This window comes from Argentina anserina, chromosome 4 (genome assembly GCF_933775445.1).
Source record: "Argentina anserina chromosome 4, drPotAnse1.1, whole genome shotgun sequence".
Taxonomy (NCBI): Eukaryota; Viridiplantae; Streptophyta; class Magnoliopsida; order Rosales; family Rosaceae; genus Argentina; species Argentina anserina.
In genome coordinates this window covers 5241800-5313888 of record NC_065875.1, presented here as the reverse complement: position 1 = coordinate 5313888, position 72089 = coordinate 5241800, and the positions used below count along the sequence as shown (strand labels likewise).

Here is a 72089-nt window from a genome sequence, read left to right as displayed (position 1 = left end):
GTTCTCGATCGTCGAGCTGCTTCAATTCTATCTGGAGATATTATACGGTTACAGATCAATCGATCTAAGAGAAACAACACTGCTCCCTGGTACGTACCTATGATCATTCACTCAACTTTTTAATCAGAAGCATTTTTCAATTCCTATATTTTCCTGATTATATATCTAGCTTAGGAGCCTTTAGAAATCAGTATTCATGGCCTAGCCTGTCCTGCATGAGTTCTTTTCCGGCCGTAGTCATTGCGTCATATCATTAGTACGGAAGTACCACTCAATTGTTTATATATCAGATGATCTTCTTAATCTCCAATTCCAGATATATTGACTACCTTCTCAAAACTTACGATATAATTAGCACTGCATGATAAATTAATCGTCTTAATTTGCATGAGTGCTAGGCGCTACGTCCGTCAGAAACGATAGGTGATCGACAAATTAGAAACCGTCTACCGTGTTTTTTTCGACAACTACGATGAAAAACTTCTCGGCAAAGAGCATCTCCGTGCGTATTGGTAGTTATAACAGACAGAGTGGTCGTTGGCCAGCTCTGAAATATTTGATCTTGTTCTATTTGAAAGCTAGCTAGGCATCTCGATCTTGCATCCTTCCTCCGGCCAGACCAAGCACATAATTCTTATAATAATCGACCGTTGTTGGAAATATTCTTTGAAGTAAAGAAAAAGAAAAAGCCAGGATGGTATTCGCAAGAAAAGTAGCAAGTGAAGATGGAAAAGAAGAAAGTGAAAATACTGGTATCCCAGAATAGAATTATCTCACCCATAAACCGAGAAACACTTTTTACCAGTGATCCCAAATCATAATCTGCATCAAGTAGAGACCATGTACGAACTTATTTCCTTTTCACCTACTTGCCACCATAAACTCCATGATGGCATATACCAACTAATTAACCCACATCATAGCATCGAAATAGCTTTTGAGCTATCAACTCTTTGCGTCAGAAACACATAAACCCTAAACTTAATTAGTATGGTAACTTTATCGGAGATTCGGAGGGGCTTGTTCAACAACACCAACGAAAATGATATTCCACCCTCCTATTTCCATTTCTAGGTTCACCCGGCCCCTGAATGTCTACACTTTAACCATGACAATGATACCTCAGAGAGACTCTGATAGTCTGATCTCTCTCTCTCGACTGCCATGTGTAAACCTGTCGAAAAAGGACCACAATTCCGTTCCTAAATCCAGTTTCCCTCCGAAAAATTCAATTACCACAAGGGACATCATCATCATGGCCCAATTTGGATATATCTTTGCTCACCCTTAAAAAAGAAGAAGAAGATATTTTCGTTAACGGCCAAAATACTCGTCGACTAAGCTTTACGTGGGAATTGAAATCATTGGAGGATAAGGGCCAGCGAGTAGAAGAGCTGTCTTTGATATAGAAGAGCTGTCTTGGTTCTTCTTTTGATGATGAACTAAATGCCACCACATGAGTTTATGCTGCCGACGTTCTTTTGCCACAAGGCACGTACTTGTATAGTCTCTGCCGTCTTGCATATCACCACAGACACGTCCTCAACTAAACAAATTTGCACTGTAGTGCTGACACGAGTCGAGATATATGAAATTCCATTTTATATATACATGAAAGACCAGATCTTTGACATATATAAATGTTATAAGAAAGACATTATCAATTTGACCAAGCAAAGTTTGTTATGGTTCATCCTAAACCGTTTTGGTTTTTTGATCACTTTCTTGCCTAAATTGTACCAAAATTTTGGTGCATTTGTTGGTTTAATATCCATCTGAACATACTTTTCAATCAAAAAATATATATATATATATATTGTCATCAAATTCCCTAAGTAGGTCAGAACAATTTGATAAGATAGGAGATCATTCGGGCAAAATACATCGTGTAAGCAATAGATTGCCTACACTAATGATGTTTAATATATGTTCTGTGTCGATCCCTTTTGACGAAGTAGTGGACACACCTGATTCGTCTTTGGTCTGACTAAATGCACATTTTTAGACTAAACTCTATAACCTAGCCGATTCTTCTTTAAGTGAAGACTTTAAACGAAAAGTGTCCACTTCGAATTCAATAAGTGGAAGGCATAAGTTCATATTTTCTAAAATTCACCGTTTGGTGAAATTTTTGATGCCAGTTTTATAGTAATTAGAAATCACCCATATCTTATGGGTGTGAGAAAGTTGAAAGTTATATACGTAAAAAAGTGAGTGATTAAAATTAGAGAATAAATAATAATTTTTAATTAATATATTTAAAATTTGATTTAGTTTAATTGTTAGTGAAAATAATAAGTGAATATAGTCGGAAGTTCACTTTAGTGAAAGTTTTAAATATCTGTTTTGTTTTTATAATAGTAGAGATAGAGACGCACACCTAGTTTATGCATCTTTGATTTGACAAATTACAAATTCTTATATTAAACTCTAAAGCCTTACCGACTCTTAAAGCAAAGACTTTATGCGAAGAGTGCCTGCTTCTATCGTACATCAACCGATAGCCTCTCAGGTCAAAAATTTGAACTCATAAATAAGACATTTACGCATTTATTTTAATTTTATATAAGTCTGAAAAACACTCAAGTGCAATAGCTTTATTAAGCTAAAAAAGGGAAAATCACTCCAGCAAGCAACGGAAACCAAGAGAGCACAGGCCCGGCCGGTCACCCACGATTTACACCCACTACACTCGCTTTGGCCCCTGCAATCATAGTGAAAACAACGGGCACGTGGACGCTCCACACCATTCCAATTAACGTTACGCGTTTTTACCCAAAACGGCACAATTCTAGTTCCTCTCATATTCCAGTCTCTACTTCTACGAAGATTCCAAATAAAATTTAGGAACCTATATCTTTGTATATAAACCGGCTCTTTTTACCGGGACCGTGTCTTCTCCATCAGCTAGGGTTTTCCTTTTCATCTTGTATGCTCTTAACCACCACCGTAGCTACTAAAGTTTGTAGATTTCTTCAGTCATAGTAGTTTTTTACTTCGAACGCTCGTCGAGCTTAAGCGTTTGGTTTCTCTCAAATAGTATAAATATAATCAATATCCTTCATATCATTCTTTTTTGGATGCCTAGTGCGATGTAACTGCTTCGAATGGGTTCGGATGTAGGTGATTCGGAGTTTTTGAAATTTGCGTGAGGGATTTGAAGTGAGAGTCGGTCAGATTTGGAAGCCGGCGAGTGAGATAGTCGGAGCCGGCGGGTTTCTGTGTTGTCTGAAAGTGTCTGAGTGAGGAACGAGTTTTGGCGTGAGGAAAACTGACGGTGCCATCTCTACTGCGACAGGTTTTTTTGAAGGATGAGTCATTCGACTGGCTCCCCGAGCCAGAAAATCAACTATGACATGGAAGCCGGAGGTAACCACTCCGGCGACGACGAGGACAACAACAACAATGTTTTTGAAATCACCAGAACTAAGCACGCTTCTGTTGAGCGGCTCCGGCGCTGGAGGGTATGGATTCTCTTATCTCTTTGCTATTTTTTGTTTGGATTTGATTTTCGATTTTCCGATATTTTGATCTGCTGTGAATTATGTGATGAAATGGTATCTAATTCGTTGCCGTATGTGCCTTGTGACATGTGTGTTCTTCAATTGGTTTACGTTTCTATTTCTGGCAGTTTTCGCTTTCTCGATTCGCACTTTTTTTATGCTAATTCTTGTTAAGTGTATGGTGTTTCCAATTGCCGTTTTCGGTCTGGGTTGGTTTCGCTGTTAGTTCACCGTGATTCCACTTTGGATACTGAAGGATTTCAGAGATTTTATGGTTTCGGAGGTGTTATGTCTCTTCAACTATACCGGCTTCTCAATGAATCTTGCAGTCTCATTGAGTGAATTATTAGTCGCAATTGTGATGTAGTCTTAGGTTTGTTAGCACATCGTTCACAGGCCATCACTTGTTAAAAATTAACGAGCAATACATCATTTTCTGAGTACAATTTGCCAGTTTCGAAGGGTAGTGAGGTAAAACAGTGAAATGTGCATCAGAAGAAAGAGGGCATATACCCTACCTTGCATTAATGGCTGCCAATGAAAAGGAGGTAAATACCAGTGGAGGTAGGCGTAAGAATCAGGTATCTTGTGGAATTCATCTTTTCCTGAGCTGCGCGATACATCAACTGTTGGTGAGATTGACATCATGTGGGTTAAGCAGCTCATATGTCTGCTTCTCAAAGGGGACTGATGTAGTTGGTTGAGTAACCTTTATGTTTCATATTCTTGTTGGTAGTTATAGTGGACATCTTTTTCCACTCCTTTGTAGTTTTTCTTTTATTAAATCAGTAAAATTTCGTGAATTATAAAAGACAAAAGTATAGGTCCATTTTGTTAAGTTGTGTGGTAACTCATGAAATATGGTGAAAATAATTGTTTGGTCTAAGTATCAATATTGACATAGTAAGCATTATGCCTGGTTTTGTGTCTCCTATTTTGATACCTTTAGTCAGAGCCATTCTGATATGTGTTTATTTTACATTTTACATAGGAGTGCATTATTTTTCATCATTTATGCCTCATTGCATCAGTACATGCCATCTTCCTGTGATTTTAATGCTCCAAGTTTCTGTTGTGTGTGTGAATAAATTCAACTATTTTGTTTAGCAAAACATGGGCTGAAGCTGAGTTTTATTTCTTTGTAGCAAGCGGCACTTGTGCTAAATGCTTCTCGTCGGTTCCGGTACACCTTAGACCTGAAAAAGGAGGAAGAAAAAAAGCAGACGTTAAGGAAGATTAGAGCACATGCCCAAGCCATACGAGTAATTTTTTATTTTTTTATCTTTTCAAAAACACTGTACCTTAATTATTTGCTATTTGTTTTCTAATGTTAGTTTTTCTTTGTGTTAGGCTGCATTTCTTTTTAAGGAATCTGTAGCAGTGGAAAATGGTACTTCCCTTATCTGTACCATTGGAATTTTTTCTTATCTGTACTTGTAAAGTCTATACAAATTAATGTGATACTGTTCCATCTATGACTGATTTGATAATTCTAATTTTCAGGAACTGTGCCACCAAAACCAAGTTCTGCTGGTGAATTTCCAATTGGACAAGAAGAATTAGCTTCAATATCTAGAGATCATAAGTTTACTACTCTGCAGCAATATGGCGGGGTAAGTCTACCAAGGAACCTCTCTTGTTATCCGGATGTTTATATTAATGTTGTCATTTGTCTTATTGTTTTGTTTCTTTACATCAGGTTGAAGGCATCGGAGATTTACTCAAAACAAGTTTAGAAAAGGGAATTCCTGGAAGTGATGAAGATTTACTAAAACGAAAAAATGCATATGGATCCAACACATATCCCAAGAAAAAACCAAGGAGTTTTTTTGTATGTCTCGTTGCTGATTGTGAATATGTGAAATTACTGTGTATAAAATTACCTTATGTACATCTTTAACAAGGTATTATTATACTTAATTTATTCATTCATTTTGTTCTCTGATAGAAATTTCTCTGGGAAGCTTGCCAAGATCTTACTCTTATCATTTTGATGGTTGCTGCTGTGGCTTCTTTAGCTCTGGGTATAAAAACAGAGGTGAGCTTTGGTTTTGCATTTTGCAAATTAAATAATATAAAAGAGTGGTTCGGACATTTGTCGCGAAGGATGCATAATTTATTCATTATGTGTGTTTGTTTGTGATAGGGTATTAAGGAGGGATGGTATGATGGTGGCAGCATTGCTTTCGCAGTTCTCCTAGTTATTGTCGTGACAGGTATTAAATGAACATCCATCTCAGAGGATGCACAAATTCATTCTAACGCGATGCTATTTTTGTTTACTGCAAATTCAGTTATAAGCTACTAAGTGAAATTTGTGTTGTAAGTTTTATAAGTGTGAAAAAATTTGGTCTTCAACAGTATTTTCTTTCGCTATGGTTTCCTTGGGAGTGGCATTACTTGAATCCTGTTTTTATACATTGGGAGTTCTAGTCTTTGAATTCGTTTTTTACCTGCAGCAATTAGCGACTACAAACAATCTCTGCAGTTCCAGAATCTTAATGAGGAAAAGAGAAATATACAAATTGAGGTGTGTTACCATCGTCTCATTACATGTCATTGTCACCTTGATATTTTCATTTGTGTATCATTTCATTTTTTGGGGTTATGTGCAGGTTATCAGAGCTGGTAGGCGCGTTGATGTTTCAATATATGATATTGTTGTTGGTGATGTTATCCCCCTCAACATTGGTGATCAGGTATTTCTTGCTGGCGGTTTGTATAACCTTTGCTGTTCAATATTCATAATCTACCTGATTTTATTTTGCAAGGTTCCTGCTGATGGGGTTTTAATCACTGGTCATTCACTTTCAATTGATGAGTCTAGCATGACTGGCGAGTCCAAGATTGTGAGCATCTATACCTGTTCTCTGTATCGTTATATTGTAACCTTTTCACTTTTCATAAGTTGTATTTTGTTCTTTTTGCAGGTTCGCAAGGACTCCAAGGAGCCATTTCTAATGTCGGGCTGCAAAGTAGCAGATGGAAATGGTATTATGCTGGTACGGATTCTGATGTTTTTCATTTCCTTTTCTGCAAATTCTAGTTTTTCTCCCTCCAGTGTACTTTGTTGGCCCAACTTTCCAACTAGCAATGCAAGCTAGGTTTCGGATGGAATGTCATTTCTGTTTGGAATACCATCATGTATAAAAATTTAGAATTGGGGAGTTGAAATAAGGTGAAGACTCAGGTTTTGGATAAAAGAAAAGGATATAATAAGAAAGTTATTAAATTATGGGAGGTTCATAAGGGTAGTTGATGTGTGAGTTTGATTGTGTGGAAATATAATTTTATATAAACAAATATCTATCTTCAGGTAACCAGTGTTGGGATGGATACTGAATAGTACTGAAAGAACTTTCAATATTCTAATATTTGTTATCTATCTTCAGGTAACCAGTGTTGGTATTAATACTGAATGGGGATTACTAATGGCCAGCATCTCGGAAGACACAGGTGAAGAAACACCCTTGCAGGTTAGTTTTTTTTCCCTCATTAATATAGAACTGTTGTTTAATACTGTACTTTAGTAAACCGTACTAAATTATATACTCTTATTAGGTGCGCTTGAACGGGGTTGCTACCTTCATTGGTATTGTGGGACTCACAGTAGCCTTTCTCGTCTTGATTGTCCTTTTGGTCAGGTGAATTTCTATCTTGGCTAATCTTCGCTGTTTGGAATAAATGTGATATATCCCAGTCAGATCCAGACACAAATGTGTCTCTGATACTGAATGGGCCAAAACAAATATCTGTGGACGATTCTTAGTTTTGGATATTCTCTATTTTAAAAATTATTCTGTATAAATTAAATTTCTGATCATTCATGCTTAATTTTGTGTGTATTTTGTTTCCTTAATTACAATAATATCAACGTGTCATGAAACAACATATATTCGAGCCCATATTTGGTATCTGTGTTCGTACACAAAAGAAACTGACAAGGTTTATGCTCATCTTATTATTTTTCTGCAGATACTTTACTGGCCATACACTAAATGCAGATGGAACTCCTCAATTTGTTTCCGGGAAGACAAAGTTCGGGAAAGCCATAGATGGAGCCATCAAAATTGTCACTATTGCAGTATGTCAATATCTATGACTGTAGTGTCCTTCTAATTGTTCACCAACACATGTTCTTGTGCATGTTCCTTACTAATGGGAAAAATATATAATAGGTCACCATTGTAGTGGTTGCTGTTCCCGAAGGCCTCCCCTTAGCTGTGACCTTAACGTAAGTGAGCTGAATTTATTATGCTAAATTAATTTGAAATACTTCTGGTTGTGAGTCATTAAATCTAGATCCTCAGGTAATTGAACCTCATCAAAGGGGTTGTAGTACTCCATGATGTGCATTTTTTTTGTACTACATTAAATACCATTTATTCATGTTTCATGATTCCATTTTTCGCCGCTTGCAGACTTGCCTACTCAATGAGAAAAATGATGGCAGATAAGGCCTTGGTATGTGTACTTTTCCTTTTTACATCAATACCTTTATTGATTCTGAAGTTTTGGTCTTATGTACTAATGATGGAATTTGAAATGCAGGTGCGTCGGCTTTCTGCTTGTGAAACAATGGGCTCCGCCACTACTATATGCAGTGATAAGACTGGTACCTTGACTTTGAACCAGGTGGGCTATATAAGACGGATTCTTTTCTTGATATTTTTCATACTTTTGGGACGATTCTTACCTATTATTAGTTAGATTACTGTATATGATGAGCTGGATATCAACCATATTGAATGTATTTGATTTGTTTGAATGTAGATGACTGTGGTTGAGTCATGTGCTTGTTTGAAGAAAGTCAGTAACAATGATAGCAAACCCGACTTGTCGCCAAATATGGCGTCTTTGATTATTGAAGGGGTTGCTCAGAATACAACGGGCAATGTCTATGTGCCTGAGGTATGCATTGAAGTATTTGTTGCTTCTCTGTGTATTAGTATCGTCGGATATTAAGCTATTCCGACTTTTTGTTGAATAATTAACATTTTGTGGCTGTACTTTTTTGTTAGACTGGTGGTGATGTAGAGGTTACTGGATCACCAACGGAGAAGGCAATTCTGCAATGGGCACTCAAGGTTCTTTCCCGTCCTTTTTTTTTAATTTCATATTTTCTGTTTTTGTTCGTAGCATTATATAACTGTTTAATATTGAACCTTATTTGCAGCTTGGGATGAATTTTGAAGCCACCAGGTCTCAGTCTTTGATTCTTCATGTGTTCCCATTCAACTCCGAGAAGAAACGAGGCGGTGTGGCAGTTAAACTGGTAGAGTTTACCGATTAGTTTTAGTTTCAGTTACTTGATTGAGTTTTTGCATCAGATTTCTAAAGGACTACATTTTCGCGTGCTAGTTGTTGCTGTTCTTGCACTTTTGAACATAGTTTTATTTTCAGTTCTGCAATGATTTCACAACCCATTGTTGAGCATTTTGGGTATCTTATGAAGTGAGACTTATTAGAATTTCATTCCAGTAGATGGCATCATATGATCCCCATTAACTTCGTGTGATTGTGTTTCTATCTAAACAGCCAAAATCTGAAGTTCATATACACTGGAAAGGGGCTGCCGAAATAATCTTGGCCTCATGCACAAGATACTTTGACAGCAATGATCAGGTGGCAGCAATGGATGATGACAAGGTTGGCTTTTTCAGAGAACAGTTTGCTGTTAATTGCTGTGGTGTTTCTTGAGCTAGATATAAAAATATATTATACAGACCATTATGTTTACTTGTTTAACTTCTTGCTGAGTGATTTCACATGTTTGCTTGTTTTGTAATCTCAATTTCGTTTTAAACTATAAAAAATTGCAACTTCTCCAGAATTTAAATCATTTCAAAGGGTTGCACAAATAAGGCCTTTATTTGTCTGTTTCAAATGGTTGGGGTGTTTTACTTTTTACTTCATAAATTTTGTCAAGTGCACCCTCTAAGAGGATATGCCTTTGTTCGCACTTCGCAGCGTATGTTTTTCAGGAATTCTATTGAGGATATGGCCGGTCGTAGTTTGCGCTGTGTTGCTATAGCATATTTACCATATGAATTGGAAAATGTTCCAACTGGTGAACAACAATTGGCTGATTGGGCATTGCCTGCAGATGACCTTGTCTTACTTGCTATTGTCGGTATTAAGGTACTGCCTCCACAAGTTTACACATACTCACATGGATACATCAATGATGCATTGCTACTTTCCAAAAGTAATTGGGAGTCCTACTGTTATATACAATTATTTTTCTAGTTTCTGCCTTTACCTTGTTTTTTTACTATTTTGCAAATTAATTGTATCCGGTGCATTTTTATGCAATTATAATGCTTTTTTCATAACTACATAAAAAACACCATCTCTGCTACTAGCGGGAGGTAATCTGGTATTGTCTTGCAGGCTCATTTTTGGCTGTTTTTTTCCACCCTACTTTAACTTGTGTCCAAATATGTTGAAAATGCAGGATCCATGTCGTCCAGGAGTTGGGGACTCGGTGAGACTATGCCAAAAGGCTGGCGTTAAGGTATATCAACTTGTTCCAATAATATACTGTCTATGAGCATTCTTTAAATGATGGGATGTTCAGGGACCAAACTCTAGATATAGATCATGTGCATTCTATTTGGGTCATTTCCTGGTCCTTGATATCCAATGGGTCATTTTTCTTTTGTAAACTAATCTACTAGTGGGTTTCATAACTAGTTTGTGTGAATTCCTTTTTATTAGAGTTGCTATCAAAGCAGGTTGGGTTACGTTTTAAGTTATCCTTCCAATTTTATGTATGCCATAGGTACGGATGGTTACAGGAGACAACGTGCAGACCGCCAAGGCAATAGCACTAGAGTGTGGCATACTGACTCCTGAATCGGAGCTCTGTGAGCCAACACTAATTGAAGGGAAAGCCTTCCGTGAGCTTTCTGAGAGGCAGAGAGAAGATGTTGCTCCAAAAATCTCAGTTGAGTTATTCACTAGTTTATTTTCTTGGATTAATTGACACATGCATTTGTAATATGATTATTTATTATCTATTTTATGTATAGGTAATGGGACGATCCTCTCCCAACGATAAGCTTCTGCTTGTGCAAGCATTAAGGAGAAGAGGCCATGTTGTTGCTGTTACTGGAGATGGCACTAATGATGCTCCTGCACTGCATGAGGTTTGATTACTTTTATTTGTTTTGTTTCTGTATTTGATGTTGCATTCCCCCTTTTACCTAGTGTTGTACATCATAATGATCTTCTATTTTGGAATCTTTGACTAGGCGGATATTGGGTTAGCTATGGGTATTGCAGGTACAGAAGTTGCCAAAGAGAGTTCTGATATTATTATCTTGGATGACAACTTTGCTTCAGTTGTGAAGGTTAGTGTTTATATGAAACTTCTCGTTTCCAAGTTATGTTCAGTGTCATAATTAAACCTGTCTACTTAGCAATTTAGTGTTCATGAGATTTGATATGCGCGAGGCCTTCAATTCTGAGTTGAGATTTGATATCAATTCTCTCACCTATAAGCGGAGGTGGATGCAGTTTGTTTTTTGTGGCTGTATTTATCATTATTGTTGTTAATTTTATTGTGATTCTGATTTCTTATTGTATAATGCTGACTCATCTATGGTTGAAATTTGCTTGATTGGTGTAGGTTGTTAGATGGGGACGATCTGTGTATGCTAATATTCAGAAATTCATCCAATTCCAACTTACTGTCAATGTTGCCGCACTTGTTATCAATGTTGTGGCAGCAATTTCCTCTGGTGAAGTACCACTAAATGCTGTTCAGGTTCTCTCTCTCTCTCTCTGACACACACATTTATCTCTCCATGCGTGCACCTAGTGATCTGCCTTTGCTTCTGGTTTGTGTAGCTTCTGTGGGTAAATCTTATAATGGATACTCTTGGAGCACTAGCTCTGGCTACTGAGCCTCCTACGAATCATCTGATGGACAGACCTCCTGTTGGTCGAAGGTAAGACTTCTTTGATGGTGAACACCTTCCATACCACTTCAATTAGCACATATTGATTAGATCTTCATGTCATATAAGAAAAACCTAACAATGCTTTTTTGCGCATCTGATTGTATCATTACGGTGTTACAGGGAACCACTGATTACTAACATAATGTGGAGGAACTTATTGATTCAGGTACATGTTCTTTTCTTGATATCCTTGACCAAAGTTAGTTTCCTGTCGTTGAAGTGTTCTACTGCACTATATTCTCTGATGTTTTATAATTTTTGTTATTCTAATACAGGCTATCTACCAAATAATTGTTCTTCTTATCCTTAATTTCGGAGGGAAAAGTATTCTCCATCTTGAACATGATACTACTGAGCATGCGGACAAAGTGAAGAACACACTGATATTCAATACATTTGTCCTTTGTCAAGTAAGTCCTTACCTGTTGAATTGTTTATATTTCCATTCAATTCTGGCATCCACATGTGGCTCGTGTCAAAGTCTTTTAAATTGTTTATATTTCCGTTCAATTCTGGCATCCACACGTGGCTCGTGTCAAAGTCTTTTGTGGTTCATTTCTCTGTTCAATGGGAGAACATTTGTGGCGTTGTTTTGGAAGTTTAGCTGTATGATTGAGTTCTACTTTTATCTTTTTCTATTGTTTTTTATGCTATGGTATGTTACCACTCGAATTAAATTCTGTTGTGCAAATTGCAGATTTTCAACGAGTTCAATGCACGAAAGCCAGATGAATTCAACATATTCAAGGGAATTACCAAAAATTACCTCTTTATGGGGATTATTGTGATGACAGTTGTACTTCAGGTGACTCTTAAACTCTGTTGTTCTTGTTAAGGGGCTTAATGGTACTGGCAGTAGTTTAAAATGTTCTTTGTATTTTGGGTAGATTCTCATTGTCGAGTTCCTGGGGAAGTTCACTACAACAGTCCGGTTAAACTGGAAGCATTGGTTGATTTCTGTTATTATCGCTTTTATCAGGTAATTATTATAATTAAAGTACTGTAATGATGTTGACTGAATGCTGATTTGTGCTATTGTTATAGCTTTCTCGCTCTATGTTTACATAGATTTGAAGTTCACAGTAATGTTTTTAATTGTTGCAGTTGGCCTCTTGCTGTTGTTGGAAAGTTTATTCCCGTACCTGAAACGCCTTTCCACAAGTATGTCACCAGGAGTGCTGTCTTTAAGTCATTCATCAAACTATTCCGTAGGCGAAGGGAGAGAACAGAGGTGAGAGCATTTAGCATAGTATATGTTTTTGATTTTCAAATTATTATGAATCTCTGTTTACCAGCTTCTGATTATTGTTACTATTTTCACTTGTCTGTCTTCCAGGTTACTGAGGTTAGTCAGTAGGAAGGTGTGTAGTTTAAAACAATATGGTTGTGGATTTGCTTCCTCTTTTGTTTTTTCGGCTAACAAGGCAAAGCATACGTTTCACGGAATTCCAAATCTTTTTTTTTTGATTAGGTGATTATATTTGGGATTTTTTACTGCCGTTGTCAGACCCCCCATTCTAACAGAACAAAAACATTAGTTAGATTGGTTACTTGTGCAGTTGTGTTTATGGTTTTATCACTGATATTGTTAATGGTTTGTTAATATTAAACATATCGATTATTTGATGGTGTGCAGCTTTTCTCTCAATTGAAATATACGGTCATTGTCCCAGTTACTGCAATTTAAATTCTGTTTCTGCTGCAATTTGGTGACTGACATTATTTCACCCCTCCTGCATTGTAAAAACAATGCTGAATTGAAATTTTTCATCAGTTTCTTTTGCGAAACACGAAGCCAATCAGTAAAATGGTCGTGTTCGAAAACATATCTTAGGATTGGGGCAAATCGGTCTTAATTAAGCCAACATGCCTTATGGAACTGCCACCGGCTTAAAGACAGTAATGCCCATCCTGATAAATATTAGACCAAGCATAATTAAATATCAAAAGGGATAAAACAGTAAAACTATCGGGATAGAGAGAAATACCTTCTTTCACGTCTTCCGAATCTCCAGTTCAGATGAGCTTCCTACTCCCATCAAATAAAACTCCTATTTAGTCAGGAGACCAATTAAGGTAACGAAAAAAACCTTCGCCTCCACCGATTTGGGAGTCTGCTGTTGCCATCGGTTTTCTGTTGTTGTTGCGTGAAGATTCAAGCTAGAAGAAACGAAATAATTTTCTTGCCATGGAGTACGAGACATGAGTTCAATTGGTAAAGCAATCTACTGAATTTTGCTTCAAAAGGTATAGTGGGTTTGATTTTGTTCTTATAAGGGTTTTGACGTGGTCCTTGAATTTTGATAAGGCATGACGAATAGAGAGCTGCGAATTTGTCCAGTGTCAGATTGGGCACTTATGTATTATTTTTCGGTTTCGATTGTCTTACTTGTGTAATGGTAGCTGATCTATGATTCTATTATTCCAAACATTGTTTTTGTCTTCAATTTGAGAAACTTCACTTTTTCAACAGTCTCTTGGAAGAAAAAGAAGAAACAGAAGGATGAAACAATTGCTAAGTTGGAAAATATTGCTAGAACGGGTAATGTGCTTTATATTTCACTCCCTGTGTTTTAAACGGTTTCTTTTCACCTGTTTCCACTTTCGAGTACTGCTAGGTTTATCATACCATATACAGTTCCGTTCACACGGTCGCTGACTATGAAATTCATACTCAACCACCATTGGGTGTAAATCTAAAAATTGAAAATAAAATAATTTAATTTTAAAAAGATTCTCTTTACATTTGGATTTACCTCAAATAGTAGTTGAACATGAACGAGACTGTATCACAGTTATGTGTAAATTGTATCGTCTGCATTATTTCCTAATTAGTCAAAATGTTAGAACCAATTGTATTAATGACTCAATTAATTATAGGAGGATTCATTAGTTAGACAAAGAAGATCCGAGCATCACAAGGTCTGATTTGTACTTTAAGGAGTTCTTCCAAAAGTGGGGACTTCATCTTTAGCATATGCAACTGTTACGTTTTAGTTTCTACAATTGCCCCTCTTTCATACAAGACTTGTTACGTTTTAGCATACTGCAGGTTTACATTTTTGCCCCTCTTTCTTACATTATAGAAAATGACAACATTACCCCTCATGTGCATGACATGTGACACAAAATTGAATAAAAACAGTTAAATTTAACGGATGTGGTGCAAATCAGCAATTTTTATCAAGTTTAGGAGGTAAATTGACTCAAATACAAGTTCAGGGTGTAAATCGGCAATTTTTACCAAGTTTAGGAGGTAAATTGACTCAAATGCAAGTTCAGGGTGTAAATTGACAATTTTAACCAAATTTAGTGTGCAAATCAGCATTTATGACATAAATGAATAAATAAACGAAGGGCAAAAATGTAAACCTGCAGTAATTCCCGCGTTCAGTTGAGTACAAGATAAAGGGAAGACAATTCCCAGCGCCGAGCGAAGATGAAACGGGGACGGCTGCTGCCCACGATCTCCACAGTTGAGAGAGATAAATGTTGGGCGCTGTTTGCGCACGATTCCACAGGCAGTTCTCTTCTCCAAAATTAGAAATACAGATTGAATATTATCTCTCTCACAGTCTCACCTTCTCTGTACGCTGCCAAACTGATCACAATTCGTCTATCGATCTTAAAGTCCCCAAAGGTACGTTACTTCTCGATCGATCTTAAGACGCTCTTTCTTCTCGATTTTTCATGTTCACAGAAACCGTGCTCATTCTCTCATTTAGATATTACATCTTCTCTTTTTTCTTCACAGGAGCTAAGAGGAAGTTCATAAAACTCGACCACATTTTAGAATTTGTAGAGGGATTAGAATGTTTGATTCTTTTCTGGGTTATTCGATTTTTTTTTCAAATATTGTATTTGGGTTTAGGCTTCTAATCGTTTGCATTAATGTTTCTATTGAAAGTTTCAATCTTTCTTTATGTATTGTTCTTTACAGTGTGCGCTGTAAAATGTTGGAAAATGGGGAGGAAAGGGAGTTGCGTTTCTGCAGAGAAGAAAGCCCTCAACCCTGAGCCCAAGGAAAAGTAAGATCAGTTTAGCAACTTAAGCAACTAGAAACAAGGTAAGTATTTTCCTTAATCACAATATAAATTTATACAACATCAAACTAACCTATATATAAGCTAACTACAAGTGCTTCCTTGATTTCCTCCGTGAATCACTCCCGTGATTTATGAAGTTAATGGAGTTAATCATGCTAAAGTGGATCGCACTAACACGCACTAACACGCACTAACACTTCCCCTCAAGTTGGCGCATATACATCAACCATGCCCAACTTGCTAAGTGCGTCATAAAAAGCCGTTTTAAACACTCCTTTTGTGAGCATATCGGCAAGTTGCTCTTCTGTAGAAACAAAAGGAAAACTAAGGATCTTCGTGTCTAGCTTCTCCTTTATAAAGTGATGATCAACCTCCACATGTTTTGTACGATCATGTTGCACCGGATTCTGTGAAATATCAATAGCTGCCTTACTATCACAGTACAGCTGCATAGCATACTCATGCTTAATACCCAAATCTTGTAGCAAATTTTTAAGCCATAATAATTCACACACTCCCTGAGCCATACCTCTGTATTCTGCTTCAGTACTAGATCGAGCTACCACTTTTTGTTTCTTACTCTTCCATGTAACAAGATTACCCCCAACAAAGGTAAAGTACCCTGATGTGGATCTCCGATCTGTAATATTTCCAGCCCAGTCTGCATCTGTGAAGCCACAAACCTTAAGGATATTACTGTGATTGGAGAACATTACTCCTCTCCCTGGTGCTGACTTCAAGTACCTCAAAATCCTCACAACAGCATCCATGTGGTTCACACTGGGATTATGCATGAACTGACTCACTACACTTACTGCATATGTAACATCTGGTCTCGTATGTGATAAATAAATCAAGCGTCCAACTAGCCTCTGATAACGAGGTTTTTCAGTAGACACTTGATCTGGATATTCTGCTAACCGATGGTTCCGCTCAATAGGAGTATCAATGAGAGTGCAATCCAGCATACCGGTCTCCGTTAGTAGATCAAGGATATACCTTCTCTGACACAGATAGATACCATCACTTCCTCTGGCAACCTCAATGCCTAAGAAGTACTTGAGTGTACCTAGGTCTTTCATCTCAAATTCTGTGGTTAGTTGTTTCTGTAATCTATCCACCTCAACAGTATCATTCCCAGTAACTACCATATCATCAACATATATAATTAGGGCTGTTACCTTTCCTTGTTGATGTATGAGAAATAATGTGTGGTCTGAGTTACTCTGTCTGTAGCCAATTTTCCTCATGAATTGTGAGAATCTTCCAAACCAAGCATGAGGTGACTGTTTAAGACCATACAAAGACTTTCTCAATCTGCATACAAATTTACTTGGAGAAGCGGACGCATATCCAGGCGGAAGATCCATGTACACTTCTTCTGTAAGTTCTCCATGGAGGAATGCATTCTTAACATCAAACTGTCTAAGTGGCCAGTTTAGGTTAGCAGCACAAGAAAGTAATACCCGAATAGTGTTTATCTTTGCAACAGGTGCAAATGTCTCATCATAGTCTATGCCATATGTCTGGGTGAACCCCTTTGCTACTAGGCATGCTTTATACCGGCTCACTGACCCATCTGGATTATGCTTCACTGTAAACACCCAACGACATCCCACAGTTTTCTTGCCATGTGGTGGAGATACAAGCTCCCAAGTATTGTTCTTTTGTAATGCTTCAATTTCTTCCTCCATTTCTTTCCTCCATTTTGGATCTCCCAATGCATCCTGTACTTTGTTAGGCACTGATACAGTAGATATTTGATTCACAAATGATTCATATGACTTAGACAATCTTTTGGTAGACATAAAATTTGCCACAAGATATTTAGCTTTAGCGTGAAGGGTAGGTTCATATTTTTTTGTTGGCTGACCCCGAGTAGACCTATTTGGTAAGACATATTCTCGACTATTAGCCTCACTAGTATTAGTCCTAGTAGAATAACTAACCTCAGATGAGTGATCTTCCGTACCAGGAGAGCATTGGTCAGGTGTAATAGTAGTATTAGAGACATGAGGGGCAGTTGTGTTATCATCTTCTGATTCCTGAATCTCTGGAGTAATGACACCAGAATTATCCGATGGTGCTTGTGTAGCTGATATTTTGATAATCTCAATTCAGCCTGAACCTTTCACCATACCTACTGGCGTATGTCTCCCCCTTCCCATGATACAACTCTTCAAAATACGAATTCTCCCCCTGAAGAGCAGTATCGGAAAAGGAAAAACTCATGTCCTCAAAGAAAGTAACATCCATAGAGACATAGTACTTCCTAGTAGGTGGATGGTAGCACCGGTATCCTTTCTGATGTCCTCCATACCCAACAAAGACACATTTAACGGCCCGGGCATCCAACTTAGACCGCTTGTGTTTTGGAAGATGGACAAAAGTAACACAACCGAAAACACGAGCAGGAAGATTATGAAAAGAGGGTAAGGAGACATAAGATGCAAGCACCTCATATGGAACCTTTCCCTGAAGGACACGAGAGGGAAGACGATTAATGAGGTGGGCAGAAGTTATGACAGCATCACCCCAAAGGGACGGAGGCATATGGGCACTAAAAAGAAGACACCGAGCCATATCAAGTAAATGACGGTTTTTTCTTTCAGAAACTCCATTTTGCTCAGGTGTGTAAGGACACGTGGTTTGATGAACAATTCCATGTGTGGTAAAGAACTCCTGAAAGACATGATTCACATATTCCCCCCCCATTATCAGAACGAAGAATTTTAATTGTGGTATTATATTGTGTTTGGACATTGTTATAAAAGGCCTGAAAAGCTGGAAAAACCTCATTTTTAATTTTGAGGAGAACAATCCATGAAAGACGGGTGCAATCATAAAAAAATGAGACATAATACCGCATCCTGGACACAGTAGACTCTTTGGAAGGACTCCAAACATCAGAATGAATTAATTCAAAAGGAAAAGTACTTTTATTAGAAGTACTAGGAGAATAAGTAGACTGATGACTCTTTCCCAAAACACATGTCTCACAACGTAAAGAAGACTCATCCACACTAAAAAACAAAGTAGGCATGGATTTTTTCATAATACTAAAAGATGGATGCCCTAAGCGAAGATGCCATAACCAAACTTCACTTAGCTTGTCAGAAGTAGAGATTAAAGCGGTCCGAAATTGTGCCCCTGGTTTCTCCCCCGCATATGTCTGATCCAGATGAAACAACTTGTCCCTCAGATACCCCCGACCAATGAACTCCCCGGTGAGAAGATCCTGAAATATCACATACATAGGAAAAAATGTCACAGAACACTTAGCATCAGCATTCAATTGTGGGACAAATATCAAATGATGAGATAAAACATGTACATATAGCACATTGTGAAGCTCTATGGTGGGAGTAATACGAACTGACCCTTTCCCTAATACGGGGAATGCCTCACCATTAGCATTAGTAACATATGGTACTGGTGGAGGAGACAATACGGTAAAATAAGATTTGTCATAAGTCATATGATCAGATGCACTCGAATCAATAATCCAAGTATCAAAACCAACAAAGGTAGAAATATTTAAAGCCATACCAATTTTGCCACGACCAGCTATGGATGCGGTAGGTACTGCCCCTCCTGCGGTATGATGATCATGTCCAACCACACCATAGAGATCGAGATCCTGGATGATTTGAATAACTGCTTTTGCTGGGGGACGATAACTCGGTTTCTTAGGCCGAAGGTGTGGATACAGCTTCCAACAGGTCGCACGAGCATGGGTAGTACTATGACAATAAGAGCAAGGAGGACGGGGCTGATTCCCGAAGCCTGGTGGTGGTCCTTGCTGATGAAGTGGAGCTGGAGGGACCCGCTGAAGCGGTGAGGCAGGAAAGCGAGCACGAACAGTAAGGCTGGAAACTTCAACTTGTGTCTGATGAAGACTCTCTTGATGAGATTCATCATTCTGGATATATGTGAAAGCTGCAATGAGGCTAGGGGGTTCGGTCTGTCGGAGTAATTCTCCTTTCGCATTGTTAGGCATCAAGTCCTTTCAGGAAATGGTGAACTCGCTCAAGCTCATTCTCACGTTGGTACCAAACAATATCCTCTTGATTCTTGATCATGCAAGGACGTTTCATATCAATTTCAGCCCAGACATTCTTTAGCTTAGTGAAATATTGCGCCACCGGTTGCCCATCTTGTTGTATTGCCAAAGCGGTGCACATTAACTCATGAACTTGTATGAAATCAGAGTCATTAGTGTATAAATTTTCAAGTGTTTGCCATATAGCCTGCGCAGTGTCACATACCTCCACCAGATCAACTATTTCTTCATTCAAAGCTTTCCACAAGACGGACATCACAAGGCTCTGATACCAACTAGAAACAAGATAAGTATTTTCCTTCATCACAATATAAATTTATACAACATCAAACTAACCTATATATAAGCTAACTACAAGTGCTTCCTTGATTTCCTCCGTGAATCACTCCCGTGATTTATGGAGTTAATGAAGTTAATCATGCTAAAGTGGATCACACTAACACGCACTAACAAAGCATTGCTCGGGCTGATCTTCTTTGGTCTCATTCTATGTGAAAGTATAATTTCTTGAACTAACCATTTGGTATCTTTGCACCAGAAATATCAATCGACCTGATGGGGATGAAGGACTTCAACCAGTAAGTTATGTCTTCTTCATAACTTCATATATATACTGATGTTGTGGAAATGTGAGGTGAACAATTGGGGCTTGACTTAGACATATCCAATTGAGATTGTTGGATATTAGAAAGTAGGCAATTTTGTTTATGGGAATGCGGTGCTTTTTGGTGAATTAGGTACAGAAGGTTGGATTAAATTTACGATTATTGGGTTAACAAGATTTTAGTGCTTCAATTATGTCATTACACAGATTTTGTTTTGGCAGAAAATGGAAGAGATGACGTTTGTAGATGGGGCTCAGCCAAAAGAGTCTTGATTTCTATTCCTAAAAGAAAGTTATGGGAACTGTTTATCAGATTAGATCATGATGACTGTAAATTCAGTGTGTTAGTTTTGGAGTTCAGAATTCTTGCCTGAACAATGAGCCAGGGTCAATTTTGAATCGTTTGAATGCTTTGGTTTTTTTTTTCTGGGCAAGTGAATGTTTTGGTTTTGGAGTTCAATTTGGAATCATCTGAATGACACGTCCGGGATCTTTCTGTTAGAATGAGGAGCACCTGCTATAATCTCATACAGAATTAAAAACAAGGAGAAAGAAAAGTAGGAAACTAACATAACCATTTCAATTCTGTTGCCAAAATGCCAAAGAAGCAATTCGGCACCAACTAAAAATAGAACTACATTCATGAATTATGATGGTGAATGACCATGATCATTATTGTGAAAGCGGTTTTCCAAAGAGCCTCTTCGGTTTTACTCTATGAAACTAAAATGAATGGAAAAAAGAAAATATATTTGATTCAAAGAGAGCATCACCTCAAATCAAGCACAAATCTATCAATAGGAAAATCGAATCATATGCCATAAATTTTTTTTATTAATGTTTGTGTTAAGAGTAGGGTTATTTACACAAATATTATTTTGCACTACTGAGCTATATGACACACATAAACACATAGTAAGAGAAGAACAACGTGCATATGTGAACTAAATTCGCACGTACAACTGCCGTATGCAAAAAAAAAAAGCACTCTTAAGGTGCATCTCACACAAAACTGTAAAATGAAAACTACGTATATATTCAACGTATTTTTCAGAAAACAAATAAATGCATGCGCGAACGCGGCCCTTCCGTATGTGTATCGCGCGTGCATGAAAACTAGCAAAATCTTATTTCTATTCATTCTTCAAACCGTTGTTGTGAAATTTTAATTAAAACTCGCAAGCGCACGAATCGTCGTAGGTCGTTCGAACTAGGGATTGATAATCAATTTAATTCTAACTTAATTGATCTAAACTAAGAACATAGATTTTAGGTTTTCAAATAACAAATTATAAAATAAACAAAGAAGATAGAACCTAGGGTATCAGAATCAACCACTAACAATCTTATTTATGTATCAATGCAACTAATTGATTCTTTTGTATCTCTAGATGACAATTCACGTATCTAAGTCTAGGTACGATACGTAGACCATAATTTTCCTTAAAGTGTATGATACTCTCCAGGTACGGCAGATGTCGTATATCCTAACATGCAGGTTATCCATGTACGACATAAATTTAACATAAATGACTCATTACATTCTGAAAAATAAGAGAATCATGCAAACTATTACTTCAAGTATGACAATAATGTAATTCACAATTCTTAATCACAAGAAGCTAAGTTGAATTATATTGCAGGTACGCTTCAAATTCATATTCTAATTACTATATGCAAAGCCCTAAGATGATCAATCAAAGAACTTAAACATAAAACATCAATTCAAATAGTGACTAAGAATTCATCATAAAAAACTATAAATCCATCAAGGAAACATCAAACTACATAAAAAATCATGATAAGACATCATCTTAATCCTAGATAAAGGTTTAGCAAACTATAACTAAGAAAAACGCATAACAAAAACACAAAAGAATGGAAATGTGAAGATGGATGGATGGTCTCTGCTTCTTTGGCATCTACATTGTGCTCGGAAGACCCCATCTCATACAAAATTCGTGCTCCTTTATATAGGGAATATTCTTGATCATCTTTAACTTAAGTTTCCTTATAAAACTTGGTTTCAGACTCCTAACTTGATATAGAATGAGAAAACCTTAAAAAATATCTCTTGTAAAAGTAGGAATTCATGTACTCTTTGCATCTCCATCAAATTGTTAACCTTGATGTATTGAAATTGGATGCACTTGGCAACACAACTCTCCGTAAATGTTAGCAAACCCGAGTAGGTTTCAGCTCTGACCTCTCGTGACTCAAACGATTATAACTTCCTCTCAGAGTACTGAAATCAAGATCCGTAAAATCCTACAGAAAATAGACATATGTATCTTTCCAATGGTATAAGACTCATGGTCTGATTTGATCTGAAACTCTTACAGTAGCTCGGCAAAGTTGGACGTTATGCACATGCAGATTCTGACAATGAAGAAATATAATTGTGATTTGATATTTGTTAGCTCATTTTAGCTTCTTTTCTTCTCTCTTTTGACACAAACCTATAAAACACACTAAAATAGCATAAATCAATAATAATTTAAAGAACTAAACATATAAACCAAGGATATGAGGCATATAATTATAGGATAATACAAGCACATCAACCGTCTCAAACCAACCCAAGATGGAAATCAAACTAGGGCACATCAATCTCTTATGCTCTCATGAAGCAGACAGTGAAAGTGTATTTTCAATTGTCGGAGCGTATCTCCCGATAATGTATGCCGGCGACTCGAGACCTCTTTGAAAACCTTCACACAGGACGATATCTTCCATCTGAGAATGAAGATAGTTTGCATATTTTCAAAAACAGTGGCACACTCCAACCGTTTTGGAAGCATCATCTGGTAAACATTTCCTCTAGTTCTCAAAGGTTTGATTACTATAATATGTGGTTTTGGGGAATGATTGACGTGTTGAATGGGGAGAAGTTGGAGCGCTTCTTTATGACTCTGTGGGTTGTGTTGGTGGAAAGAAACAATGTGGTCTGGAAAAGTAAGGGTTTCGACCCTCCCAATATGGCAGCATGGGTGGATTCTTATCTCAATAAATATAAAAAGGAACATGAGTGCAGCTTTGTTAAGCAGAAAAGGGTGCCGAGTAAATGGCAGTCTCCACCTCGCGGCAGACTCAAGATAAATATTGATGGGAGCTACTGTGTGCATACGGGGTTGGTTGTGCGTAATTGGGAAGGGGAGTGTATGGCCTACTTTGCTCGACCTTTCCCTTATGCTCAGTCTGCCCTCCAGATAGAGGCAGAGGCTCTGCGTGTGGGGTTACTTTTGAGTATTGAGCAGGGGTGGCAGCATGTCGAGGTAGAAAGTGATTGCATTCAGTTGGTAACACATTGCATACGATAGTAGATGACTTTTCTGATATTGGGTGTATCCTTAATGATTGTAAGAGGTATGTCAATGCATTTCAGTTCTTTCACTTTAGACATATTCGTTGTGAAGAAAATGGTGTGGCAAATAGATTTACCTTGCTAGATGTAGAGATTGGGATGAGTATGGTTTAGAGGAGACTCCTTCATTCAGGATGTTCTTTTCAAGGATCTTAGTGATTCTATTCATGTAGCTCGGAGTTTTGGCTCTATGTCCCCCTCCCCGATGCATAGTTTAAATTTAATAAACATATTACGGTATGTGCCTGAGTTAGTCTAACTTCATGTCCATCCCACATTCAAAAAAAAAAAAATACACACCCACTTCTTAATTCACTACCAATCTAAAATTTCATGTTACTTCTTCTCTAAATGCACACCCCAAAGTACCAAAATTAACTTTTATATATATTATGAAATATTTTATTATTTAGTAGTGAAGATCTATTTTATTATATAGATCTTTTTTAAATCTTTCACGTTTTTTGTTAGAAAACATTTGATCATATATGAACTTATTATACAGTAGTGAAGTCTTGTAACCCAAGCTCTCTACTCAACTATGCGATCTGTATCAAAAAAAAATTCTACTATGCCATCAATTAGTTTGAAGATAGAACACATACCTCAACGAAATGATTCATATAAGGTCCTTCATATAAATTATCTTATTAGCCAAACTCAGTTCATGATTTATGGAGAAGAGATAGTATAGAACGAACTCAAAAAAGACATCTGAGGTATAGAAACAGAAACGTCTAAGTAATATGTCTATTATGGTTATTTAACCTACTTAAATCAGATTATGTGAAAATTAAAATAACTGGGTATGTATTAAGAGATATAAAATGTGTATTTAAAACATCTCTTTTAAAAAACAAATTTATACAGACCGGTGAATCGGTGAGACCATAACGAAGTTAGTAATTCATAAAACTAAGGATACGTTTACTGTAATATAATTAAAAAAATGAAGGAATGATTCTGAAATGAGATTAGAAATTTATCCATCCGGGATGAACTTTTTGTAAAGCTTTAACATGAATTGCTTCCTTTAGGGTTAAGCTCATGTTTATATCAAGAACGATTACTTATAAAAATGTAAAGTAAAAATAGTTTTACATAAATGTTACTTAGCCATCGTACATAGCATTGCCCATGAGCATTTAAGTAATCAAACCAATATTCATTCTAAATCCATACCGTAAGTAAACAATATCAATCGTAGGCACTCTCATTCCTATTATTATTCCATCAGATAAGTGAATGTTTGAATGGAATTAAAATGTCATCACACACAATTCTATTATGTCTCTTATTCTTTCCGTCTTCAATTCCGGGTTTCTAAGTAAGTAAATGTGCCCTAAGTATTGATACATCCTATTCCAAAATACACACTATGACACACAAAGAGCACAATGAATCCATGTTACCTCACCTATAAACCCTCCAAGAATACCAATAAATCCCATCGATCATCACCGTACTTAGATAACTAAAGGTATAATAACTACCAAACAATAGACAGAAAAATGGGGACGAATAAAGACGATCGAGGACATGGAAACATACCTTCAATGAGTTTATGTTTCTCGTTTCCTTCTGCTTGATAATCATATGCTGGAGACGAGCTTGATTATAGTCAGATAAGACTGCAAAATATTTATAAAAAAGAAAAGAAAAAAGATCGAAGCAGAAGGGAATCAATAATCAATTAATATTTCTTTGTCTTGGTTAGTAAATAACTAAATATCAAATAAAAAGGTGAGATGAGATACCATCTGTGACATAGTACGTACATGGTGTATATATGAGCGAGTAAATGAAAACATCAGTGAAATTCGTAATAAGTATACTTCACATTGATTAATTAAAAGTTTAAAACCGTACCTGCGATAAAAATGAACATGGCGGCTGCAATTGCAACGCTGAATACATCGTGCCATCCCAGTATTTTAGTCTACATGTGAAGTAGCACACAGAAACAAGAGATGTGAAGCATAATTGTTAATATTGAAACAAAACGAAACTGATGGCATAGAACATTAATGCATGACTATGGTGGGCAAGAAATAAAAGAGAGTGGTATAGCCAGCAGGAAATTGAAGAGAACTACGTCATTAACCAAGCTTGTTAAAGATTCATTTAGTATTTAACCTTCGGCCAAGATACTCAAATCGTAGGTTTTTTTTGTCAGAGATCATGTGAGTTGCTTCTAACTAATTAGTATGTAGCTGCATGAAAACAAATTCACTTATTTGTTTGAAGAAACAAATTATAAACAAAAGGTATGAAGGTCATCAAAATTCAACGACTAATTATCCGTGAATCAAACGACCTCTATGTGAGAGTATGATTTAGAGCTCACCTCTTCCACAATACCCATCACAACTGAACCCACAAAAGCTATCACCAAAACGATCCGAGTGAAATCGTACGGAGCTTCCCAAAGACATTTCTGTAGTATAGTACGCAGCAGGGAAACGATTTAAAAATAAGTTGTATGTCTATTATTGTAAAAGTTCTTCTTTTACTTCTCTTATTCAAACTGTAGGAAATTCAAAAGTGCACAACTATATCAAAGTTTACCCAGTGGCTCATTGCTGGTTTTGTAGGATATACGTTTGCGCCAAATTTAATTCTCCGCTTGGGTAAATCATCCCCACAAATTCCCCTGTCTAGATCTGTTTTCACTAAATCGGCCAAGCCTTCTTTCTGATGTAAAGTAACAGAAGATGTTAATATCTTTAAATAGCTCCTATATGAAGATAATTAAACAAAGTATGATATTCATTTTCTGTTGCACTTGCCCCCCCCATATTGCTGCAAAGCATCCAAATCACTATTCCTCATCAAACTAGCAAGTGCATCTGGTTCAATTGGAAAAGATTCACCAGTCCCTAACGACCAGAAGCAACAAGTTGATTATAAAACAATATTAATTGTTATCACTAAATTAGATTAGTCTTAATCGATAAGGAGAAGCTTCAGTATATATAAGAATACCTTTCACGTGATCTGCAGCATCTTTTAATTTAATGGCAGCCTGGTACAAAATTAAGCAAAACATCATACAGCAGAGAGCAAGGTAGGTAATACATATATACTTTCATATAACAAAACGTACTCGTATGACTTCAGTCAGTGTTCTAAGTTTCCGTTCTGCCTGCTTTTTTTCTGCACTTTTCAGGACTAGTGTGTGGCGGAATCGATACAATGCGTTCAGGCATAGTTTGGCTTGCTACAAGTGAAAAACAAAATCCAGTTAATAGCACAGATCTTGAAAAAGAGATTTGTAGGACGACCTAGTTTTTAACAACTAAAAGCCCGTACATTTAGTTTGAAGATAACTGGTATGGAACATATATATATGGAGTAATGTAGAGGCCGGGAGAGTAGGGAGATCGATCACTAATGCAGAAAACAAAAACTGGCATGGAAAGTACAAAGCACTTCAATTTGTATCCTCTTGCCAATATTTCATTTCATATATTTATGATATATTCTCCCTAGCCTCCTTTCTCCATTTCCCCATATATATGCTTTATGAAACCGCCCCCCCCCCCCCCCCCCCCAAAGTGTACGTACTACGTACTACGTACTAATCTAAGCATGATGCGATATTGATTCTCCAATCTAAATCCAAAATGAAATGAACCTGAAAGCATAAGCTAGCTGATATATCATGATTGAGTACGTACGTGTATAACGGAAACCAGTTTGGTATTAATCTAGAAACAAATTAAGCATGAAGGAGCTATCATTAGAAATCCACGCTTCATATATCACAATATTCATTGCACTTGAAAGCAGGACAGAAGTAGTGTAATGAAAACCAGTATGGAATCTTGAAATGAAGGACAGAGGATCAATAATCAGAAATATTATAAGTTGCAGTATATATATAGAGCTTCTCAACTCCAGACGTCCGGATTCGTTCGTTCAGGTACCGGTGATGTGTGCTGACGGTGCGGATGGTGTCACCGTGCTCTCCTTCCCGGCGCTCATGTCTATGTCGGCCAGAGCTCCAGCGCCGGCCTACGATGTCTGGAATCTGGAATTTTCTGCAGTGTGCTCAGAAAATTCCAGATTCCAACTGCTGTGGGTCGGCGCTAGAGCTCCAGCCGGTACAGACATGAGCGCTGGGAGTGGGAGCACCGCCGACACCATATGCCCTGTCGTCGTGCGTCACGGGCACCGGAACGGACAAATCCGGACGTCCGGAGCTAAGAATTTATGTATATATATATATATATAATGTGAAAGCTAGCCCTCCCTTGTTCATGAGAATGAGCCAAAGCTAGCTCCCTCTGACGAACTAATAGTCACGAACTCAGCTAGCTAGCGAGAACGCATAGTCCATGTTGAAATTACGAAATCGAACTCATAAATAGATCGATCGACGTATATATACCTTCACACACACATACACAAAGCGTATTAACAAGCTCATGGCCTAATTAGTTGAAAAGTTGACCTAATTAGAATCGAAACCCCTGTTTCATAAAAGTTCTCAGCAGCAATCCCATCAAAAGTAAACATTAAAAAAAAGCACTAATCAAGTTAATCAAGCATACAACACCCGGATGAGAAATAAATTAATAAGGTAGCCTTAAAAGTGGACAAAATAGATAAGAACCCTTAAATTAAACAGACAACAGTAACTCCAGTTTGCTGGCCACACAGAAATGCAGGATCGATGAACACACTATCACAAGAGAACTATATATAAAATCAGTGGCTTAATCTAATTTGCAACGAAATAAGATGCAAGTAAATTTGAGGTACGTACATATAAAAACAACTTATCACACCCAACAAAATTCGATGAAAAAGATGTTCTACGTACCGTCCATCGGTTCACGCGCTCAACAGGAAGCTCCGTTAGACCGATCTCCAAATCGCTGTTGCTTTGGTTATAAGGCAACCCGCTTGAGTGTCTCATCCTTCCTTGAGCTATTACAGGAAAGATCGTGAAAGCAACAGGTTAGGGTTTTTCTCTCTAGATCTGTGCCCTAAATCTCATATTTCACTCTGAGAATCAGTGAGTTTGAGCTCGGAGAAATCAATATACAACTGCAACAGAATTTACACTTACCAGGAGTAGTAGCTAGTCGATTTCCTCTCCAGAAGAAGAACACTGACCGTAACTGAAACTGATACTCTCTTCTTCAGACTTAACAAATGAAAATGAGAAATAGCACTGCCCTTTCATACACAGATGCTTCTCTCGGCGGAGTAGGGTTTAGTACTTACGTCAGACACCGCGTTCTCCAACCCTCCGAAGTAAAGAAGTATCTGGACAAATTAATGCTATACATCAAAACACGCCTACAACTAACTACGTGGTGACAGCGACGTACGGTTTATTCCGTTTTCTGTATCCATGAGTGACCGTAAAAGCTTGATGATCATTTCTCAGCTCCTTCCTTTCCTCCATAGTCCATAATCATCATGCACGTAAGTATTAATAATATATTCTATCAGTAATTATCATTTTTATACGTACCCCCATATATTATATTCTTAATTTTGTCCTCAGAAAGTTAACGCAAGTCGTAAAATGTCCAGTGCTGTCCTCTTCTATCCAGGCACTTAAGACCGCCGGAGAACTAGGACCGCTGCGAGGATGCAATCTGCGAGCTGTTGCGGAGACGCCGGAGAAGAAACCCGTCATTTCCAGTGCGGCGGCGACCGATGTACTTAAGCAAATGAAGTAGCGAGTGGGCAGCATTTGATGAAGGTAGGACTCGTATAGTCGTACCTAGTGGTAGTCGACGTCGACGTCGACGGAAAAGGAGAAATTTAAAGGGCGAGTGTGTTTTTCTCTCCTTTTTTACTCAAAAAAAAAAAAACAAAAGAGGAAGCGGTTGAACCGTTATAGAGGTTGCTGAGAAGCCCGTTTTACAAAAGGAATTTGGGCCTGGGCCTTAGGGAATTGAGTCTAATTCGGCGGCTAGGTTTAACCGTGTAGGCGTATACTTTACGTTTATTTCGTTGACTTAACTGGTTTTTTTTTTCTTCAAGAGCTTGGTAAAGTAGGCAATTGTACTAAAACTCTAGAAGGGATGACCGATGAGCATAAACAATTTTTTGTATTATTATACTCTCCAGAAGTTCTAATATGTGATTTATAAAAAAAATCTAATGGTGTTTCGGGAGAATTACTATTTTACCCTTGTATGTGTCTTAGCCTAATAGGTTTCCTGTTAAGAGATAGATTAACATCTCCGTAATAGATTAGGACTCCGAATCCTACGGGATTGTGGTTTTGTAATGCCTATATATAGGGCCCCATATCATTCAATAATACATAATTATTTCATCCTGAAACACGTTATCAGCACGTTGCTCTAAAACCCTAAACTTTTAGAGCCCTATAAATTTTTTCTCTTCGCCACCGCCGGCCACCGTCGTCTCCGGCCTCCGACATCTTCCCGTCGACGTTCCTCGTCGGCACAGCCCCGCGCGCAGCCCCTGCATGTTGCCCCTGCAGCCCATGCATGCTGCCCCTGCAGCCCCGCGCGCAGCCCCTGCATGCTGCCCCCGCAGCCCCGCGCGCAGCCCCTGCATGCTGCCCCTGCAGCCCCCGCACGCTGCCCTGCCCTGCAGCCCCCGCAACGCAGCCCTGCACGCACCCCTGCTGCCCCCACATCGCAGCCGCATGCAGCCCCGCACGCAGATTCTGCCCTGCGGCCCCTGCTGCAATGCAGCCCCTGCGACCCCCCTTGCTGCCCCTGCACGCAGCCTCCGCAGGGTATCCTCCGCATTCGCTCCGCAAAAACATCTTTTTGCCCCGAAAAACCCCGCATCAGAGGATTCAAAATTGCTCCTCCCGCATATATACGCAATGAACGCGAACTGCACAAGCAAACTCTTCGCTCAAGAGAAGCTACTCCCGTCTTCTCTACCCTTTTGGGCCTTTAAACTATTTCTCTTTTTTCCTTTTTATTTTCCTATTGCTTATTAAATCGTTTATTTGCACGTTTTCGTTTTCTAACTATGTTTCACGTGCTTGCATAGGAAAAATGATCACTCGTCGTACTATGGTGATGACATTCATGCCGAGATGGACGATACTTTTGCCATCTACATATGATTCCGATCGTATCCTCCCAAGATTTTTATGTCATCGGACGAAGATCGAAAAAGGAATTCAACAAGCAACTTCATGCATGACGATCGATTTGTAAAGCAATTTACTTATATGCGGTCTATTTGGCAGACCAACAAGTATGTTTTTCTTAAAGTTGCTGCTTTTGAAGATATATATATAAATTATCGGGCGCTATTAGCCTTTTTCTGGCCTTTCTTATAACGCCGATGAGACCAAAGAGGGATATGATTCCCCTCTTGGTCGACGTTTTTCGTGTGATGGTCCTGGGGGAGTCACGTTATTATTTAAAAAGGAAGATATCGATTTCGTGTGGTCGCCTGAGTGCACCACTGTTTTGGGTGCGATCATGAGAATCGCCGATATGCATCGATTATTTTGTGACCATATACATCACAACCCTTCTAATTCCGGTTACATACTTGAATAGTTTCGATTATTCGAAACCTATACAACTCTCGTTTCTTATGGATGCGTCGCCATCGCGACTGTTATTTGAATGTTTGAGTTTCTTAAACTCATGTCTATAAACGATAATCTCAAGGTCTACGTACTTATTTATTTGAGTTGATTCATTACTCTGATGCAGCACTATTTGCTGACAAAAAGATCCCAAAAATAATGAATTCTATGGGACACACTTAAAAGTGATTTAATGAACGTCTATGACGACGTATTACCAGAGTTGACCTTGAAACATGCTCCACATCCGAGAAACACATGTCATTTATTGGCACCTGTATCTATTTCTCGAGGGAATTTTGGAGATGGAAACGTAACATTCTTCCATTCTCAAGTAAGCACATTTTTGAGCCTCAGGCTAAGGCTCCGCCAAATCAGATATGCAAGATTTTGTTGTTACAGACTTTTGACTATGTCTTCTGCTTACTATTTTTCAAGTATGACGTTGGCATTGCCATGATTATTGCTCGACTTTAGCTTAAGTCGTCTATTGGAATTGGAAGCTTGTTTGTGTTGTATTAAATATTGGCATATTCTATAAAATCTCTCGTATTTCTTGTTTACAAGATTGACTCGTGAGAATTTTATTTGCCTTGGCTTAGCATGCATGGTCAACGTTGCAACTCACGTGGTTTTTAACTTGGCCGCTTTTGGGTTACATGGGACCCCAATAGCACTACATTGTGATTTTGGACTTTGAAATTTGGAAAACGGACCTCGGAACGTCAAAATTGACGTCGTTTTTCCCGGTTACTCTTCCGGCGTTTCCGGAACGTTTTTTGACGTTTTACCGGCGTATTCGCCGCCTTCCAGCCATATTCCGGCATTTCCGGCACCGCCATCCGGTTCCGGACGGCGTTCCCTGTCGGACCTGAAGTTATGGCCTCCATACCGGCCAGGTCCGACCACTGCCGGCCGGATTTCCGGCAATCGGTGCCGCCGGCTTCCGACGAGTTTTTCCGACGTTTTTTTTCGTCGTTTCTCGTCATGTTTTCCGCATATTTCAGCAGTTCTTGCTGTCACGTTTTCCCAGTCCAAATTTCACCCGGTTTTGAGTTAATTTGACATGATTTTCCGGTTAATTTTCCAGTTTTCTCCAAGTCGTTTCATAGCTCAAATGATTTTATTATTATTGGTGACCACCCGCACCAATTGGATGGTTTTTACCACCCAAATTGTTTGGTATTCAACTGCTCCAATACCATGTTTTTCCAACTCTTGAGTTGAAGAATGTAGTTCTATTGCCATGTGATACATTCGATGGGATTGCCATTTGTTTCAATCCCCTCTCTTACAATATCCTACGGCGTATTGTGTAGAGAAGTTCACCGCGTTGTTGACTCTCTTAATCTTCATTTTGAGAATGTGCCGCCGTGAAATCGAGTGTCTTGCTAATTGCGTAACCACCCACACTGTCCTACGGCGCAGGTAGTTGTTTTACGGATCTTGTGCGGAGATTGTGTTCTATATCTTCGTGCCTTGCTAAGTTTTAAAGGCCATTCATGCCAATGATGGATTTTCATCTTGATATTTGTGTTAAGAATGGAGAGGAATAAATCTGTCTGATTTCATTGACAGTATCTTTTTCAAGCTTCGACAGTAGCTTTGTTAGCTTGCAAACATAGTTTTGCTTGCCTGCAGCAGTAGTTTATATAACTCAAGATTCTTTGAATCATGGGTTCGGTTTTACTGTCTTCTCGGTTTTGATATGATCATTTTTGGTCATTTTGAACAAGATATGATGATTCGAGTTCTTTGAAATTCACATTATCATATATTTTTCATGTTCACGAAGCAATTGGAGGACCACCTCACTATCCGTGCCATGCACGGTGAGGCCAAGCCTGCCTATTTCGGCGGCTCCATGGCATTAAGGCCGTCGGTGGCGGCATCCCCTCCTTCACAGGATCTTGTGATGCCTCCCGTGTTTTCTAATGCCTCCATGGTAATCTATGATGCTCATCGCTCATTTTGCAAAGCTTGTTCTTTTGCTAGATTTCAAGGAAGTCCTTATTTGCTAATGCTCCAACCGAGAACATTCCATTCTTATGAAGTATTTAAGGTGACATTAGTGCACCCTATCCAACCGAATGCGGACATTTTTCGGTATTTTTATGGTATAGGTTAAGAGCATCGACGCGTTGGTCACACGTCGCTTTGCTTTCCACAAGAAATGCTGCATTCGCTAAAGTTTTTAGCTATGATCATCATCCTAAGGGCTCACCACCCTTCCTATCCTCTCAAATCTATTTGATTGGATACCGTTGGAGAGTTCACCTCCACGACTTTGATGATTTCGTTTTGCATGTCTACTGGGATCGTCGTTGAACATATTATTCCTCATGTTCATTCACCGCACGATCTAGCAGAGCTCGGACTTGGTTATGGGTTCTAACCTGACGATTTTTGCATGGAGATATGTAATGATGTTGCATGCAGCGACACTTATTCGTTTCAGACCCACAACTTGCCAAGCGTTTAGTGCGTACCAGATGGTCACTGGATACGATCCCAACGTTCTTTTCACTAACGCCTATTTGGTTAAAGTTGTTTATGTGCCTCTATTGTAGTTATCTCAATGGGTCTACTTGAAACGATTAAGTATTCTGGTTGGTTATGATTTATGAATCACCAACACTTGTCCGCTATTTTCCAATCTACAACCGTTGATCTCTATCCTGCGATATTAGCAGACGCTCACTTTGATGAGACATACTTCCCGTCGTTAGGGGGAGATATGGAATGCTCCCATTCTGGTTTTAACGCCAGGAATTGACGTGGTGTGGCACTATGTCTCATTAAGATCCTGCACTACTCAAAGTGAGCAAATGTGCAACGCATTATCGACCTCCAGAAAGTCAAAGATTCGATGCTCAATGACTTTACCGATATTGCGAAAGTGACGAGATCGCACATAAATGCTGTGATGTGCCGGTAAGGTTGGGACTCTCAGAATATGAGAGAATTTCATATGACCTGGTCCTAGCACCGTTGGCACCATCCCTGACAGTGGGAAGGAAGCCGGCGATGGCACCATCGTACGCTGTGGTGTTGTCGGCGCCCGTGGCATTGCACCACAGAACAAGGGCGGCAAACGCAAAGATGGACTACTAAGGGTCATAGCTTCGGTCTTGGCTCCTGCCTAGATGAGGGGGAGACCATTATTCTCTAGAATCAAATCTAGAAAGAAGCGAAGTGTGTAGGCACAAGTATTTCGCCCATCATCAAGAGATATCCTCTAAACATGTGTATCAACTAAGTTTCTGTGGGACGCTACAAACTCATTTTGTGGATGTTAGAGAAGAATAGAACTCTCACGAATTGATCGTATACAGCGCGCGTGTGTTTAATGTATTGATCTCCCATGATTGATGATGTATTCGCTTATGCTCTTATTCCGTTGTAAAGCATCAACGATGAGCAACTTGACCGAAGTGGAAAGAATAAATACAGGCTGAACTAGACTTGTTATGTTGGTCGTTGTTCGTAAGTGTAATGAGAAAGATGAAGTCATGCGATATATGCAGGACTTATGGCGCAAAGATTGTCTCATTATCCTAGTATTGACTACGATGAGTTATATTCTCTCGCTATGGACATAATTGCTTTCCGCTACTTGATCAGTAGTAGTGTCCATGAAAACTGATTTGCAGCATATGATAGTGGTCATAGAATATCTGTAAAGGGATCTTGACGCAGATATGAGAGTGCCGAGGGACTTTAAATGCCTCCAGACCACGGAGAGCTTATGTAATCAGATTGCGACGTTCGAGAGAACGTAGTACAATCGGTTGCAAGAACTCATACCCATATGTGTTCATATGAAGCTAATTCTTGATTCTCTATTCCGTCTAAGTATAGATGATGAAGAGATTCAATGAGCTATACATTCATGCATGCTAGTGTTGTTGGGACACTATTGCTTTCATTATGACGTGATTAACTATGCGCCTATGCATTGTCATTGGACTTGCATTGCTTCTTTGACATGAGTTTAGTTCTACACTTAGTGAACCAACACAAATCCTATCCACACCAACGCCGCCAGCAGCTCCAGCAACATCAACGTACGCCTTGGTGTATCAGTCGACACTGGTAGCGTAGAGGATGCGTACGGTTCCGTCTTGGACCAAAATCAGTCCTTCATTGATCCATTCACCCATTCTTTTTGCAAAAGACATATTGAATGTGACAAATCAGAATCTGTCCAGTTTCGTAAGTCAACTTCAACAAGACCTACAGGACAGCTCGCTTGATGAAATATGGTGAAATTAGTACCGTTGGAAAGGTCTATGTGTCTACTTTGAAGGGATATCAACTTTTCGTTCATATCTATCATATTGAGTGAGTTATGGCCGTTTTAGCAAAGTAGGACAGTCCTGTCCGGAAATTTGCAAGTCAATCAATTTCGACAGAGCATTGTGAACTGCTCCGATCGGATGAGGTTGTGAACCTTATGTCACTAGAAATCCACGGGTGTCTACTTTTCAGAACATTTTACGGTTCGCTGATACCTATTTTGACGAAGAAGTTATGGCCGTTTAATTGAGTGAACGTCATTCTACCCGAGAATCTGATTTTCATTGCAAACTCTTGTTTTGAGTTGTTATGCAATCTTGTTTCCTAAGATCTAAGTTTGGCTAAGTATAGCATGTATGATCTAAGGATGTGTGGCTAGATTAATGATTAATCATTAGCCCAAGACTACGTTTGAGAAGCATGTAATGAACGTTGTATACGTTGTTCTTTGTACTCCATGATTATGGCACTAATCAGGGGGAGTTGTTTCGTAGACTTCAGGGGGAGTCTACCTCACATGATGCTATCAAATATAGACGGTGAGTTGTGCTCTTTTTCCCTTCGATCAAGCTTTTGTTTTTACCCAAGAGGTTTTTATTTTGCTTGACAAGGTTTTTACTGAGGCAACGATGTGTGCACCATGCAACCTAGGCATGCGACACAAGGGGGAGTGTTTCGGGAGAATTACTATTCTACCCTTGTATGTGTCTTAGCCTAATAGGTTTCCTGTTAGGAGATAGATTAGCATCTCCGTAATAGATTAAGACTCCGAATCCTACGGGATTGTGGTTTTGTAATGCCTATATATAGGCTCCCATATCATTCAATAATACATAATTATTTCATCCTGAAACAAATGGTTAATTTTATTCTACAGGCTTTGTAAACCTTTTTTGTTTCAATACAAAACCTCACTCAGTAGTTAGATATAGAAATAAAATATACATAAAAGTTAGGATGCTACGAAATCACATCGTATGCATGATGTGAGACATACCCTTTGTTTTTCTTTTCTAATATCTGTGTTTGTGTAAGTGTTAATTAGTTTATTCACTCTAATATGATCCGATTGTTACAAATCGGAGATACATGTAGTATTGATTGAAGATATACTTATGTAAAGTTATGGTTGTTTAATAATTTGATAGGTTTAACGTACCTTGTCTTGATGAGGATCGAGAGAAGTAGACATATTTTCTTATGCTTTGAGTAAATTTCCTTGTACGAAGTAACCCCACCCTGAGTGTGCAGAAAGTAGCTAGTACCTCTTCCAAGTGAATCTGCGATTTAGGTGTCTGCGGCATTCAAGCGTAACCGATTTGTTGTTGATTTGAGGCAAAGGTCTTTTTAGACTAACTAAAGTAGTACCTCGTTCATCGATCTAAAGTTTCTCTGGTCGATCAGCTTATTTGATCTTCTTGCACCCAGCATTCATGCATAGATCGAGCTTGACATTTATTGCATGGATCTTTGATTCTCACTTGCTTTTTGGCAGTTCCGATATAGTTCACGCATCTATTTTTGGTGGAATTTCAGATGCAACTTCCATTCAGATATAGATCGACCACTTGGGTTCAAGTTACCAAATCTTAGATCGTCATCGATCTACCAGGCTGCATGCATTTATATATCTGCAATCTCTGGGACTACGTTAAAATCGTTGCGCTCTTTGTTGTAGCGCTAGCTCCTTGAGTGCCTACTTCTCATTTTAAAGTACCAACTATATATGTTATTTCAGAACAATCTCTTTCAGCTCTTGAACCTCTCTGATATCCATAATCCATTTTAAAATGATCACACCTGAATCTGTACGTTGTGGTCTCCATGACCGATGGTTTCCGGTTATACGTACACTTGTACTTTCTCATAGCCATCCTTAGCGGTCAGATTCAATGTAGATATGAGGTCTTGAGCTTCCAGTATAGTTACCCTATGAAGAATGTCTCTGACTTTCACTATCTGACTATCCGACTTTGTTTCTGGCAAATCTGCTAAACATCATAATGCAGAAAACCACATAGATCATAATTAACGTATTGATATGGGGATTGAAGTTAAAGTTTACGTGGTTAGCAGCTACGTACTACGTACAATATGGTTCGAGATTGTGAAGGTGCATTTCTTAGCTCTTTGACTCGTTCTCTCCAATGGAGACATATATCTGTAAAGATCAACCAAATATATAGTTAATTGAAAACACCGCCCTTGAATTATTCGAGTTTGTAACTCCTATGGAACTTAATTTGTAACAACATGATCTTATACTTACTAAATGTATCGGTGTCACTCACACAACTTCTGTTTACAACTTCTCTACATCCGTAAAAGTCACTACTAGCAAAAATAACTCTCACACTGATTTTACTCACACTGACTATCATAAATCTGTGTGAGATACCAACTCACACAATTAACTGTGTGAAATGAGTATACGTGGGTCCACATACAATCATTAGACTAACAATACACACAAAAATCAGTGTGTGATAAGAATATAAACAAAAATCAGTGTGTGTTATAATAAGAATATACACAAAAATCAGTGTGTTATAAAAATACACACAAAAATCAGTGTGATACGAATGCACACAAAAATCAATATGTGTTGTGATACGAATACACACAAAAATCAGTGTGGGATAAGAATACACGTAAAATCGTTTGGGCCTAAAATTAAAACACCATAAGAAAGAGAGATTTTTTCTTTCGTTGAAGATCACCTGATGCCGATCCCAAATTTCAAATTCAACTATGATCGGCAGATCCGGATCTCATGAATAGGGCTCCGAGTACGATAGCAAACTCAACCCCCAGACCCAAATAACATTCAATCGTCGTCGCAGGTATCTAAGATCTACTCTCTCGACGATGGTGTTCGAGTTGACCACATCTTGGAATCCCCCACCTCTCCAAAACCCCCAAATCTCGGAATTCTTTTTACACGGTGAGAAATTCTTCCCCCCAATTTTTCAGTTTATGAATCCGCCACACACACGAGATGGGTTTCGATCCGTTTACTAACATTTGTTTTGGGTTTCGTCTGAATTGTTGAATCGAGCCGGTTAGGAACTGAATTTCATGGTTTTGGCTTCAAGGTTAGGAGCTGAACTTAGGAGCTTGAAGCGTTTCCGCTAGACTGATTTTATGAGGGTAAGAAACTGAATTCCTTGAGATTACATTTGGTTGAATTGCTCATTTTCCATGAACTGCCCAAAAATTGAAGTCCTTGAGGTCAGGTGCAACGTATAGTGATCCTTCTGTTTTTCTGTATTAGCCTTGTAAGTATGCGTATCCAAATTGCGTAGCTCTTTTGTTTGTTTTAACATATCAATGTATCATGTATCTGAACAAGTGGTAGGCCTAAACCTCTTACATCAAAACTTTAGCAAGTGGTAGGCCTTTTATAAAGAATGCAGCTAAAGTTTCTGGAAGAACTTGATTGGTTGTAAGTTCAGTACAACCATTTTGATATAACTAGGAATAGTTTTTCCTTTACCATCTTCGTCATCTGCCTATGTATGATGATCTTGTATCTTATGTAGCATGGCAAAGCTGAAGATTTCAAAGTTAACTGGAAACGAGTAGCTATTACAAGTACATTTGGCTTTGCTTTTGTTGGACCTGTGGGCCATTTTTGGTATGTTTTACTCTTTCTGTTCCTTATGCCTTCAGGGACCTGGTCTGAGATATGATCCATCTACCCGGAAATAAGAATTATTAGCTAACAACATTTCTTGTTACAGGTATGAAAACTTGGACAAATTCATACAATTGAAGCTTCTCCTACCACCTAAGTCAGCTCGGTTTGTTGCCTCTAAAGTGGCAATGGATAGTCTTATCTTTGGTCCCCTTGATTTGTTGGTGTTTTTCACGTACATGGGATTTTCAACTGGCAAGAATGCTGAACAAGTGAAGGAAGATTTAAAGAGAGATTTCATACCAGCCCTTATCTTGGAGGGTGGTGTGTGGCCAATTGTTCAAGTTGCTAATTTCAGATATGTTCCTGTGAGGTATCAGCTCCTCTATGTTAATATTTGTTTACTAACATTTGTTTTGTGTTTCGTCTGAATTGTTGAATCGAGCCGGTTAGGAACTGAATTTCATGGTTTTGGCTTCAAGGTTAGGAGCTGAATTTAGGAGCTTGAAGCGTTTCCGCTAGACTAATTTTATGAGGGTAAGAAATACCTCTGTATCTCTGACTTGAAATGAAATGTGTGCATTTGCTTGTTCTTTTTTCTCCAACAGATGGTTTGGTGATACTGTGGATTATTGTAGGAGCTCATTTGTGTTTTTGTGTTTTCTGGTATGTTTTCCTCAAATACTAATGTCCCCACCTTTTCAGTAATTTTTTTTCTTTTAAATTTTTAGTTGATTATAGTATATGTAGTGATGTAGTGTATTATTTCATAGTAAATGTTAAATTCTAGGGTGACCGTCTGCACAAGCACACATTTGTCTGCTTATCTGTTATTCTACTATCAAAATTCTGTATCCAAGACTCCCAAGTTATACTTCTCATATATAATCTCAAGAACTAGAATTCTTTTCCAAGTTAGGAAGGTGTTGTATCAATTTAAGACATCACCGAAGGAGGAACAAGAGATTGGGTTGGAGGCTTCCTTTTTACCACTGGACAACAAGCTAATGAAGTTGTTCAAGACCGGTTTTATCAACATTCAGTTTCATTACTTTAAAAAAGACTTGAATAGGATTCCTATAGTTTTATTACTCAGTTTCTGCTGAATTTGAGCTTCATAATGTGTCCTAATATTGGTCTGATTAGAGTTCTCATACTTTGCAGGTACTTGAGAATGAGGCTACTCCAGCTACAAGTGTTATACAGTTCTGAAGAATGTTCTTCAGTATTTCAAGTCTATCACTTAGATTAGATTTCTTGAGGTAGATTTCTATGAACTTGTTGTTTGTCATTGTGAAATTTTCCATGTGCAACTGTTACAAATTAATTTTATTCTTGGTAAGAAATTGGGTTTCAATATTGATAGAGATATGAGTATGGTAATATATATTAGGCCAATATTGATTTTTTTTAAAATCTATTATAACTACTCACACTGATATCAGTGTGTATTGTAGTATGACACACAGATATCAGTGTGAATAAAAAAATTTATTCACACTGAAAACATGTTGGACACAATGAGTATGGTCGTGGATATTCATGGGGCCCGCGTCAACAATTCGCACGGACTTTAAAATCCGTGCCTAATAGCTATTAGCCCCCCCTCCAAAGTACACCGATAGACATTCCGTATGCGCACCGTGTCTAATAGCTTTCTGACACTGACATCCGTGTGAAATACCTTCAATTCTCACTGATTAAAATCAGTGTGAGAACTCTTTTTGCTAGTAGTGAGTGATGAGCATGGCAAATATACACTAAAAAAAAATTTGCATTAGACACATTTAAATGTGGTTAGAATATGGGTGTTACCCAGTGCGGCGTTCCGTCTTTACAAGCGTTATTCGTAGCAGCGGCAACGTCTTGAGTCGTCCCAAAGGTCTAGTCATGGCCCTCAGACCGTCCAAGGAGTCGGATTGAGTTGGCAGCGCCGACCCATGGTGGGCAGGATCCGGTAAGATCTGTGTGTGATTAGGGTTTGTGGGTTTTTCGGCCTTGGCTTATTGGGCTGATTTGTCTGATAGGTTAGGCCTATTTTCCCATTAGCCTCTTCTCTCATGCCAGTTTGGCCGGATTTCGGACCCTATGGACATATCCTTCTCTAACCTTGGGCTACATGCGATTATTTCAAGGCCGGGTATGTTTTGCTCGGTTTTGTTTTGATGTTGTTACTCTTGGGTTAGAGGAGTTATTTCTTCTTTCTTTTTTATTGAACTTGGTTATGTCCGTTTGTTTTGGACGCTTTTTAGTTTCAAATTTTTGAATTAATTTTTTACATTTATCGCCTAATTAATTAGTGCATGCTTAGGGGTGGCTTATCACCCTTATGCATGAGACTTGTGATCGTTATGAGCCTTGTGCTCGGATTGGCTTATGCTAAGTGAATTCGTTTCACAAATTTTAAAAAAAAGTAAAAGAGAATTTCACTTATATATCATCTTGTACGAGTATCTTATGTGTGTGGTGCAGTGTGTTTGTAGATATATAGAGCTAGCTACTTCTAGATACGAAACAAGTCCCATCCCAATGTATATCTTTAGAAAATTGCAATTAGGACAGAGCAACTATTTTGCAATTCCACAAATCACTGAAAACATAGGAAGATGTATAAGTGTAACAGTGTCATTGAAAGAACACAGATCGAGAGTGAGAGAGATGTGTGCATGTAATTGCCAAAAACAATATATATACGGAAAACAAGAACACAGGGATACGTACATGATAATCGATCAACTGGACTACTGGAGGACTGGATGGATGGCCGGCCATATCGGCCGACGAGTACTTTGCTTCCAAGTTGAACTTGAAGTATACTGAGCGCCTGCCTCCTGACGTAGTTTCCATATGCCAGCTCTATGAAAGCTGATTAAATTGTCTCAGGACAATTAGAGAAGGAGTTGAAGCTAGTTTGGACATGAAGTTATCGATCAGTTTATTCAGTTCCCAGATCAACCCAGGGAAGCTGAAGAAGTCAACTTCCAAGTCATAGGTCGAGAAAAAATGCTGCAACTCATGAATTAGGTGCCTTGGGGACCTACAACCTACATGTATATAGTGCCAAAAAGTCATGTGGAACATGATGATCGTGGAACATGATGATAGTTTTCTCAACAAAACCGGCCCGGTTGTTATATATTTTTAGAATTTAGCGTGGATCGTGGCAACTGGTGCTTTTGGTTTTTCTATTGTTTCTTTCTTGATCAGAAATTTAACAGGGGTAAATATATTACTGTGTCTGTAGGAACTGTGGGTGCAGAGAAGGTGACATCAAGAGAGTTGAAATATAAAACAAAGTGTACGACAGAGACGATGGGTCGATGCTAACGCAGCGTCGTTGCTATCCTCTCCGGCAGTCAAAAACTACGTACGCTCTCCCCTGTAATTTTGTTGTTTATAACAGTGGGCATTAGTATGCCAGGGAATGTATAAAGTTAGAAAAAAAAATTCAACATCAGTACTTGTTGACAAGATTAATATGGTATTCAGACTTATAAAACTATTATTGTGATACTAAAATTCATCATTTACTATTAACGAGAAGCCGGAGACTATTTTCCGACACGGAGCCGTCAATTTACTTAAAAAACTTTTCTCTCAAAATCGAGTCAAAACTAATCACATTGCGCTTCTCCTCAAACCCCTTCTATATTATATAAACTTAATTATAAGCCCACCTACCACACTCATCTCCTTCTTCTCTTTTGTCTCTTACATTCTTCACAGATCTGGACCCCAAAATCTCCAGATCTTCACCACCATGGCCACCGCCACCACCAAGCATCATCAAAACCAACCATCTCTTCTTCTTTGGGCTTCTTAACCTTCTTTTTTAGCCTGAAAGTATATATATATATATATGTTGGCATTCCTATACATAGTGCAATGTGCATATAGTTCCTTAGTTGGTTGTGTTTTTCTATCTTTAATCTTGATTTTGTTAAAATTAAAATTATCTTATACAATTAAGGTGATGGGCTTAAAAGAAGTTATAGTTTGATTAGGACTTATATGTGCTGAAAGGAAAGAAACCTAATGTGAAATGGTTTTTATGTGCTTGATTATCTGATTGAATTCATTTATTAATACTGATTTTATTGGTGTTAGTATTGGAATTTAATTTCCTAATCTATATGTTGTGTAGGGAAGAAGTCTCAATGTAATTATGACATTCTTCTATTGATCATGAGATTGTAATATCAAGATTCATGTTTATCATTGTGTATTCTTTTGGTAGGATATTGCAATAAAGGAATGAGAATTGAAGTGATAAAAGAAGAGGTCAAAGATTGAGTTTGATTGAAGATTTAAATTGTTACTAATCTCAATCAAGGTAAATCATGACGCATGTCATTCAGACTATAAGTATATCTTATATGCATTGTTTTGTAAAATATCTAATCTGCTTAAAATTAATTTATTTTAAAATGGAAAAATGTTTTCCTAAATTATAGTAGATTTGTTAATTGATATATTTATTTTTTTGTATGAGATATGCATTAAGTGAGGGGAAGAAGTTTCTTCTCCTATAAATAGGCATTTGAGAAATTGTGAAGCTGAGAGATTTGGAGCATATAGAATAGTTTATGATACCTTTGAGTTTACATTTTTCTTTCTTATCTCTCATACATGATGTAGTGCATGATAATATAGCTTATCCCATAGCTTGTTATGCTAGTAAAGAGGTTGTGTTGTAGAACCTCTACTTGTGAAGGCTATAATCTTTGTTGCATCTCTCAAAATTGATTATGTGCTTAGTTGATTTTTTTTCTTATTTGCATTGTTGCACTTGAGATTCAATTATCTTTATGATTTGAGATTCAATTATCTTTATGATCATGTGTGTTGGTTTAAATCATTCATTCATCTCATGTGCATTTATGTGACCCATTGAGATTAGTGACAAACCTTTGTGTTGAAAAAAGTGACTTGAGTTTCTTAAAGCAGTGTTAAAGTGTTTGATGATCAACTGAGTGAGAGTTGATGACTAGCAGTGTGAGTGTTAGTCAAACTGTAATAGCTATGCAAGAGCTATAGAGCTGTGTGAGAGCTCGATTTACAAAAGTTGTGTGAGAACTTGAAGTACAAGAGATGTGTGAAAACTCTAGAGAATTTTGAGCGTGTCCAATCTCAGGATTAAGAAGAAGGCGTGTTTAGTCCTTCATAGATTAGACCTAGATTGATTTCATAGGTTAGATTAAGTATTAACTAAGTTGGCTTGTAATGCCCATAAAGAGATTGTATTGAAGAATCTCTACTTGTGTATCCTATATCTCTATTGATCATTAGTGGATTTGATGTTGTGTGGATTACGTTAAAAGTCTCACAGTAGTTTTTACCTTGAGGAAGGTTTCCACTATAGTTAACAAATCTTATGTCGTTATGTGTTTTTGTGATTGCTTAACACTAACCTAACCATATTGTTCTATCTAGTACTTTTAGAGCCCCTGTTCATTTTGTCTACAAGGAGCATGAACAATAAGAGGTGGCTTTGAACAGGCGGTACAAGTAATAATGCTATTGAAATCCATATGAATGTTGGGTATAATTCAAGGTTTGAACTTTGCTATATATCAATGACTACTTTGAGCGCCGATGGTATTGAATTTCAATGGGCTATTTTTTGACCAAATGTTTTTACCCGGAGAGGAGTCCAAATGAGTCGCCCATTTCCTCAAGAACGGCTTCTATGCCCAGCGCGTCGGCGGTGGCTCCCTTGTCTAGTTGCTTTGGTACGTTGTTGTTTTGGTATGTTTTTCAATTTTGGAGTTTTTCTTTGTGTGTGATTTGTGTAGCTAATTGTTTGATTTGTTGATTAGATTTTGGAGTTGGTTGCTAGCACCGGGACATCCATCTTGCTTTGAGGAACGATGGGGTTCTGTGATGATTGCGAATGGAGGCGTGTGTTAGGGGAAGATGAGCTAAAGAAGAAAGAGTAGGGTTACGTTGTTAGATTTATTAGATCCCTAGGTCTTGTAAATCTTTCATAGTAGTTCACTGTGATGTAATTGAGCTTTATTGGGGGAATGAAAATTTCATTTTTTAAGACATAGCTTTGTTTTTGATTTTTCTAATTTGTGGTTTGTGCATCTTTCAATCGGGAAACACCCTTCTCCTTTTTTTCCCATGAAATCAAGTAAAGCGATGGAAAATTTGTTGCTGTCCTTTATGAGAGGGAGTTTGGTTTTGACTAGATTTTGAGAGAAAAGTCATTTTTGTCTATTTTTAATGGGCTTTAGGGACCTCGTTGATGACAAATAATGAGTTTGGGTACTACAGTGGTAGTTTTATATGTTTGGGTACCAAATTGACTTTGTTATTAAAATTTAGGTACTAATGGTGAATTGTTTTCATAAAGTTAACGCCAGTTTAATTTTGATAAGTGAATTCGAGTTGCTTGCACTTAATTAGATGCATATGCGTATCATTTCTAGGTGTGAATATGTTATATCTTTAACGTTAGTAAATTTGTATTTCAGCAAGCGGAACCAAGATAACAACCCGAAAACTGACAAAAAAAACTATTTTTTTACTAGAACAAACTAGTTAATCATACAATAACTAGTCAATAAAGCCAAAATTCACAAACTTTTTCATGGACATGAAGCACAAACTTACAGCAAACAAGAAATGTAGATGAAAGAATAAAGATAGCAACCACATTCTTTTAAAATTGCGATGCGATCCAAAAATTATTTATGCTCGACAGAGGGACCACAATCCTTCTCTATCCTCTTCTTAGAGGACACCGACTCCACTGAAGCAAGAGCCTCCGTCGGAGTTTCCATCTGCACATCCATTACATTCTTTGTGTAACATCCCTAAATTCTGAACAATAAAATTTCAAAATTTATAACTTCAATATAATTGAAATTACTTTACAGATGTTATATATCAATCCTGAATTTAAACATTGAACTCAGTTTACAAAATGAATTACAACTCACAATTACAACAAGTAAATGTACAATTTATAATTCCTCTTGACTCTTACCAAAACAAGAAATAAAAACAACTACAAGACAACTAACTACTGCCTAGCTGCTCAATCCTCCGATGGCAGCTATGTATTACCTGCAACACTATCCCCTGCACCATTGATTGGTACATCGGAATTGCAAACACAACACAGTCAGCTTCACAGCTGGTATGAGTAAACTAAACATGAATACTCCCAAAATATACAACAACAGTTTAAAACAACATAACTTAACTGAATACAACAATAATGTCTATCATCAACATTCATCACATGAAAACAACATTAATAATATATCTTACAACAACATCATCATTTTTCTCAAGACAACATTATCATATATCTCACAAAAATACCAACTCACGCACACCATTTCTGGGTTACTGCGACACTCACATCGCACCCATAAAAAGAACAAAGTCTGAAGACCAGAAACACATCATCGAGTTTGAAGACCAGAAACACATTTTAACATAACTCGAATGTTAAAACCACACGTACAATATATCAATCCAACCTATGATAAATTGTAATACACTAACCAACCGACACAACACAACCACACCCACGCACGCAAGGAAAAGAAAGAAAACAAATAGCGAATCCTGCATGAAAGTGTAGTTCAGGAATTCATGAAATAAATAAATAGGAATATACAATAGTAATAATCCTTGCATAAAATTTAGTTCAAGAGATTACACTTACAAAAGAAAACGTAGGAGAAGGGTAATGATTTTTGCATAACAACGTAGTTCAGGAATTCACCCTATAGAAGATAAACACAGAAGAATAAATAGTGATTCATGCATAAAAAAGTGTAGTTCAGGAAATCACTTAAACATACAGATAAGAAATAAGAAATAAGAAGCTGACATCGCACACACATCCAATGGCATCAACTACAAGCTACTCAACAATTAACAGCACCAAATCAATCACATCCACATCCAAATCCACTTGACCGGGATGTACGTTTTCCTATCCTCCCGGTCTCTTTCTCCATGATCACTAAACAATTTCCTTTTAGCCGCCACAAGGCAAAACGACTTGACACACACCACATGCCACTTGGGCAACATCACACAAACACACAATATCGTAGGAAGGAGCATTTTATTCCATTCCAGCCAAAAAACACACACACAATCACAATATCAACAATATGTGCCGAAAATGTACATTTTTTTCACTTCCGGCCAAACCAAGCAAACAACACTTCAACTATACAATTATTCCATCTACAAACCTCCATTTTACCGAGAGGTACATTTTATTCCCTCTTGGTCCTATCCTCCACAATCAATATAAACCAACAAAATATACACAATATCTTTCACAATTAAAATGTAACAATATATATATATATTCAATGATAGTATATGCACATTCCCATCACCATTTAGAAGTACATACATATATATATCACCAATTATATATATAATAATCTCACAACATAAAGTAAATATACAAATTACAAGTAAATAAGTCTAGTTACTACCAAGGATGGCTGGTATAAATGTGAGGTTTACACATCTTATTACTTTCTCCAACTTCTAGTTCACCAAATACGAAGATTTGTTTCCACCTCAAACACCTAAGTGACAAGAAAATCACTTAGTAAAACCTGACCTCAAGGTTTAACTGATTTAACCCCAAAGAACTTTCTAACCATTCCAAATAGCATGGTGCTATTTTTCTCTCTCTACCACCAAAAGCACTCAAAATCTCTTAAGGAACTTCCAAACTCACTAATATTAACATCACACTCCCTCATTTCCTCACAAGCTCCAAATCACCCAAAGACCAAACCTTTAACAACAACTAATTTACTCAAGAATTAACCTAACACATGCAAATGACATATGTAAACGCTCGTATTGACAACCAAATCACAATAGAGTAAACCATTACTCCGAAATATTACCCTACCCGCCACCACACACCGCCGACAGTGGCGGCACCGCCACTTTTTCTTGTGACCACATATGATCACCAAAATTCACCACCACAATTTAAACAACATTTCCAACAACTTTCTAATTTACAACAAAGTCTAAATCCAAGCCTAAATAGTTCAATCGACGAAGAACATAAAATAGACACTATTCACATACCCTAGAAAATTGAAATTCTTGATTTGAGTACTTACACTGCTTTTTGGCTCGATTTTTTTCGTGGGAATGTTATTGGGACTGAGACAATCAAAACCCTCAAAGAATCTCGAGCTATGGCAGTCGGAGGAGGCGGCGTTGACACAACAGTAACTTCAGGCGGTTGCTGCATGATCGGTTCGATTACTCGACATCAATATTAACCATGTAAGCATCGTTAGTAGTATAAAGTAAGAGTATCGTTCACAAACCGGGGATCCACCAGGGAAAAGAATCACAAACATTTAAAAATGAATTCACAAAGAGATATAAAATTTTAAAGATATAGGATCAGATCAAACATAAAATAAAAAAGCTAAACTAATATATACATGTGATCAACCAACCAACAGACAAACATCACCAAACAAACCATCACAAGTAGCTTCGCAATCATAATCTCATCCTATGCAAACACCGAGCCTTAGCGGACAAGTATTGAGTGAACAAACAACAACCTAATGCCGAACTAGGTTACTTAGCGCATCCGTAACTCGAAACATGGCCTGGTAATCCTATCTTAGCGCTTACAAATTACAAGCTAACATGTCATTCTCAATCTTACCACTTCATTGATTTATCTCTTATCTAATTACTTAGCACATCTTAGATAACAAACAAATCATGGTTAATTCCTAATGATTACTAACAAGTCAAGCATGTCACTTACTTTAACAAGTTAATAAAAACACTTAAGAATCTTATATGCAAAACTAACTTAGCGCCTTGAATCACATAGTTAACGCACAAGAAATAGAATCATTAAATCATTGAATTATAAAATCACGACATCTACATAAAAATCATAGAAAACAAAATCAGAACTACTTTATAACATCTTGCAAAATCGTAAACTACATATGAGTTTTTCACAAATTTGGAACTAGCCAAAAACAGAAACACAACATCACACAAAGAATCCAAACCGAAAACATAAGTGAAGAAGTAACGAGTTATTTGTAAATCTCCTTAGCGGTATCAAAACAAGGCAGCACAACTTCAACTTGAATGGAATCCTAGGCGTAACGCTTTGGATCGAATGGAATGAAAGGAAGATAGTGTTTTTAGGCTTGAATGGCTTTGAGGATGATGAGTAGTGTTTAAGACAGAGCTTTGGCTAGTCTTGTAAGCAAGGTTGATGATATTTTTCTATGGAAATGAGGTGCTATATATAGAGGAATAAACCCAAGGGAGGCTGGCCACAAAGTCCACAAAGTTGAAACCAAATTGGTTGAGGTTTCCTAGAATTTCTCAATTCGGCAGAGCTGACTTTTGTGCCTTGTTGTGGCTATAACTTTCTCTAGAAAATAGATATTGAGGTGATTCCAACGACATTTGAAAATAGATTTCCGTAGCTTTCCATCCATATATCATGCATTGTCTGAATCAATGTGAGCTGTCCAGGGGAGCCCGTCAAAATTGGATGACCTGCACTACCAGAATTCTGTTTTCGATAAGGATTGTACATTAATTGCATATCTTCTTCCTCCTTTAATGCTGATTTTTTTTTGCACAAATTTCTTCCTTTGAATTAGGGAGACATTAAGAATCTTAATTATTGCAGCCTTGTTTGAATTCTCTTACCTCTTCTCATTTATTTGTTGCATGTCTTCTTTGAATTTCTTACCTCTTCTCATTTATTTGCTGCATGCATTATTTGACATTCTTTGGTGCAAGAATTTATGGTGATTCTGATATAGATTTGTGCTCTATATGTAAGAGAAACAAGGTCCCAAGTTTCCCTCCTAGCTCTTGGATTAAAAGAAAATCAATGGCTGAGATAATTCTGCCGAGCCCACTGGAGTTCCGAGTAATGATTCGGTCATATCTCCATGTAAGAATAAGATATTGATTTGATTCTAAATCATACAGAAACTAGACTCATACAGATTTCTATCCATATTTTTGGTACATCTTCTAATTCGATCTTAGCTATCTAGGAGAGCCCGTCGAAGTTGGACTACGAATCTTGACAGCTTTCTGATTTTTGCATGGATTAGGCTTTTAAGTGAATATCTTATTCTCTTTAATAATTCTGATTTATATGCACGAAAATATCTTCATATACACCTTGAAATCCATCTCCAACTTGGTTTTAGAATCCAACTCCCAATAGGAAACCAATAATGCCACACGGCATTTCCTTATTCCTTGCACAACTTGGATTGCTTTCCTTCTCCAATATGGATTTGTATTTCCTAATAAGAATAAGTACGTTAGAAACAAAGAAATAGGAAAAGATGAATCCTGTTCGAACAAGAAATCATATCTCAACAAGGATTCTTAACATTAAGCACGATTTCATCATCAATTCACTCATAATCGATATAAACTCTACCTAGACACTTATTCTAACAAAATGACTCTAAAACATACTAAATAAGAAGTAACAGAGAGTAAGAATAATGTATAATCACATTAAGAACGTCAGACTTTGTGCTCATATCAACAACCCCACACAAACACTAGAAAAAGAAAACCAAAACATAAAACAAAAATCAATACAACTAAACTAACGATTCAACTATAATGCCTTCAACATTTTGTCTCAGAGATCTTCAAACTCATAGCATCAAGATTAACACTTAATCGAATTAGATAGAATGAATTCAATGGTTAATAAACATGAGATCTCGCATAACAAGTAAGACATGGTAAAAACATATGTGATATTAAGCTCGACATGTTCAAAACAAGTTCAAAATTCAACTCACAAGCCCTCAGAATATTTTCTCTCAAGAACATGACATATGCTTAAAAATTTTTCACATACAAGAGTTATGAACACATAGTGAATTCGAAAACCTCATGAAAGATACCAATCATATGCACAAATGAACACAAACCATATGCTTACTCATTAAACAAACTCCACAGATCAAGGGCTACTCATTTTTAAGAATCATGTGGAACTTTATAAAAGGTAGGCTTAGGCTCGGCAATGATATCATTTTTTTAGGAAGAATGAATCACAAAGGTCATCCTCAAGACTTTGCAGAGTAAGAATCATTCACCTTATGTCGCCATACTTCATAAAACAAGGGCCAAATATTATCATGTTAGACCCATTCTTCACTTTAAACATTGTGAAAACGAACAAATGCTAAAGTATAACATCATTGAGCCTTCAACAAATGCATCACAACTCCAAATTCACATCAAACATAGCTATGATGTAACTTCTTTATATATAATTTTTTTTCTTTCAAGCCGTGTCCATGTATTTTTCTCTTTTTCTTCTCACGGCATCTTTCTATTTTTTTTTCATTCCTTTCACCATTTTCATACGGCCCACATACATACATAGCATAACCTCACACTTGAATCGAATCATCACTCCACATTAACACTAAAATGGCTCTGCCAAGCCTCAAAGAAAAGGTATAGATATAACTATACTAAACAAGGATATCAACATGTTGGTAATGAAAAAAAAGGTTTAATGTAGACTCAAATGGGTTAATACTAAAGTGTCCCAAGCACGGCACAAATAAGGCATACGGCTTTTTGGTATAAAGTGGTGGAATCCTAAAAAGATCCAACAATCCTTTTCAAAATCAGAGTATATTATGATAAAAGTTTTGGAAGTTTCACAAAGTAAGTTCTAGCATTCTCTATGACATATGAATTGATCAAAATAGATGTAATGAGGTTATATAGCCAAGAAAAGATAGATAAAACTCAAAAAGAAAGACACATATATGGCTCGAAACTCACAAAGGTTATATGAATTCAAACAAGTAAGGAACATGCTCATTTTGTACCTAAGTTTCAAAATCCTCATATACTACTTGTTCGTACAATTTCTACACATCGATTAACCATCAAATAGCAATGAAGTTCAATTCAAAATTGTGATCATCTATCACCATAAATTCAAAGATCAACTCATCATAGACAGTTAAAGGCATACCTAAGACTCAAAACAAAATCAAAACAACATAACATAACAAAAATCGGAAAAGAAAAAAAAATCAAAAAATCAAAAATCAAAGCAACAAAATAAAAATCATAGCAACAAAATCGAAACACATATAAGCATCAAACAATAGAATACAACGAATGATGAATACCCCACCTCACACTTAAAACTTACATTCCCTCAATGTACAATATGATAAGCAATGAAAATTAAAAAGAGATAAGGGATAAGAAAATGCAAACACTCGTTGGTGGCTGCTTCATTGGCTTAAGTTTATAGTCCAAAGCCTAGACTATCTCCAAAAATTCACTTGCTTGCCATAATTTTAAGGAGAGAAGTCTCCTCCACGTTATGCTCCACAAAGTTCTCATAGTATGGCTTCAAGCGATGTCCATTGATCGTGAACTCCTTTCCATTCACTGCACTCTTAATCTTGATAGCACAAGATGGAAAAATGTGAGTAATAACAAATGGGCCAAGCCACCTTGAACGAAACTTACCCGGAAACAACTTAAGTCGAGAATGAAACAAAAGAACTTTCTGCCCAACGACAAAGTGTTTCTTCCTAATCATACGGTCATGGAACGATTTGGTCTTCTCCGTGTAAATCATAGTCGAATCATAGGCCTCATTTCAAATCTCTTCAAACTCATGCAATTGCAATTTCCTATGCAATCTGGCCTCGTCATTGTCCATGTTAAAATCTTTCACAGCCCACGATGCTCAAGCTCCACAGGTAGATGGCACGCCTTGCCATAGACTAATCGAAACGGTGACATGCTAAGAGGAGTCTTGTATGCGGTTCTATAAGCCCAAAGAGCATCATCCAATTGTTGAGACCAATCTTTTCGTGATGGTCTAACTGATTTCTCTAAAATTATCTTGAACTCTCGATTAGATAGCTCAACTTGTCCACTTGTTTGGGGGTGATAAGGCGTAGCAACCTTATGCTTGATACCATACTTCCTTAACAAGGCCTCATTGATCCGGTTGCAAAAATGAGATTATCCATTACTAATGATCACTCTTGGCATACCAAACCTAGAGAAAATGTTAGAACGAAGGAAATCTGCAACAACTCAGAATCATTAGTCAGAGTGGCTTTTGCTTCCACTCATTTCGAAACATAATCAACACAAATGAGTATGTACAAGAAACCATTAGAGTTTGGAAAATGTCCCATGAAATCGATACCCCAACAATCAAATAGTTCAACAGTCAAGACAAGATGCATCGGCATTTGATCTCTAGAACCTATGTTTCCCATGCGTTGGCATCTAACACAAGTCATGCAAAAATGATATGCATCTTTAAAGATCGTAGGCCAAAAGAAACCACATTCTAATACCTTAAGAGCAATCCTACGTGAACCAAAATGTCCTCCACCAGACTCAGAATGACAAAAGGTAAGTATAGAATCATGTTCAGATTCAGGGACACACCTCCTAATGATTTGATCAACACAATGTTTCCACAAGTATGGTTCATCCCAAATGTAATACTTAGCTAAAGCCCTAACTCTTATCTTTTGAGCATGTGATAAAGTATCTGAAAATTACTTAGAAACAAGATAGTTCACAATATCTGCATACCATGGCCCACTTACCTCAACTCGAAAGAGTTGTTCATCCGGAAAACTCTCTTGAATGGCTAGGGGTTCGACATCTCTTACTAAACGGCTCAAATGGTCTGCCACAACGTTGTCACTTCCCTTCTTGTCCTTGATTTTGAGATCAAACTCTTGGAGTAAGAGACTCCATCGAATCAATCTTGGTTTGGCATTCTTTTTCGTCATTAAGTACTTCAAAGCTACATGGTCAGTATAAACAATAACTTTGGATTGAAGTAAGTAAGAACAAAACTTATCTAAAGCAAAGATCACGACAAGAAGTTCTTTCTTAGTTGTGGTGTAGTTCTGTTGAGCATCATTGAGCATTGAAGAGGCATAGTAAATGGCATAAGGCTGCTTGTCCTTCCTCTGCCCTAGTACGGCTCGAGCTGCATAGTCGGAGGTATCACACATCAATTCAAACGACAATGACCAATTCGGTGGTGCCATGATCGGTGTCGACGGTAAAAGCTTCTTCAATGTCTCAAATGTGTGCTTGCAATCATCATCAAAGTGAAAAGGAACGTCCTTTTGAAGCAACGAATTCAATGGTTTCGCAATCTTGGAAAAATCCATGATAAACCTACGATAGAACCCTGCATGTCTAAGAAACGATCGAACATCCCTCACAGTTGTGAGGAGGGGTAAGTGACGCACAAGATCTATTTTTTAGACTTATCAACCTCAATTCCTTTAGATGAAACAATATGGCCCAAGACAATGCCTTGCGTAACCATAAAATGACATTTTTCTCAATTCAAAACCAAGTTAGTTTCTTCTAGGGGTGGCAATGGTATGTAAAACCAGCCCAACCAATTAGTATACCAACCGTACCAAATACATTGGTATACCAAATACTTGATACACGGTATATGGTATAATATACCGTACGAACATTAAAAATACGGTAGGTAGGTGGTATAAATTTTCCATATACCATGGTATATCGTACCTACCGACTTATATTATATTAAATTATTTAATTAGAAAAAATATATATATATATCTTTAAATTTCAACCGTAGATTTATTGAAAAATAAATTCAAACCGTATAAATCTACTAACTTTAATCTAATCTCTCTGAGTTTCTTTCTTAAGTACACTATTTTTCTCGTCTTCAATTTCTTTATTTAATTATGAATGAATCGATTCAATCAAATTTCCAAGTACAAATGCTTAGACCTATCAGTAGCACCATCACAGCTTACAACATGTCAACATATATCACATTTAAAACCTATCATTTATTTTTTCAATTGTTTTGAGAATTCATAAGTACTTTAACAGCTTGACTATTTGGACTTTGGCTTTCTATTTATGACTTTGTATTTGGTAATTTGGTTGAAGTTATATAAGACTTTGGAATTCTATTGCTATTTCACTTATTTGTTATTACTTATTTAGATTTGGCCTTTAAATTTTTGGGCCTTAAATATGTTGGTACAAGCCCATTACCAACTGTACCAACCGAGTACCAACCGTACCACTTAATTGGTATACTAACGTTATTGATTGGTATAAATTGTGGATTTTTCATACCAAATATATATTGGTTGGTATATGGTATTGGAAAATTAAGACTGGTATACCAACCAATCCAGCCCTAGTTTCTTCACAACGTCTAAGCAAAAGTTCCCCATTTTCTAAACATGCATCGAAATTCTCACCCTAAACAGAAAAGTCATCCATGAAAACTTCAATTTTAGAACCAATTTACTCAGAGAAAATGTGATATATAAAACGTTGAAACGTGCCTGGAGCGTTGCATAAACCAAAAGGCATGCGACGATAAGCAAATGTACCAAAAGGGCATGTGAATGTCGTCTTTTCTTGATCTTCCTCCGTAACACTAATATGAGTGTATCCACTATATCCATCAAGTAAACAATAGAAAGAATGATCAGCTAACCTCTCAAAAATTTGATCAATGAATGGCAACGACATGTGATCCTTCCTTGTTGTGGCGTTGAGCTTCCTATAGTTGATACACACACAGTGACCAGTCACCGTTCTATGAGACACTAACTCATTATCATTGTTCTTCACCACGTGATTCCGGACTTCTTTGGCACAACTTGAATAAGAGAGATCCACCTACTGTCCAAAATATGGTAGATGGCGCCACAATCATGTAACTAGTGATCTCATCTTTGACAACTTGCATCATTGGTGGGTGAAGATGTCTCTGACCCTCCTTAGTCGGTTTGACATCATCTTCAAGTAAAATTTGATGCACACACATTGTAGGGCTAATTCCCTTGATATCGGCTAGGGTCCATCCTATGGCCGTCTTGTGCCTTTTAAAAACCTCAATCAATTTCTCCTCTTGTTCCTTGTTGAGTGCGGATGAAATGATCATAGGAAATGTATCCTCATCTCCTAAAAACGCATATTTCAAGTGATCCGGAAGAACTTTAAGATCAAGCTTTGGGGATTTCACCACAGAAGGAAGATTCTTGTTAGTGGTTAGGAGAATTGGACTAGGAGAGACATAACTTACCTCACGTGTGGCAAAACCTCAAGAGAGGCCACGTTCTCTAGCACAAACGATGCCACGACATCATTGGCTTCCAACTCAAAAATGTTGGAGCCATCACTTGCAAATCCGGCCCCTTGGGCAATGGTGAGGTCCAACTCGTCATGTGTTAAGGTATTTAGATAGTTATCTGCAAGGGAATCAAGAATGTCAACGGAAAAACAATCACTTAATTTCGAAAGGGGATACCTCATGGCTTCAAAGATGTTAAAGCTAATCACTTCACCGTCAAACTCAAAGGTCAGTGATCCACTAAACATATCAATCTTCGTTCTTGCAGTCCTAATAAAGGGACGCCCCAACAGAATAAGGACCTCCTTGTCATCTGCTTCAGTTGGCTCCATGTCAAGGACATAGAAGTCCGCAGGGAATATCAAGCTCGAAACCTGCACAAGAACATCTTCAACATAGCCCAAAGAGACTTTGTTTGAGCAATCAGCTAATCGGATAACCACACTATCTTTTTTCAAATCTCCTAGACCTAAGTTAGCATAAATGTAGTAAGGCATTATATTGATCGATGCTCCTAAGTCTAGCATTATCTTATGAAATTTTGTGTTACCGATTGTACAAAGGATATAAAAAAATCCATGGATACTTGAGTTTAGGTGTAGCTTCCTTTGTAGCACGGCTGAGACCGTCTCATTCATTGTGACCACGTCCTTCTCTCGAGTCATCCTCTTATTGGTGCACAACTCCTTCAGAAACTTAGCGTACTTCAGGATTTGTTGAATGCATTCAATGAGAGGCATGTTCACTTCTACCCTCTTAAAGATGTCGAGCATGGCTTGATCAGAGTCATCCTCCTTCTTCTTTGCGAATCTATTGGGGAAGGGGACATGAGGAAGAGCATTAGTTGAAACCAAACCACTAGAGTTAGGATCCTTACTTGTCTCATGCATGGCATGATTACTTTGGGGCAGAGGCACGACATCATTGGCCTTAGAGGAGGCAGTGTCCTTCTCTAGGTCATTTGCATTGAAATTCTCGGCCTCTTTGTCTTTAGAAGGCACAGCCTTCTTGATTGGCTGTAAAGGAGCATCTAAGATCCTCACACTTCTTGTCATCATAACCTTCACATTTGGATTTGGCTCAATTTGGCTTGGCAACTTACCTCCTTCATGGATCTTGCCCATGAAGTCGATCACTTGTCCCATCTGCTTCTTAAGCTCAGTTATGTCTTTAGAGTGAGCCTGTTGACCTGTAACCAAACCTTGAGTAGCAGAGTTTAAATTTTGTAGCCCTTGAGCAAGTGACTTCGGTGCAGATGCATTATTCGAACCATGAACATTGGAGTTAAAGGGAACAGAACTTTGAGGTATTTGAGGCCGCAAAAACAAACCTGAAGGACGAGGTCCTTGACCTTGAGAATTGTTGTTCCAACGAAAGTTGGGATGGTCTCTAAGTCCAGGATTGTATGTGTTCGAATAAGAATCATACCTAGGCCTTTGTTGCCCCATGAAGTTCAACTCCTCTTCAGTCATTGCACCATTTGGACAATTCTCGGTGGTGTGGTCATTGAATGAACAAATGCCACACGCTTGAGCGTTGATGCTCGAACCATTGAATGCCTTGACAAGAACGTCAAGCTTTTTTTTTAAAGTAGCCATTTGATTCCTTGTATCAATGTCATACACCCCACGACTCTTGCTTCCTCTCTTATCCTTAGAACTAAATTGGCGATTGTTGTCGGCCAAGTCTTCAATCAAGGTGTAAGCTTCTTGACTGATCTTGTTAATGAATGTGCAGCCACATGCCGAATCCACCATACTCTTGTTAGTGGTGTCAAGTCCTTCATAGAAGAATTGCACCAAGTCATCCAATGAAATACCATGGTGAGGGCACTTCCTTTGTAGTTCCTGAAATTCCTCCCATGCCTCGTAGAGTGAATCACCATCCTTTTGAGTGAAGTTCGAAATCTCCCTCCTTAGTCTTTTCATGAGTTGAGCAGGGAATAATTGTTTCAAGAACTTCTTAGTAATTTCGTCCCATGTGGTGATGATCCCAGCAGGCAGAGAGTACAACCAACACTTAGCATCGTCCTTAAGAGTAAATGGAAACAAAAGTAACCTCAAGCCTTCTTGAGACATATGATGAATTGATTGGAGCTTGCAAATGTCCAAGAACTCCCTAAGGTGAACATTAGAGTCTTCCATTGAGGAACCAGAGTACTTAGGCAACTGCCCAAGCAATTGAACCGAAATGGAGAAGTTGGGATCATTAGGTGAAGTGAAAGCAATGCATGAAGGTGATTCAAGGGTGGTGGGAATGAAAGCATTCTTGAGTGCCATTGGAGCACCAGCAGGAACTAGGTCACGGTCTGCAATTGTGTATGTCTCTGAATTGAAGATGAAGAGGAAGAAATGATCCTCCTCTTCTTCTGATCTGGGTGAAGAGTTTAAGATTGAATTGCATGGAGATGATTCGAAATCTAGGGGTCCATTCGAGAAAGATTTTTGTAAGTCTCCAAGTGCTTGAATACGATCTTTGAGCTCTTGTGTTTTCTTAGATATTGCGGACATGCATAATTCCTGTAATACAAAAGTTAAAGGGTTAGCATTGAGGAATACAAAATGAAGACATGAATCGTGCCCTTCCTTGGTCATATACACGGCACACTTATGGAAGAGGCACGACAACTATGTTGTCATGTTACAAAGTTAGTTTTTTACGTTTATAAAGTTCATACAATTCACAAGTTCTTTTTGCCATTTCAATGATTGAACGATCGATTGATTCTAAGTAGTAAACCGAGGTGGACGTGCGGCATAAGTATTGATGTCTAGACATAAGATCAAGTCTTTGTTTCAGAAGGCCGTATAGCTCAATTAGAGATAGTGAACGTGGTATGACTCATTTGTGGTCATTGAACTCCATATCGACTCCATCACCGAGATGTATGTCAGTCAATAGTTATCTGAGATCCAATTTTGGTCTCATGCACCAGGGTAATAAAATAGCGTGCCCCTTACTTAGCTGGACTCAAACTTGGGTGTTAGACAAATCTCCAAGTGTTAATAAAAGCCGCCCTCAACCTCATGCAAAAACTTTGGAAGAAAACATGAGGGGTTGAGGCTAATATTAACAATTCCGTTCGATTTACAACCTACAACAATCATTCATTCAACCATCAAAACAACATCCTAAGAATTATTTACTATATGTTACAACAAAATAAGATAAGCATATACAAATTTACAATATGAATAGTGAACTCGAAATTAAAAGATTAGAGATCCATAAAGATGGATCACCGGCAACGCCGCCATTTGATCGGTTCGATTACTTGACATCAATATTAACCATGTAAGCATCGTTAGTAGTATAAAGTAAGAGTGTATCGTTCACAAACCGGGGATCCACCAGGGCAAAGAATCACAAACATTTAAAAACGAATTCACAAAGAGATATAAGTTTTAAAGATATAGGATCATATCAAACATAAAATAAAAAAGCTAAACTAATATATACATGTGATCAACCAACTAACACACAAACATCACCAAACAAACCATCACAAGTAGCTTCGCAATCAAAATCTCATCCTATGCAAACACCGAGCCTTAGCGGACAAGTATTGAGTGAACAAGTAACAACCTAATGCCGAACTAGGTTACTTAGCGCATCCCTAACTGGAAACATGGCTTGGTAATTCTATCTTAGCGCTTACAAATTACAAGCTAACATGTCATTCTCAATCTTACCACTTCATTGATTCATCTCTTATCTAATTACTTAGCACATCTTAGATAACAAACATATCATGGTTAATTCCTAATGATTCCTAACAAGTCAAGCATGTCACTTACTTTAACAAGTTAACAAAAACACTTAAGAATCTTATATGCAAAACTAACTTAGCGCCTTGAATCACATAGTTAACGCACAAGAAATAGAATCATTAAATCATTAAATTATAAACTCACGACATCTACATAGAAATCATAGAAAACAAAATCAGAACTACTTTATAACATCTTGCAAAATCGTATACTACATATGAGTTTTCCACAAATTCGGAACTAGCCAAAAACAGAAACACAATATCACACAAAGAATCTAAACCGAAAACATAAGTGAAGAAGTGATTCCAACGGCATTTGAAAATAGACTTCCGTAGCTTTCCATCCATATATCATGCATTGTCTGAATCAATGTGAGCTGTCTAGGGGAGCCCGTCAAAGTTAGATGACCTGCACTACCAGAATTCTGTTTTCGATAAGGATTGGACATTCTTTGGTGCAAGGTTGATGATCTTTTTGTGAGCAAGGCAGAGCTTTGGCTAGTTTTGTGAGCAAGGTTGATGATCTTTTTCTGTGGAAATGAGGTGCTATATATAGAGGAATAAAACCAGGGGAGGCTGGCCACAAAGTCCACAAAAGTTGAAACTAAAATTTGTTGAGGTTTTCTAGATTTTCTCAATTTGGCAGAGCTGACATTTGTGCCTTGTTGTGGCCATAATTTTCTCTAAAAAATAGATATTGAGGTTGGCACCATCCATATATCATGCATTGTCTATCATTGTGAGCTGTCCAGGAGAGCCCGTCAAAGTTGGATGATCTGCACTGCCAGAATTCTGTTTTCGATAAGGTTTGGACATTAATTGCATTTCTTCTTCCTTCTTTAATGCTGATTTTTTTTGTACAAATTTCTTCCTTTGAATTATGGAGACAGTAAGAATCTTAATTATTACAGCCTTATTTGAATTCTCTTACCTCTTCTCATTTATTTGTTGCATGCCTTCTTTGAATTTCTTACATCTTCTCATTTATTTGCTGCATGCATTATTTGACATTCTTTGGTGCCAGGTTGATGATCTTTTTGTGAGCAAGGCAGAGCTTTGGCTAGTTTTGTGAGCAAGGTTGATGATCTTTTTCTGTGGAAATGAGGTGCTATATATAGAGAAATAAACCCAAGGGAGACTGGCCACAAAGTCCACAAAAGTTGAAACCAAAATTGGTTGAGGTTTTCTAGATTTTCTCAATTTGGCAGAGCTGACCTTTGTGCCTTGTTATGGCCATAACTTTTTTTAAAAAAAAATAGATATTGAGGTGATTCCAACGGCACCATCCATATATCATGCATTGTCTATCATTGTGAGCTGTCCAGGAAAGCCCGTCAAAGTTGGATGATCTGCACTGCCAGAATTCTGTTTACGAAAATGATTGGATATTAATTGCATGTCTTCTTCCTCCTTTAATGCTAATTTTTTTTGAACAAATTTCATCTTTTGAATTAGGAAGACAGGAATAATCTTAATTATTGCAGCCTTGTTTGAATTTTCTTACATCTTCTCATTTATTTGTTGCATGCCTTCTTTGACTTTCTTACATCTTCTCATTTATTTGCTGCATGCATTATTTGACATTATTTGGTGCAAGAATTTATAGTGATTTTGATATAGATTTGTGCTCTATATGTAGGAGAAACAAGGTCCTAAGTTTTCCTCCTAGCCCTTGGATCAAAAGCAAATCAACGGCTGAGATAATTCTGCCGAGCCCACTCGACCTTAATTTTATTTTTATAAAGTGTAAAAGAAAAAAATAAAAAATAAAAACTTTATCTTTGTTTACGACCTTGCTTCACCAAACATTTCTCAAGCTGCTCCTTGAACTTCTCAGCTAGTTATTCTACATTACGTACCTGTATAACAGGGGTGGCCACTCATATTTGCTAACCCGTTTGGGGCTGATACCCTACCGAGATAGGGTTTGAAAACATACGAAAATAAGATAAAGGTGCAATTCTCATATATAAAAACATATAAACGAGCACTCGAGTAAGAAGTAAGGAAATGGTAATAAAGGGATAACCATAATAACGTTTGGTTATTAATAGACATAAAGATATCCATATGCGAAAAAATGGGTTAACACTACGGTCGGGAAATAAAATAAAATAAAGGAAACCACATGGATATCAACATCCCTTGTGATCGGTGCCTCTTGGTTGCATTACTTAAGTATAATTATGTGTATTTGTGTGTGAAGCTACCTACTCCCAAGTATAGGATGTCAAGTTTTAGTAAGAGAATGTGTATAGTATCTTACCCAAGAGATTGGGAAAAACTCAACTCTACTAGATTTCCGCAAGAAAAACTAGAAAAACATGCATTCTAACTTTTAACAAGTTCACAACCTTAGCCTTTTGAAATCTAAGAGTCATGGAGATAGTATTAACAAGTGGTAGTGAATCGGCTTTGTTGAATTTAGAATTAAGCTAAGCAAACTAATTTTTGCACAAAAACAACAAAGAAAGATAAATGTAGAGATAGAATCAAAAGAGGAGTAGAGACTTAGGCATTGCACCTAGCCTTACTCATGCACAAATGTAACTCAAGATTAATGCATTAACATGTTTGACAAACTTCCCCTAGTGTTTTGGTGAAGCTACCAAGAACCAAACTAATCATGCAATTTAACAAAATCTTTTAGAGCCAAATTAAATCACACAACCTTAGTCCCAATTATATTACCTTATAATACAAGTGGGTTATCTGCCACAAGCATAACACCCTCTTAGAGTAATTACACGCATGGCACAAGCATTAAGTTCAAGGTAAGAAATCCAAGTAACTTAATATTTCCCGTAAGAAACACTAAGCCACCATCTAAAGGCTATCGATGCTCACGGATTCAAGAAGTTGTTAAGTTGAAGTTCTGATTCATTAATTACCTAAACATGTTTCTAGGTGACAAAACTAGCAACACATTTAGTAAGTATTTTAAGTGTAGAAGCCCATAGATTCAACATGCATCAACATTAATTAAGAGTAAAATGAATTCATTAGCACATGAGTTTGGGTAGGGCTAGCCTAGCCTCAAATCCAACTACTCACTAACCCATTAAATACAACAAACCCTTGAAAATGAAATACATCAAAAGTGAAGTAGAGTAAAGAGAGAAGAGATTACTAAGGGTTTGGTACAAATGATACTAAACCGTACCTCTAAAGGTTCACTACCCATAAAGATGTAATAAAAAAGAAAGTGCTTCTAAGTATGGCATTAATGGGTTCTAACAAAGGAAAAACTTCATGAACATCGTACTTTATCCACACAATCTAGGAACAAAGAACAATGGTTGTGGATGATTATGAGTAGAGGATGAAGAGAGTGAAGTGAGTATGACTTTGGTAAAACCCCTCACACTATCACAACTCTTTACTCCAACCCAAATCTATGAAACAAATTTGTGATTGATTAAAAGTGTAAAAGATCTTTGGTTTTTGTTGAAAACCCATGACACCTTACACTTATCTCTACACAACTTGATATCTATGACTTAGGCCTAAGAAAACTATGTTAAAACTATGGAAAATATGAAGTTTTGATTGAGTTTTAGTGTGGTAAATGGTGCAATCCGTTTTTGGGGAGAATGAATGTATTTAAAAGCCTTAGGGTAACAAATGAAGGGTGGAGATATAAAATGATGAATGGCTAGATATGTTGGAAAAATGTGGAAGCACAAATAGTGGATCTTGTTCTTGAAATGGTACCCTTCATTTGTCTTCTTCTATTTTGAATTTGAATTTAAATTTAAATTTAAATCCACAATTTAAAGAGCACAAATTGTGGATCTTGTTCTTAAAATGCTCCGCTTCATTTGTATTCTTATATTTTGAATTTGAATTTAAATTTAAATCAACAATTCATGATTCATCAATGCTTTATTGACTTATTGACTTCAGCAACCACCATTTCCGGCAACCACCTTCTCATCGTTGGAGTTTAACCATCATTTTCCGGCGTTGACTTTTGTTTTCTTGTGAAATCTCTACATTTGCTCTTTTTTGCTTGAAACTTTCACCCGAATCTAGAATGTGCGCTAAATCCACTCCATTGACGTGTTTCCGATCATTTGCACATTTTTCTAGCATGAGTAAGAAACATAATAAGAAATAGATAAATAAACAAAAAGGTAAAAAAAAATAATAAGAATAAGGCAAACATTACTAGGTTAATATTAACCTAACAAACTACCTCACACTTAGACTTTGTTTGTCCTAAAGCAAACAAAAACTAAAATAACACAACCAAACTAAATGGGTCACTTGCTTCCATTTTGAATTCAACCAATTTCCTTTAAAGAACCATGATATCAATTGAGCATGATTAGAAACTAAATTTTGAAATGCAATAAATGGATTTGGAAGGTCATGCTCAAGAAAGTATATATATGCATATGTCATGTGTGTCACCTTAAAGTCATTCATATACGATTAACTGGGACTACATTTGCCTAACCATCAAACTCACATGGATACACTCATTTTCACTCAAGTGTTTTTGGTTAGTGTTTGCACTCAAAAGTAATTCAATGGACACATTTTCCATAGACTTGATCTTCAATCTTTTCTCCACAAGATCATTTCATTTCTCTCGGATCACAAGGTCTTTTATTTTGGTTGTAATAGGGCTTAAAACGGGAGGTTAAGAAATAAAAGGAAATATATCACAAATTATAAGCCTCATAATAAGTAATTCTCTTGTTGAGATCTCATAATACACTTTCACAACTCTATGTGCTTTGTAACTTCCTCATTCCACAAACTCAACTACAACTAGACTACTAAATTGTTCTCTTCACTCTTTTTTGGATTTTCCTTTTTTTTTCTCCTTGTTTTTTTAAACTTCTTTTTTGTACAACAATTTTTTTCACTTGCACTAATTTTCGATGACCCTAGTCCATATTTGATTTTGAGTGATTCTTTTGATATTGTGAACATGTTTCTAGAGTCACGATTTTTTTTTCTTGGCTACACACAAGACTAATCTACCCCACCTCACACTTATTCTTTTGAAATACCTTAAACTCATTTACAAACACCAAACTAACAATAGGACTCACATTACTTACCACTTGGCTTAGAGAGGATAGTGAAAAGTGTTTAAGTTTAAAAAGGGTAGGTATTTATGGTGGTAAATAAATGAAAGGGCTAACACAAAACTACATACGCTTAAATTGGTTTACTAATGGATTTTGTTTTGAAAGGATAAAAGCTATTTGGCCTTGGTGGATACCCAATAACAACTCATGCCTTGATAAAAAAGTCTCGAAAGATTTAAAGCACATTATAGATTGCAAGCACAATGAATTAATCACATAATGATACAACTAGTGCATTAGAAACTTGTATGCCCTCTCATCGGCTCAAAATCTCACATAGGCATAGATCGTTCCAACAAATATAGTCATCATCTTTCACACATGAATGTATTTAAAATGATATAGGCAATATGACGCTAAACACATGTGAGCACAAAATCAATCCTTCTGTTAACAAAGCATTGATTTTTAACCGTTAAACATGCTCAAAATCAATCTATCCAAATATGATGATTGTTTTGTTATTGGCACCAAGCAAGTAAACCACAAACAAACTTGTTTTTGCATTTTTCAATATATCTCAATTTTTATGGATTTTATTTTATTTTATAAAGTAAACATAAAAAAGAGATAAAAATGAATGAAATTACTTAGCCTTACACCTCATACTTAATTCACACATTGTCCTCAATGTGTCGTGAACAATAGTGAAACAAATATAAGATATAAATTATGTTTATTAACTACCACATGCTAGTCAACATAAACTAATCAACACAATTGCCTAGTAAGCACCTCACACTTACAACATCATATAAGCCTTAATGTGTTATGAAGCTATTAAAATCTTATCAATGTTTTGGGGAGCATGCATCAGTAGGGTACAACTAGCATTCAAAGAACTAACTAATAAAGCAAGAGAGAAGGTAGTCACCTCACATTTAAACTTTGGATAATCATTTCAATAAAATCTAAATCTTTTGTGTTTTATCCATTGGTCAAAGATGAAATGACTATCCAAACTCTCAATGTCATAATTTATTAACATGAAAATACAAACACAACTAATCATGGTTAGAAAAATGAGAGTGAAAGATAAGAAAACGCAAACTCTTTGAAGATCCCATGTAGCACCATAATGTAAATTGTTGATGGTGAAAACTCATAAAGCCCCGTTAGGCCTTGCCATCCCTTAGCTCCATGTTATTGTACTAACCCTTGGAGTCCGCCAAGACGGGTTTAAGTTTAAAGACATTAACAAGGTCCATAATGTTTCCTCAAATGGTGAGAGGGTCCTCGAAGTATTCACCTCCGCATAAGCATCTTTTGGTATACCCTCTAGATAAGGCTTTACGCGATGACCATTAACCTTAAAGGTAGATCCATCCCTTAAGTTCTTTAATGTGACCGCCCCATGACTAAATACTTCAACAAGCTCAAATGGCCCAATCCACATTGATCTTAGCTTTCCGGAAAACAATTTTAATTTGGAGTTGAAAAGAAGTACAAGTTTCCCAACCTCCAAATGCTTGGTCTTGATCCATTGGTCATGGAATGTCTTAGTTTTCTCTTTGTAAATCTTTGCATTCTCATAGGCATCCATCCATCTGAAGCTCCTTTAGCTCATAAAACTTTAACTTCCGCTCCTCACCACACTTTTCTATGTCAAAAGTGAGGGTCTTCAATGCCCAATAAGCCTTATGCTCCAACTCAACCGGAAAATGACAAGGCTTTCCATAAACAAGGCGATAGGGAGACATTCTGATAGGTGTTTTAAATGCAGTTTGGTAAGCCCATAGAGCATCATCAAGCTTCATTGCCGAATCTTCTCAAGTTGTAGACACCACCTTTTCAAGGATGCTCTTTATCTCCCGGTTAGATATTTCAACTTGGAAACTTGTTTGGGGGTGGTATGGTGTTGAGACTTTGTGCTTAACCTCATACTTCTTTAATAAGGCCGCAAATGGCTTGTTCACAAAATGGGAGCCTCCATCACTAATTATTGCTCTAGGTGTGTCAAATCATGTGAATATGTGCTCTTTAAGGAACTTGAGCACAACCTTGTGGTCATTTGCCTTGGTGGTCACAGCCTTAACTAATTTGCTTACGTAATCAACTCCCATAAGGATATAGATATAGCCATATGAACTTGGGAAATGTCTCATGAAGTTTATGCCCCATACATCAAATATCTCTACTTTAAGCATATAGTTCAAAGGCATTTGGTCTCTTGAGGAAATATTGCATACCCTTTAACAACAATCACAAGAGCTCACATAAGAATGAGCATCTTTAAATAATGAAGGCCACCAAAACCAACAATTAAGTATTTTTTGGGCCGTTTTGTTTCCTCCATGGTGACTGCTACAGGCTTGATCATGGCAAAAAGATAAGACATCTATTCTCCGAAATGCACCTCCTCACCAATTGATCCTTGCATTGTTGGAATAAGTATGGATCATCCCAAAAGTAATGTCTTGCTTCTTTAATAAGTCTCATCCTTGCATGGAAATCAAAGGTCTTAGGGAATCATTTTCCCCCACTTTCCAATAAGTTAACCAAATGTGCAAACCATGGTACATTCTTCTCAACAATGGAAAACAACCTCTCTTCGGAATTTTTCTAAGGAAAATACCACCGCCAATAACTCTTTCTCTGTGGTAGTATAGTTTCCTTAGGCATCATTCAAGGTCTTGCTTGCATAATAAATGGCATGCAAGAGTTTCTCCTTACGTTATCCCAACACTGCTCCCAAGGCGTAATCACTTGCATCACACATAATTTCAAATGGGAGAGTCCAATCCGGTGAGCAAATAATAGGAGCATTAGTAAGCAACTCATTAATCCTCTCAAATGCCTTCAAACATGCTTCATCAAATAGAAATGGAGTCTCCTTGGCCAATAGATCACAATGAGGCTTCACTATCTTGAAGAAATCTTTTATAAACCTTCGGTAAAAACCGGCATGCCCAAGAAAGCTTCTTACACCTTTTACATTTACGGGAGATGGAAACTTTTCAATGATTTCAACCTTTGCTTTATCTACTTCAATCCCCATAGATGATATTTTGTGCCCAAGAACAATCTCTTCTTGCACCATAAGGTGACATTTGTCCCAAATAAGCACTAGATTCGTCTCTTCACACCTCTTAATGACAAGAGAGATATGATCAAGACATTCTTCAAATGAGTTCCCATACACAGAACAATCATCCATGAAGATTTCTACAAACTCAAGCAACTCGGCAAGATTGGCCATGCCACACCGTTGGAAGGTGGCGGGTGCATTATAAAATTCGAAAGACATTCTCCAATAAGCAAAAGTTTCATATGGGCATGTAAAAGTTGTCTTCTCTTGATATTCGGGGGCAATTGGGACTTAATTATATCCATTATAGCCATCAAGGAAACAATAGAATGCTTGTCTCGCAAGCCTTTCCAACATTTGATCAATGAGAGGGAGTGGAAAGTGATCATTCGTTGTTGCAGCATCAACTTGCGGTAGTCGACACATACCCTCCATGTGTTTGCAATTCTTTGTGGAACCATCTCACCCTTGTCATTCTTCACCACAGTCATTCCTCCCTTCTTAGGCACCACTTGTATTGGAAACACTCATTTGGAATCAGAGATAGAATATATAATTTTTTTATCAAGGAGCTTAATAATCTCATTCTTCACCACTTATAACATGTTGGGGTTCAATCTTTTTTGAGCTTCCCTTCTTGGTTTTGCTTCATCCACAATGTAAATATGGTGCATGCAAAGAGTGGGACTCAACTCCTTGATGTCACTAATCTTCGATCCATCCAAAAGCACCATTATGCCTCCGAAGAACATCAAGAAGTAAGGTATCTTGCTCATGTGACAAGCTTGAAGAGATCATGTGGGGCAAGGTGCAGGAATCATCAATATAAACATACTTCAAATGTGAAAGAATAGGCTTCAATTCAATAGGGACCGAACTCAAAACTGAAGGACTAGCATTCATGGAGAGATAATTGATAGTGGCACGCACCTCACAAACCTCATCTCTTGAATAATAACCATCCTCTTTTGTGGGCAAAGGCAAAGGAAGATCAGTGTTAAGGTGCTCCCCGGCTTCCAAAGTTTCATCCTCACAAAAATCCATCCCAAAGTGTGCTAATGCCGACTCAAATGCATCATTTGATGAAGTCTCATTAAAAGTGTGCTCCATCAAGTCATCAATCTTTTTCTTCACTTCAATAGAGTAAACGTTTTGCAGCCTCATGAGTTTTTTTAATTCATCAAAGATCTTGAACCCAAATGTGGTGTCATACACGGTCATGGTGAGCAAACCTAATTTCACATTAATCTTTGTCCCCGCTGTGGCCATAAAAGCTCTACTAAAGATAATAGGGAGATCATCTTGGTAAACATCCTCCATGTCAAGAATAACGAAATCGGTCGGTATGACCAACTCGTCAACTTGCACTAACACATATTCCATAACTCCTCTTGGATACCTCACACTTCTATCGGCTAGTTAGAGAGAAATTTGTATAGGTGTGATGTTGCTCAACCCACGATCTTTGTAGACACCATAGGGCATTAAATTTATGCTAGCCCCCAAATCCATGAGTGCCTTCTCAAATGGTCTCTCACTAATCTTGCAAGGAATAGTAAAAGAACCCGGATCTTTGAGCTTGGGCGGTAACCTCCTTTGAAGTACAGCACTAATTCTCTCATTCAAACACACATTCTCATCATTCTTCAATGTACTCTTATACTGCTGTGAGTGCACAAGTCCTTGAGAAATTTAGCATAAGTAGGAATGGTCTTGATTGCATCAAGAAGAGAAATATTGACCTCCACCTTCTTGAACACATCAAAACACTCCATGGACTTCTTCTCTTTCTTACTCAAAGCATTCTCTTGGTATACCGCTTGTGAAAAATGAAGTGGCGCTTCTTCTTGCATTTCTCCCACACTAGACTTGTCTTGGCTCTTCAAATACTCATCACTATACCCCAAGATCACTCCATCATGTCCTAAAGTATCTTCCATGCCTTTGTTCTTTTTTTGAAACCCGGGAGGCACTCTTGACACTTTAGGATTCAACAAAGGTTTCATTGGTGCATCCACCTCCTCATCGTCATAATTAGGAGTAACCTTGTTGTCATATACCTTCCTCCTTCTCAAAATTGTTATGGCCCTGGATTGGTTGATTCGTGGATTCTTCTCGGTCATGGAAGACAATTCTCCTTGCTTCATTTCTCTCATCTCATTAGCCAATTGCCCCATTTGCGCTTCAAGCTTATGCAATCCTTCAGTAGTGGAGGCCACATCATTTCGAACACTTTGAATAAGCTCATTTTGATTTGCCAAAACCTTGGCAATCATCTCTTCAAGGCTTGATTTAGGAGCATCCACTTGATGAAGATGCGGCATTTGAGTATTATGAGCTTGAAAATGAGGCCTTGCTTAATAAGGTGGCTTAGGATAAGTATTGCCACCATAACCTCCATTAGTCCCACCCTTATTACCTTAGAAGCCTTGGCTCCCACTAGCACCTCCATAGTTGTCACTCCCTTGATTGTTGCAATTCATGCCTTGGTTCCCACCCCATGAGAAATTATGGTGGTTTCTCCATCCGGGATTGTAAGTATTGGAATAAGGTTAATTCTTCGGTCTTGAATATGTCAATTGCTTACATTCTTCAATGATCTCGGGAAAAAAATCTCCATGAGGGCAAGATAGAGTGTCATGATTTACTCATTCACAAATTAAACACACTTGTGACCCTTGAACCTCATTAACTTGCTCACAGTCTCCTTGTTTGTCTTGCCTCAAAAGCATGTCAAACTTTTTGTTAAGACTTTCTTCCAACCTCTTAAACTCTTGATGCACATCCAAGCTTGATGTCTTCACTTCATGCATGCCACCGGTTTTCGGTTGAGTTGCTTCACTTAGAGATAAATGTGAAGAAGAAGGCTTGCGACCTTGCGGGTTATTATCCCACAATTGAGACCGCTCCGCAAGGATCTCTAATATTCGATAGGCTTCATCCGCCACTAAGTCCATGAAATCACGATTGCTTGCATTATCAACCTTCATTCGAGTCTCCGATGTCAAGCCTTGACAAAATAGGCTCATAAGCATATCTTGGGATTGGCCATGATTAGAGCAACCAAGCTCAAGATCTTTGAACCTCTCTCATGTCTCATGAAATAGCTCATCTTGCTCCTCCTTAAAGGTCATCAACTCGATTCTTCTTGCATTAGCCTTTTGAGGATGGAAGTACTTCATGATAACTTCTTTTGCATATCTTCCCATGAACCAATGCTATTGGAGGATAGCTTGTTCAACCACATCTTCACATTTTCCTTCAAGGAGCAAGGAAACAACCGTAGCTTGAGCACTTCTTCCGTCATGTCATTGAGTTTGATATTTGCGCATGCATCCTCAAACTCACTTAAGTGGTGATATGGATCATTATTTGGCAATCCATATAATGTTGGCAAGGTTTGAAGAAAACTAGGCTTGATCTCAAAAGATGATGCACATGGAGGAATCACTATGCATCTTGAGTGTGTAGAAAGTGTAGACAAGGCACAATCTCGGATAGGCCTTTGCTCTCTCAACTCATCACTTGATTCACCATTCACTATGACTATCTTGTATATTCTCGGACGAAGATTAGGATTCAATTTCCATGCCTCTTTGTCTAGATTGAACAACCTCTCAAAGGTAGCTAGGTCATTAACTACTAATTTCGGACTTTCCAAATTCTCACTTGAATCACTTGAAAATAAACTAGTAGATGAAGAAGCCTTGAACTTTTGTGCAATCCCAATGGGAGCTCTTGATCGTTGGGCTCTAGAACCGTTTGTAAACCGTTTTCAAACTTAGGAGATAAGGAATACCTAAGGAACAAATTAAATATCAAGTAAGTAAATAGCAATAAAACAAAATGCAAGATATATACAAGAATTTAAAATTGCAACAATAATTATTTAAATTTTTTTTCTTTTTTTAAAGAATTTACCAAGGTACTTGTAAAC

At 37.5% G+C, this 72089-nt stretch overlaps 3 protein-coding genes and 1 non-coding gene across 4 annotated transcripts; 3 read left to right on the top strand and 1 right to left on the bottom strand.

Annotated features, from left to right (window-relative positions):
- Window positions 1-3156: 3156 nt before the first annotated feature.
- Window positions 3157-13091, top strand: LOC126790086 (calcium-transporting ATPase 8, plasma membrane-type-like). The gene is made up of 34 exons (XM_050516219.1): window positions 3157-3464; window positions 4649-4765; window positions 4854-4893; window positions 5007-5116; window positions 5203-5334; window positions 5452-5541; window positions 5650-5719; window positions 5963-6033; window positions 6119-6202; window positions 6275-6352; window positions 6434-6505; window positions 6896-6979; window positions 7065-7147; window positions 7479-7587; window positions 7682-7737; window positions 7925-7967; window positions 8055-8138; window positions 8277-8414; window positions 8525-8590; window positions 8680-8778; window positions 9042-9152; window positions 9474-9644; window positions 9961-10020; window positions 10288-10452; window positions 10538-10654; window positions 10760-10858; window positions 11137-11274; window positions 11358-11458; window positions 11591-11636; window positions 11746-11880; window positions 12168-12275; window positions 12358-12449; window positions 12575-12701; window positions 12807-13091. The coding sequence occupies exons 1-34, from the start codon at window positions 3312-3314 to the stop codon at window positions 12825-12827; spliced, it is 3270 nt and encodes a 1089-aa protein (XP_050372176.1). The 5' UTR covers window positions 3157-3311; the 3' UTR covers window positions 12828-13091.
- A 5550-nt stretch (window positions 13092-18641) lies between these two features.
- Window positions 18642-42030, bottom strand: LOC126791414 (calcium-transporting ATPase 10, plasma membrane-type-like). Its single transcript, XM_050517866.1, has 16 exons — window positions 41760-42030; window positions 37671-37696; window positions 37486-37562; window positions 36561-37392; window positions 28783-28824; window positions 28625-28682; window positions 28376-28482; window positions 26654-26767; window positions 26533-26572; window positions 26339-26426; window positions 26116-26242; window positions 25895-25984; window positions 25417-25486; window positions 25099-25178; window positions 19066-19844; window positions 18642-18754 (listed from the first exon to the last, which is right to left on the bottom strand). The coding sequence occupies exons 4-15, from the start codon at window positions 36591-36593 to the stop codon at window positions 19509-19511; spliced, it is 1185 nt and encodes a 394-aa protein (XP_050373823.1). The 5' UTR covers window positions 36594-37392; window positions 37486-37562; window positions 37671-37696; window positions 41760-42030; the 3' UTR covers window positions 18642-18754; window positions 19066-19508.
- On the top strand, window positions 38732-39469 carry LOC126792058 (uncharacterized). The gene is made up of 3 exons (XM_050518559.1): window positions 38732-38755; window positions 38944-39038; window positions 39145-39469. Exons 1-3 carry the CDS (start codon window positions 38732-38734, stop codon window positions 39467-39469), a joined length of 444 nt encoding a protein of 147 aa, XP_050374516.1.
- Window positions 42031-58062: 16032 nt separating the features above from the next.
- On the top strand, window positions 58063-58169 carry LOC126793008 (small nucleolar RNA R71). Its single transcript, XR_007671995.1, has one exon. It is a non-coding gene; the product is annotated as a small nucleolar RNA R71 (small nucleolar RNA).
- Window positions 58170-72089: the final 13920 nt, after the last annotated feature.

Bases quoted from the DNA above. Each gene is read 5' to 3' on its own strand.
- LOC126790086 (XM_050516219.1), top strand. From the start codon at position 3,312: ATGAGTCATTCGACTGGCTCCCCGAGCCAGAAAATCAACTATGACATG. The intron at 9,153-9,473 runs GTTGGCTTTTTC...CGCACTTCGCAG, and splicing joins CAGCAATGGATGATGACAAG to CGTATGTTTTTCAGGAATTC. The intron at 10,453-10,537 runs GTTGAGTTATTC...TTTTATGTATAG, and splicing joins ATGTTGCTCCAAAAATCTCA to GTAATGGGACGATCCTCTCC.
- LOC126791414 (XM_050517866.1), bottom strand. From the start codon at position 36,593: ATGTCTACTTCTCTCGATCCTCATCAAGACAAG. The intron at 26,243-26,338 runs GGGCAAGTGCAA...TACTTTACATCA, and splicing joins GCTTTGCAGCAATATGGGGG to GAAAGAAGGCTTGGCCGATT. The intron at 25,985-26,115 runs GTAAACTTTGAT...ACTATACTACAG, and splicing joins AACCAGCAATGAGCCACTGG to AAATGTCTTTGGGAAGCTCC.
- LOC126792058 (XM_050518559.1), top strand. From the start codon at position 38,732: ATGTATCATGTATCTGAACAAGTG. The intron at 38,756-38,943 runs GTAGGCCTAAAC...TATCTTATGTAG, and splicing joins ATCATGTATCTGAACAAGTG to CATGGCAAAGCTGAAGATTT. The intron at 39,039-39,144 runs GTATGTTTTACT...TTCTTGTTACAG, and splicing joins GGACCTGTGGGCCATTTTTG to GTATGAAAACTTGGACAAAT.